Genomic DNA, 72089 nt, shown 5'->3' with positions numbered 1-72089 from the left:
ACAAGGAAAACACAGACCGAAGGACCACCATGTGAGGACACAGTAGAAGGTGGCCATCTGTAAGCCAAGGAGAGAGGCCTCAGAAGAAACCAAACCTGCTGGCACCTTGATCTTGGACTTTTAGACTTCAGAACCGTGAGAAAATAAATTTCTGTTGTTTAAACCACCCAGTCTGTGGTATTTTGTTATGGCAGCCCTAGCAAACTAATACACCCTCTGACCCACAATTATAGATGAAGTCTCTAATGAGGTTCTCAAGTCACCTAAAAGACTTCACTTTATATCCCAAGAGTTACTTAGCTATGGAACCATGCTTCCTAGATTCTAGGTTTATTTAGCATAAGTAATTCCATGGCCAGGGATATCCCAAGTGCATTCAATAGATAAATTCTCTTCCTCCTAGCAAATACCATTCATCTATGTACACAAGGTCCAATTGATAAGGAGAGTCACCCGCCTTTTTCTTTAGCCCCCCAGGACATCTCTGTACTAAAGGGAGTAAATAGATCATAGGCTAGCTGATTTTAACTCCTTCCATAGCTAAAGTCTCCTTTAATTCCCACTCACAGTTACATTTCTTTGCTCCCTCACACCCCACCGTTCTAGACACAAGCACTCCCATGATTTTGATATTGTTTGACTAAACAAAATATAGTATTATTTGCGGTTTTAATGTGCGTAAATGATGTTACATGGCACTCACTTTCCTGAAGTTGATTTTGCACTCCATCTTACATTAACTGGTCTCCCCATGTTATGAGAGGTTCGCGGATTCGATCGGAGATGTAAAAGACACTTTTTACTCTAAACAAATGGACTGAAGGTATATTTTATTATATAGAGGATAGTAAAGGTGACAGTCTGCAAACAGATCTAGATAGGTCAAATATTAGAAGGGAAAAAACATCAGCCCGACTGGAAAGGGAAAACACCCACATCGGCTGAAGAGAAAATGACACAAATCAATCAGAAAGAGAAACACCAGGTTGACCGAAAAGAGAACACATCAAATCAATTACTTTATATCAAATCAATTATTTCACATCAAATCAGTTACTCACAACATTTACGCCCCACTGCCGGGAGAGCCCTGTCAATCGACGTGGCTGGGTAAGGATCATACGTCCTGGGCAAGGTGTCCCTTCCATAGGTGGAACTTTCACCGGGGCTCAGTTTCTAGCAGTTTTTATACCATCAGTAATTTTTAGAGTAAGCAATTATAGAGTTTGCAGAGCAAGCATTTAGTGTTTCCATGCACAAATGGTTATTAGTGGTGTACGTGCATTGAGCCCCCTGGCTAACGTCCCAGCCCAGTAGTTGTGTACGTGCATTGTTCTCTTTGGTTATCGTCTCAGCCCAGCACAGATGGCCAGTCCATTCTGGGCTACGACGCTCCAAGAGCCTTGAAATGTTATAACTTGCAACTCTCTCCGTGAGAGAAAGGCCAGTTTTCGGGAAAAGGCCAGTTTCCACCACACAGAAAGCAGCTTTTATATTTTTTTGTGTGTTGGTGGCTGTAGGTCAATGGAGCGGCCAAACATGGTTGTACTCATGTCAAGACATATTTGGCCGTGGCCGTCTCCATTAACCATAAGACACCATATGCACAGACAATGAACTTTGTACACAAGTACATAAGGCACATCTAAGAATCTAAAATCTAATGACTACAATAATTATAAAACTATCTCGCAATAAAGGACCCAAACCCCAAGGTAGCCAATCAAATAACCCCTTAGAATATGAAATGTTATTAACTTGATCTTGTAAATCATGTACAGCATCAAAGATAACATTAGATAAGGTAAGACTTAGGCCTAACAAACTAGCTGGTAGAAGTCCAGATCAGCCCCCATTACAGAGGGTAGCAGAAGGCAGGGTAATAGAGAAATTATCTGATATTGTGAAGTTGTGTGCTGTTTTTGAGACCAAATTTTTTGGCCATTTATAGTCCAGGTTATAGGTCCCACTGGTGTAGAGCAGTTGGTCTCACAGTGCAGGGTCAAAGGTTGTCCTACAGAGGCAACTAATGCCTCTGTGTGTAGGTCTGTAGCAGACATGGAGGTGTAGCACAGCATAGCGAATATAGCAGGAGTATCTATTTATGCAAAGAAACAGAATTTTTAGGAACATGATATAACTGTTTATTTCCTGGATACATAACTATGAGTGTTGTAGTGGGCCCTTGGGCCACTACTTTTGCGGCACGGGGAGCCGCATTGGGTGGATGTGTCACCCACACCTTTGCTCTAGGTTTCCATCTATCTGTAGACCCAAATCCTTGCATTCTTTTTTTAGTTAATTTACTTGGAGGTTGTCCTTGTGACACATTTGGAGTCAAGAGGGGAAGCACCAATAATTGTCCCATTTGTTCCCCAGACTCTACAGTTAGTACTGTGTCACTACCATTATATAATATAAATTTTATTTTTCTTTGGTAATCTGGATCAATGACTCCTCCCAGTACATTAATACCTTTTGCTGCCAGTCCAGAGTGTCCTTTTAACAAACCAAAGGTATTTTTGGGAAATTGTACCACTATCCCAGTAGGGACTATAGACTGCTTCTTAGGGGGCAATTGAATAGAATGAACAGTAGATAAATCTAATTTAGCCGCTTCGGCCGTGGCACGAAAAGGCGGTTTAGTAGACTGAGTCAGGGGCCAACAGGTTAAGGTCATAAGCTCATGGGTGGCGGCTGCCACTTCTGTAATCTTTGTTGGTAACAACCTTGACAGAGGAGTCTCATTAGGGCCTAGTGGCCTGTTATTTAACATATTTAGAGCATTATTTAGATGGTTGTGTCACCCCTTTAATGAGCCATGACCGAGTTTCTTCAATTGTTGTTTAAGCAATCCATTTATTTGTTCTATGAGGCCTGCAGCTTGGGGGTAATAAGGTATATGATAAATCTATTTTATATAATTTTTTTTGGTATAGGTTTGAATCAACTTACCTGTAAAGTGGGAACCGTTGTCACTCTGAATTTGTCTTGGTGTTCTATAATATAACTTGATTATATCTAATAATTTTATGGCACTCTGTTGGGTGGCCGCTTTAGCTGGTATAGCCAATAAATAACCAGAGTATGTATCAACAGCAGTGCAGGCATAAGTATATCTACAAGAATTTGGCAATGGTCCAATAAAATCTATTTGCCATGTATGGGCGGGAAATAATCCCTTTTGGATATGACCTTGGCAGGGGTGTGGAACTCCCCGTTTATTTAACTGTTGGCATAACTGACATTGTTTTATTGAAGTGGCAATATCATCATGGGTGACAAGGATTTTCCTTTGTTTTGCCCACCTGTATGAAGTTTATTCTCCCAAGTGTCCACTCTTTTTGTGGATTCATTGTGCTAAGCCTGGGCTGTGTGTTGCATGACTTCGCATCAGCTGATCAGCATAAGAGTTATGCTTTTGTTCTGTAGAAATTATAGAACTGTGAGCATCAACATGAAATATAGTAACAATTGTATTTTGGCATCATAATCATATGTCTTTTTTGTAATTTTTTTTTTTAAGTTAAAAAAACTTTAATTTCGGCAGAAGTTTATCAAAAATATCAAAAGATTTTAAAACACTTGGTCAAATAGGAAATAATGTCTAGTTATTTATTTAATCAAGTGGATAACAAAAATAGTGAAAGGCAAACAGAGAGTTAAAACAGTCAAAAAACAAAAAGAAAAACCTTAATAGAGAGACTTCAGTCTTTTTGAACATAGGAAATTATTTTAACAAAACATAGGTGTTTTGTCTTTTACATAGACTTACTCAAAAGAACACCTTTTAATCTCTATGTAAAGAGCAGACCAAAAGTTTAAGAAAATTACCTTTATAAGAGAGAAAGCCAAATTTTAATTTTTTATCAGCTTACTTTAGCCAACTTGATCATGTGCAAAACTCTTTAGGGCTTTACTTTTACAAACCTTTTGTCATTTATTTTTTACATTTAGAATTTGTCCCATGTCTTTTTCTTTTTTTTAGTACTTTAGGACAAATTTATCTTTTTTAATAAAACAAACAAAAATATCTCTATTTTCTATATCTTTTTTATGGACAACATATATTTTGTTTTTTGTATACAGACTTTCTAGAAATGTGTACTTTCTCACAGAAAATTCCTCAACATGCACGGAACATGTTTATCAATAAACGCAAGCATCTTTTGGTTTCTCTAAGATAAGAAACCAAAGGCAGACGAATCTATGTTTAGTAACCAATTTTTAATGTTTTATCTTATGTGGAAATGACCCAGAGACTCAATAAATTTTTATCAACTTAATTTAGCAAAACTCTAAAGCTTCAAGTTACCAAAAAGATTTTGGAAGCTGTTTTTGAAATAACTTTGTCTTTTAGAAGTCTCTGTGTATTAATTAAAGATTGCATTTCATCGTGAGAGGTTTTGAATCCTCTCTTTTAAGGGTGACCCTTAAGGTGAACTCATCTGAAACAGATTTTCTAGAATAGCCATCCCAATTTTAAATTATTTTAAAAGTTTATTTATTTTCACTTGCTTAATTTCAGATCAGGAATTCCGGGGGAGTTGAAGCCGGGAAGCTCAGCAAGAAAGGGGAGGGGAGCAGCAGATTCAGCTTCGGCTGCTGGCATGTTTAATTACTTAATTATTTTCTCTTAAAGAGGTAGTACAGTATTTTTGATTTTGTTTAAAAACCTCAAAAGGTTAAAATAGGCTTTCCACTAGTTGTTTAACTTTTTAGCTGGCTTTTTTTAATTTTATAAGCAAATATATCAGTTTTGGTAAATTGAAATTGCCCCATTTTGGTCACTTTTTCTCTCTGGAGTCTATGGAATATTGTGGCCATGTGGTGTTACAAGAAAAAAACTATCTTTTTCTTGGACATGGGCTCCTAGCTGAATATAGCCCATTTAGCCAAGAGGTGGCCCAGAGGCTCTCCTTGGGGACAGATGGAACTTCCCCCCTTAAAAATTACAAACACACAGAACAGACAGTCAAATGGGATCCCAAACAGAACAGATAGATGCATCGAACAGATTCTGGGTAAAAGTCCTACAATTATTCCCACTCTAGTAGGGATAGCCCTGCCTCTTAAAGAGACAGGACTCCAGATGGAGGGGAAGGGAGTTTTTGGTGTAAGCAAAAACAAACAAACAAATAGACAAACAAACAAATAATTTTAGAGCCTGTTTCTCTGTCATAAGAAAAATGTGTCCAGGGTCAGCAGTGCCAGGTCAGATGGAAAGCACTGGGAGCAGTCCCTAGGGCAAATCACTTAGGCAGCTGCTGGACTGTTTCCCAGGACATCCCATTCGGCCCAGGCCCACCGAGCCATGGACAAAGAGCCTCCCGGCTGGCTCGCCAAATTATTATTGGATACATATTTAGGCTCTCTATCTGTCACTTAAGAGGGGCCAAATAAAACTAGAATGCCAGGCTCACGGCAAGGAAAGAGTTTCTATTTTGGGTGACATCAGCCGGGACTGTAAATTTGAAACTTCTTTTTTTAAGAGTACATTCTCCCTTGTATTTTATCCCTATCTTCTATAGCCCGATGATAAGCAGTCAATAAACATTAATCTCGCCGTGCCAGAAAAGAAACATTATCTCTTTTTTCCTACTGTCTGCAAAGCTTTGGTCACATCCAATGGTTTATATCTTGCAGACGAACATCTCAAGATTCACGTAATCCTGACCCTATGAGCCCACTCCCCAGCCAGAGTGCAAAAGGGAGGGTCTTCCCATCTTGGAATTTCTTCCACCTTGGCTTCAGTTACCTTTCGTTTGAATAGGAAAGGCATCTCTTTAATCGAATCCTGCTCACAGCGCCAATTATGTTATGAGAGGTTCGGGGATTCGATCAGAGACGTAAAAGACACTTTCTACTCCAAACAAATGGACTGAAGGTATATTTTATTATATAGAGGATAGTAAAGGTGACAGTCTGCAAACAGATCTAGATAGGTCAAGTATTAGAAGGGAAAAAACATCAGCCCGACTGGAAAGGGAAAACACCCACATCGGCTGAAGAGAAAATGACACAAATCAACCAGAAAGAGAAACACCAGGTTGACCGAAAAGAGAACACATCAAATCAATTACTTCATATCAAATCAATTATTTCACATCAAATCAGTTACTCACAACATCCACGCCCCACTGCCGGGAGAGCCCTGTCAATCGACGCGGCTGGGCAAGGATCACACGTCCTGGGCAAGGTGTCCCTTCCATAGGTGGAACTCTCACCGGGGCTCAGTTTCTAGCAGTTTTTATACCATCAGTAATTTTTAGAGTAAGCAATTACAGAGTTTGCAGAGCAAGCATTTAGTGTTTCCATGCACAAATGGTTATTAGTGGTGTACGTGCACTGAGCCCCCTGGCTAACGTCCCAGCCCAGTAGTTGTGTACGTGCATTGTTCTCTTTGGTTATCGTCTCAGCCCGGCACAGATGGCCAGTCCATTCTGGGCTACGACGCTCCAAGAGCCTTGAAATGTTATAACTTGCAACTCTCTCCGTGAGAGAAAGGCCGGTTCCCGGGAAAAGGCCAGTTCCCACCACACAGAAAGCAGCTTTTATATTTTTTTTTGTGTTGGTGGCTGTAGGTCAATGGAGCGGCCAAACATGGCTGTACTCATGTCAAGACACCCCATTTCTACTTCTTCCTCTTAGATCAATCAGAATTCTTGGCTTAAATACAAAAGAATTCATTGGAAGGATATCAAATAGCTCACATAATTGCCTGAGAAAGCTGAATGCAGGGCAATCGGCAGGACTTGAGTTGCTGGAGTCACCTTAAAGGTCACAAGATGTGAGTCTGTTTAGGATACAGGTCTACACAGTCTCCACTCACCTTTTCCCTGCTGAGAGGGATTTGCACCAGCCTGAGTCTGAGTCAAAAGGATAGAAGTACTAACTTGAAGGGCCTCCCGCTGACAATTAAGATGGGACCATTAAATTAGAATAATGACTGTTGAAACACATCGAATATATGAAAAATCATGAGTTAATAATAATGCTTTTTAAAAGACCTCATTAATCACCTTTGGAGGTTGCTAGGGCACCAACTCATTATTCTAAAAATTGATAAATAAAAGTAAAAAAAAAAATCAAGCATTTATCTTGTCTTACATATGAACGGTATTTCAGGACAACCAAATAACTAGTGAAAACATGTCTTTCTTTAAAAATGTCACTATTTTGCAACTGCCAATGAAATAGTGGATTTAAGCTATAATCATCAATAGCTGCTAAAAACATTAGGCAAAAAAGCTAATGGGGGAATTTTATATTATGTGGATCTGGCTGAGATACCCTGAACCCACAGATCAATTTTAATAACACAAAAAGAGATAATAAGACATTATGGTCTTCCTGGTATGATGCAATAGACAATACTGCCCATGAAGTTTTCCTGCAAAAAAGATTAAGACGAAATCTAATCAAGCGCGTTATCTGTTTATGGTAAATGCAGGAGACAGAGGAAGATGCTGTGTAACACCAAAGAATATAATCAGCAAAATCCACAATGTTGGAAAGCAAATGATAAATAAATAAATAAGAAATTGTTGCAGATTTTCAGACTTAGATATATCAATCAAATGTGATATATAAATCTTGTTTTGAATCATGATTTAAACAAATATACTGTAGAAAGATATTTACGAGACAATTGAGGATATTTTAAAACAGTGACTGGATATTAGATATCAAGGAATTATTATTTTCTTTTTGTGAAAATGTTACTGTGGTTATAATTTTTTAAAAAACTCATTTCTCTCAGATATATACTGAAGTGTTTACAGGCCTTGAAAGCTAATCAAGGAATTTCTAATATCTGAGCAACTGGATTTTAGAATTGCCATGGACCAGGGTCAACTCTGTCCCTCCTGTTTCCCTCTTTTTGGATAAGAATGTCTATACTTGTTATCCCTTCTCTGTCCCACCATTGTGTTGTGTGTTGGTGGGAAGGCAGTACCTTATCTCTTTCATTTGGCGGATCAACAGATCAAGAGGAACTGTAGCCAAAATGAACTAAAGAGCTACAGTCATCCCACAGTATCCAAGGAGGATTGTTTTCAGGACCCATCGCCCATACCAAAATCCATAGATGCTCAAGTCCCTTGTATAAGATGGCATAGTATTTGCATAGAGCCTACGCACTTCCTCCCATATACTTTAAATCATCTCTAGATTACTTATAATAACTATATAACGTAAATTCTATGTAAATAGTTGTTATACTGTATTGTTTAGGGACTAATGGCAAGAAAAAAAGTCTGTACATGTTCAGTACAGACGCAACCATCATAGGCTTTTCGATCTGCAGTTGGTTGAACCTGTGACTGGGGAACACGCAGATAGAAAGGGCGACAGTATATTCAAGGAGCCTGATCCACATCTGGATCAAACGTCAAAGACGAGATCCTAGACTTTGAGCTAACGCTTAATGGGATGAGAACTCTGGGGACCTTGCATGGGAGTGAATACATTTTGTATGTGGAAGGGTGAGTAGGAAAAATTCACTTCTCCTGTGTTTCTTCTTTACTCTCACACCACTACCACACTCACAGCGCTTCTGGCACCAGATGTGTGGGTTCTTTTTTTCCCCATACCAAGCAATTTTCTGTGACACCAGCTGGGTGTCCTACAATTCAATTCAACTTGAACACTAACTGGAGTTAGCCCAGACCACACAGGTTAAGGGCTCAGTCCCAGGAGACTGCCCCCACCGCCACTTCAGATGCCAATAGCAAGTAATAGGTTTCCAGGTTACCCACAAACCTGGAAACCTGTCTCACTTGGCTACAAATCAGATTCCTGTTACCGCCCCCCCAACCACCACCTTGGATTCAATTATTTGCTAGAACAGCTCATAGAACTCAGGGAAACACTTATGTTTACCAGTTTATTATATATTAAAGGATATGAGAAAGGACACAGATGAACAGCCAGACAAAGAAATACATAAATTGAGGTCTGGGTGGGGCCCAAGCACAGAAGCTTGTGTCCTCATGGAGTTGGGGTGTGCCACCCTCCCGGCATGTAGATGTGTTCACCAATCCAGAAGCTCTCTGAACCCTGTACTTTGGGGATTTTTATGAAGGCTTCATCACCTAGGCATGATCGATCATTAACTCCATTTCCAGCTCCTCTCTCATCTCTGGAGAATGAGGGATTGGGATGAGACTGAAAATTCCAAGCGTCTGATCATGGCTTGCTTGGTCTTTCCGGTGACCACCCCCCATCAAGGAACTTACCAAGAGTCACCTCATTAAAATGAAAAACACTGCTATCACTCTGAAAACTCTAAGGGATTTAGATGCTCTGTGTCAGGAACAGAGGTCAAAAACCAAATACTAGAACAAAAGATGCTCCTAGTCTCTTATAACTTAGGAAATTACAAGGGTTTCAGGAGCCCTCTGTCAGGAACTGGAGTCAAAAACTAAATTCACAGAGGGACATGAGTCATTGCGGCAGGTGGACTCGAAGATGGCTCCAAATGATACCTCTGGCATTCATGCCCTTTGTAATTCCTCTACCTCTGAGTGTCTGCTGACCTAGTGACTTGATTTTAACCAATAGAATACCACAAAGGTGATGGGATGTTACTTCGTGAATAGTTTACAAGAGATTGTGACCTTTGCCTTGCTAGCCAACTTTATCGCCTTCTCAGCTGGCATGCTTTGATGAAGTAAGCAGTTATTTGCAAGGGCCCACATGACAGGGAGCTGAGGGTAGCCCCCAGACAGTAGCCAGCAAAGAACACAGACCATCAGTCCAACAAACCTCAAGGAACTGAATTCTGCCAACTATCCAAGTGATCTTGGAAGCAGATTCTTCTCCAGCTGAGCTGGCCCAGCCCTGGTCAACACCTTGCCTGTAACGCCATGAGACACCCTGAAGCAAAGGCCCCTGCTAAGCTGTCCCCAGATTCCCAACCCACCAAAACTGTGAAGTAATGAATGTGTGTTATTTTAAGCCACTAATTTGTTCGTTTGTTATGCATCAGTAGATAACTAATACATGCAGTAATTAGTTTAATCCTCACAATAACCCTTGAGGTACACATTAATAGACAACCCAGTTTTACAAATGAGGAAACTAAGGCATAGACATTAAGTAACTTGCCTAAAGTAACCCGCCAGTAGGAGAGGGTCTTTTTCCCTACTCCACAATATTGCTGTGACACTAAATAGTCCAGATGATTGACAGGGAGTGTGGGTGTATTTTTGTGTGGTTTTAAAGGGGAAGTGAGGGTAGGAGGCAGTTTTAAGACATTATACAAACGGAACATGTTGCATTTCGTTGAAGAGTTGTGCCTCTTTACCTTGCATTGGTACTATAAACATTTTGAGAAAAAATGGGGGATGTATAGTCAGCACCGACATGGTCAAAACCTTGTTTATGACTTGTTTCACAATTTCCAATTCTTTCCATGAGACTTCATTCGCTCTCCCATTACTCAATGGCCTCTGGCTATGACTGAAGAAATTTACCTTCAGGAGGTAATCAATGACTTTACTCTCCTGCCTATGTGTTCCTTGAGGCAAACTTTACCTTGGAATGCAAGGACACATCTCATTCATCCGCCCCCATGCCCTAATCTTTGAGACTAACCAGACCACCTAATACTTTCTCTTTTGACATTTCTATAGAATAGTAAAATAGCTAAAAATGGTATAGAATGGCCCCGCACAGACTCTTGCACTGCAGCTCTTTACTGCCCATGGGTCCTGTCCCCATGCTGAACACAAAATACAGATGCACGAACGAACGAGTGGCTCGTGTCTGAAAATTCTTTTTCGACACTCGACTCAGCATCCCCACATGGAGCATTGGCTAACCAATTCTTGTCTCCAAAAGTAAGAAAATTTCAACTCCTCGAAACCCCCTACTATTCAACAGATTGATTTTCCTAGAACTTAGCTCTGGTTATGTCAAACCATTGAAAATAAATTGTTAACAGTGGCTCTTTAGCTGCTAATTTAAGTGCATTTCTCACCTTAGCATTGAAAGCCTAGGGCATCTCTCTTACACATGCTTCTAGCCTTACCTGCCTTAAACCTCCATGAACAATTTATTTCAGGCAAACTGCACAATAGACTATTTTCTACACAGCCTGCATTTTTCCTGCCTCTATGTCTTTTTCCATAGTGTTTTTCACTGCATGGAATACTTTGTCCCCCAGCCCCATCAGTCGAAATCCTACCTGTCAGCAGTATTTCTGGCATTCTCAAACATTGCTAGTAGGAGTACAGAATTTTTTGGAGAGCAACTCAGCAATATTTATTGACAAACTTGAACTTTACCTGAGCCCTGTGCTTCTGTAAAACAGCCACACAATTCTCCCACCCTTTTTTTGTGCGTGTGAGGAAGATTAGCCCTGAGCTAACATCCGTTGCCAATCCTCCTCTCTTTGCTGAGGAAGATTGGCCCTGGGGTAACATCCGTGCCCATCGTCCTCTACTTTATTATATGTGGGACACCTGCTACAGCACGGCTTGATGAGCGGTGCATTGGTCCGCACCCTGGATCCAGGCCTGTGAACCCCGGGCCGCTGAAGGGGAGCCAGGAACTTAACTGCTATGCCACGGGCCAGCCTCCTCCCACACTTTTGTGTTCTGGAAAATGGCTTGCTTCACAGAACCATCCTTCCCCTTATGGAGCTTAGATTAGATTTCTGGATGACCTCCTCATTCACTCATGATGAGGCCAGACACAGACTCTCCCACTTCCCATTTTTCGTCTCATAAATGGTTACTAAACTGTTTGTCCCCACTGATCAATCTGGTAACTAACTTGACTTGACCAAACTTTAGTCAAGCTTCTCTCCTTCTCCAAGACCCCTCAACTTTGGCCCACTTTGAGCACTAGACCCTCTCCATAATGGCTCTTTCAAAGAATTGGCTGACCTTAGGGAAAAACGGTCCCCAGTTTACTGTCCCATCAGGACACCTACTTATCTCACTCCTGACACCTGGTTTTTTCTACCATTGTTTACTCTTCCCTATAAAAGAAAGCCCATTTCTGCCTGATCTTTGAGATGCAGATCTCACAGTCAGAGCCTTCTCCCCATTGCAATAACCCCTCAACCCTTATTGCAATAATCTTTTAAATAAATTCTCTCGTTACCTAAGTTCAAGTTTGTTTTCTATTTGACATTATTAACAGCTTTAAAAATGTCTAGACCTTTAGACCAAATAATTCCACTTTAAAAATATAATCAAAGGAAATAATTGTATGAACACATAGTTTTTTGCTTTTGTTTTTTGTGAGGAAGATCAGCCCTGAGCTAACATCCATGCCAATCCTCCTCTTTTTGCTGAGGAAGACTGGCCCTGGGCTAATGTCTGTGCCTATCTTCCTCCACTTTATATGGGATGCTGCCACAGCATGGCCTGACAAGCGGTGCCTCGGTGCCCTCCCGCAATCTGAACCCAGGCCGCCAGCGGCAGAGCTCACGCACTTAACCACTACGCCATGGTGCCGGCCCCTGAACGTAGAGTTTTTTAAAAGAATGTTCACGACAAATATCTGTAATAGAAAAAAAAAAAAAAACTGGAAACAGCAAAAATATCACCCCAAATGAAAAAGGTTAAATAAGTTATGCAGCCCTTAAAACTTGTTTTCAAATAATCCTTAATAGCATTTGAGAGTGCTCTTAATATGTTAGGGCAAACCATAGCAAGACACAAAAATATACAAAAGTGTAAGGTCAAATAGTTTGTTTCATTACTACATTTAAAAAAAAAAGCAACCCATAATCTATGCAGAAATAAAAGTATAATGATGTACACCTGAAATTTATACAATGCTATAAACCAATGTTACTGCAATAAACAAAAAATTAAAAAATAAGTAAATAAATAAAAATAAAATAAAATAAAAAAACCTCCACAAATATATGCAGAAAAAGACTGGAATAAATACTTCAAAATGCTAATGTTATTTAATGTTTGATGGGGTGATTAATTTTTATACGGACTAGTTTTATGTATTTTATACATTTTCCACAGCATTTTTTTATAATCAGAAAAGAACAAGATGTTTTTAAGAATAACACTCCAAACATAATAAAGCAAGAAATTGTCTCTAGCCATCAAATGCTATCTTTTCCACAGCTGTTCTCATGCTCTGAGCTGGGTGTTATTTCTCTTGCCTCTGAATCCCTAGCTCTTTGCCTTCTGTGGCTATTAAAACATTCTGCTTTACATTATATTATCCACGTACTTCCTCCCTTTTGCCCATCTTCTTCCATTAGGTTGAAAACTCATGGAAGATAAGAATTGCACTTTAAATGCGGAGTAGCTCCTAGAATAGCACAGTATCTTTGCACAAAGTAGATGTTTATCAATTCTAGCCATGCCCTTTGGAGTTTACATTTGAGTATTTGATATTCTGTTTGAATTTTTTTTTTCTGGTTAAGAGTCACCCTGAGCTTTACAAAACTGTTGCCAATCGTCTTCTTCTTCCCCCTGCCCAAAGCCTCAGTACATAGTTGTATATTCTAGTTGTAAGTCCTTCTAGTTCCTCTATGTGAGCTGCCACCACAGCATATCTACTGACAGACAAGTGGCATGATTCTGCGCCCGGGAACTGAACCGGGGCCACCGAAGTGGAGCACGCCGAACTTGAACCACTAGGGCCCATCAGGGCTGACTCTCTGTTTGAATATTTTTGAGCTCACCTTTTATTCACAATATGCTCAATAAAATTCCTTCAATACAATCTCTTTGTTGTCCACAGTTCAAACGTAGCCTTTTCTACACTGGAAAATCACATAGCCTGATCGTTACATGAAGCAGTTTCCCACTGTATTGCATTTCGGCAACAAGCAGAAACCCACGTGCTTCATTTGTGGAGTTAGTCTTCAGATGGGGTTTAGAATTTAAAAGTTGGTTGCTTAGATGATACATTTAAATTTCCCATGACATCTACCCACAATCTCCTTTTTAGACCCTCAGTTTTAGGAAGACTTGTAAAATCAGTCTTCCAGATATAATTCTGGCCATCGGTAAAATTGTGAAACATTGATAATTATGTTGGCCTTCTCTCACTTCCCTTACTAATCACTCTTCTTCACACTTGGAACTTATCTGCAAGCCTGAAGTTCTCTCCACCTGCTGGAACCAAACCTAGAGTGTCTTTACTAAGGTGAACACTGGAATTAAGGCATCAACATAGAAAGACTTCAGGTGGGTGATGAAGAGCCCTTCCCCTCAGAGACATTCAGATTTCATTAAAGGACCCTCTAAACATCAATGTCTTCAAGACTCTGAGGATTGAAGTTATAATAATGGAATGACTAAAAAGTGGAGTTTTTTGTAGAGAAGTGACCCTGCTCTGTGCCCACATCATCGATTGTACAGCTATTTACGTCACTTGCACGAAAATATTTTAACTTTGCCTTAACAAATTGTAGTGACTTACAATTGTATGACTATTAAACTTTATTAAAAACATTATAAAACAGTACATTTAACAAAGGTGTCTTTATTTCCATATAATGCTTGTTACATTTTTCTTGCCTTAGTTTTATCTAAAACCCAGCCAATATTTTCCTCGCAGACACTTTATTAGTAGTGTATGTTCTTTAGATATGAAATCCCTTTGAGCAACATGCAACATTCAAATATCTATTGGCAATGCACTTCTACGAAATATTTATGACATTTGGTAATAGTAAACCTCAACCCCATGACCCCACAGTCCTGGAGAGGAGGTGGGGGACATACACAAAGTCACAAAAACATTGCCAGTCAAGCACGTTATAACTAATATCCATTCACTTTAAAATAGCCATTGCATGTGGATTCAGGAAGAGTTTAAAAACATTTGTAGATCAAAAGAAAAGGGTCAAAGGCTGACCTGAGCATGGAACACACTAAGATAGGGGCAGCCCTAATTAATTCTCTCCGCTTCTAGGTATAGGAAGTCATCAATACAAGTAAATCCATAGTTTAAAAGCCTTAGTGGGAATTCAAATTATAACAGAAAATAAATTAAGGGCTCATTACTTCTAAGGGAATTCATTATATGATATCTGTCAGATAGGTATCTCTCTAGTGCATTTCAAATATGATTCAACATCAGGGTAAACATGTATTCCAATGACGCTTTCTTTGCTTAAAATAGACCAGTTCTGGGTATTATCTTCAGAACTTATGGGACATTCTCATGAATATCGTTTTGGCAGGAGATTTAATCTTTTGAGAATAGATTTTTGAGGAGGGATAAGGAAAAGTCAAGTGGCATAGCTGCTTTGTGGATATTGATTAAATATGATAACAAAAGAATTTTTATAATTTTTTATTTAAAAACTGGTTGAAATTTTCTTGTATGTATCTTAAGTGGAATACTCTTATATTTTGTATCCATTAGTTTGACTGTATATAACTGAGTTTACAACTCCTTCAACAAGACATGTCAGTGTGTGTAAAGTTTATTAGGGTAATTTCTAAATTGAGAGAAAAAGTGATTATATCTGTACTAGATGTATCTAAGCTCAGCTCAGCTGGTTCTGTAAGCCAGAGTCAATAAAGGTCTATTACAATCTAAGAAACACAATGGAAAAGAGTCAATCTGATAAAGCCAGATAAGATAAACCCAATTCCAGATCATGAGAAAATTCTATTTCAAAAGTTACAAGCCATGAGAAGTCAAGATTTAATTACAGCAGTAACTGTATAAAAAAGGATGAATCAATTTTTTGTGGGCATTGTAAATACTTTGGCTATCTAAAAGCTATCTGGAATTACTAAAAAAAAAAAAAAAAAAATATATATATATATATATATATATGTACACTTCATGAATATTGACCCACTGGATCAAAGCGTTACTTCCCAGTCTAGGCTTTACTATGTTTAAATATTTTTGGTACCTAGGTCCTGGCAAGTACCCTTGTTCTTGCCCTGGCTCCAACATAATCACTGCACCCTATTCTCTCAAACGTTATAAAGAATCGTGAACCCAAAACCTCAGGGGTTCCTGAAAGATGGTATTAAATTAAAGATAGAGCAGCCAAAACTCTTTGCAAATGACTTCTCTGATGGGAATAATTATTTCCAACCTATATCAAGAGAAGAATTCTCTTTTAGGCACCTAGAGAAGAGTGATGAGGGTGCTGAGTATATCAGTCAAGGTCACTTGGGAAGACTGTTTTGTGGTTTATTCTTCTGAGCCCCTGAGTCATGCAGCATTATTGGTGCACCTGTAGCATGGTTAGCAATTAACAATAAAATTTAAAAAAATGTTTTAAATATAGCATGTAGAGCCCTTAACTCTAATGTCCCTCAGATCATAACAATACCAGCTCAGCTACAAGTCTTCCCTAAAGTGGAGCTGGTCTATTCATATATTTACTTAGTTTCAAAGAGCAGGAAGCCTGCAAAGGTGGAGAAGCGCTGGTGGTCCCCATGAAGAGCACCATTGCCCATTCTCAGCCAAACTTCATCTCCTTTGGCCAGCTTCAGCACTGCATGGTTACTGGATGTATCGGATTTCCCCTTTGTTTCATAGCTGGAAAATAAAAAAGGCATCAACTACTTAGTCTTTGCAGTGGACAGCCAGCTCTTTACCAAAACCCATCCCCCTCTTCTCTCCCAGACTCTCATGCACTTAGGTACAGTCCTGTGATTAAGTTCTCAAAATAGCATATGAACAGAAACAGCATGTACCATTTGTAGGACTGGCCAATACAACCCTCACAAACATCCCTTCTTGCTCCTTCCTCGTTATGACTGTCTGGACTGCTAATGACATGACCAGAATGACATTAGAAGCCATGTTGAAGCCTGAGTTCTTGAAGACTGTGTGGAGAAGAGCTTTCTTTCCCCTGCCCCAAACTGAAACAATCACTCTAAACTGTTCCATGAGAAGAAAAAGAATTTCTATTATGTTCAAGCCATTACATTGGGTCAATGTCATAGCAGTTTAATCTATCCTAACTAAATGTAGAATTTGGTACTGAAGGAGGGAGCTGCCATAACCCAAACTAAAATATGGTGCATTGGCTCATGGTCAGGCAGATAGCAGTGAGGAAACAAATACTGTGGGCTTGGAAGCTGGAGATCCGTGTTATACTGTGGCAAAACATTAGAGAAAACGTGATAACTTGGAAGGTTAATGGAAGGTAGACCTAATGGCTACCAAGCCTGTACTTCCTTTCTAAGGAAGTGATTGGAAAAAGCTGAAATACTCTTTGCTGCTTTTAGAAAGATGTTTCTAGAAAATATAAGCCAGACAAGAACTGATATGTTTGAAGAAGAGGAAGTGGAAAGAGAGTCTAGAAAGTTGGTACCTAACGGGGTTGGAAAAGCCAAGTGCTTTTACGCCAGAAAGCTTAGAGATAGAGTTGATGTCTTCCCGTTAAGATTTCTCATTCAATTAAATAGACACAGCCTGTGACACAATCTGAAGAATGAAAAATACTTCCCTTCTACCTAAATCTATTGTTTTGGAAGGCCTCCTGGTAGCCACCACTAGGTAGAGAGAGAAAGGCAAGAAGACAAGGAATCAAAGAAATAGGCTGAAAAACTGTGAAGAAAAGAACATTGGATGTGGTTTACTAACACATATAACAGACTGGTAGCAAGTGGAGCAAAAGCCTGCTAAGTTTCTGAGGACACAGTATTACCCCAAAACCCAAACCTGGCCTAAAAAGGGCTTGGGAGGTTCACTAAATACTACTCTTAGACCTCAAATTTGCACCAGCAGGAAGTGGGCTATGAAAAAGCCCCAAGGAGAACCTACTCACCTTTTAGATGTGGTGGAGAAAAATAAACAAGGAAGATCCTCCCAGAGACAGAACCCCAGGCCAAAGAGAAAAATAGCCAAGAGGCTGACTTGCTAGAAATGACTACTTGTCCCCCGAGACTCTGGGCTTTGAGTTGGGTGCATTACCTGTGGTTTAGGCTATCTCCCATGGGGGCAGAGATGGGGAGAAACCTATTCTACATGTAGGAAGAAGGATTCAACAGATATTTGTTAGCCACAGGGGTGGAAAAGTCTAGCTGTTCACCAGATCCCATCTCTCCTCTTCCACAGGAGAGGGTCTACAGTTCCTTGCAGCACCTGCATTGGTTGGTGGAGTTAAGGGTGAAGAACAACGTGACTAAATTCTCTAAATAGAATTTCTGATGCCTAAAAAATTCCACAAGCTTGTTGCTCTCTCCTCTGTGTGGCTCTGGCAACGTCAATGACCAGTGAGAATTCTATAGTTTTATAGATGGCAGAGCTGCTTTCATAGGCCTGTGTTCCCCCAAAAACCAGGCGGAGCAACCACCCCTCCCACACAATCCCTCCACGCAATCCCTCCTCTACCCTTTCTGCTGCCCCTCCCCCTCCCCCAACCTGGAACTGGTCAAGAAAAATAGAGTTCTAGTGCATTCCAGCCACTATATTCTGGATCTCTTTGTTGCCACAGTTTCACCTGCCTAACTTGCCTTTTTCTCTTCTGGCATTTCAAATACATCCTCCCACTGGAGGCCAGGCTCCAGAAGAAAATATGGCAGTCCTTACAAGCATCAAAAATAACAGGCAAAGGTAACAGCCACAAAGTTTCTCATAGATAATTCACGGCCCACTTAATCAGGGGAAAGGGAAAGATGTTGGGTCTCTGCCTCTCTCCCACATCCTAAGCTTACATCAGAGCAAGCGGCAATATTTCTTTTTAAAATAAATTTTTTTTCCAAGGACCCCTAGGGCTAGGTTGCTAGGATAAGTGTCAGAGCAGCAGCACAGCCTACAGAATGGGACCTACTCCCAGCTCTCAACCTGCCAGCCCACCAGGATGAGAGACAAGGCCATCAGCAGGGCTAAACTCTAGACAACAGGGGCAGGAGACAAGGCAGAAGAAGAAGGAAGGAAATAATGAGTTAAGAAAAGAATACAAATGATTAGTTATGGGAGGTGTTGCAAGCAATTAGCTCAAGGCCTCTCATTAACCTGCTGATGCTCAAGTTCATGAGATTAACTTCTTCCCAAACAGTTCGTTTAATCTGGCCATATGTTGGTATATGGGAGCTCTCAGTAAGGACAGAGTCCGTGTCAGGCTCTGTTGATTTCTCTACACCTCCCTGGCATTGGCCATCCTTTGAGCAAACAATGGCGGCATGGATGATACCCGTAAGAGAAAAGATCACCCACCTGTACATGCTGAAGACTGTATTGCCGTTGTGCATGAGATACACATACACTTCCTCAACATCCTCATGCTTCATCATGCTAAAGGTGAAGAAATACACACCTGAAAAAGGCAGGTATTCATCCACGTTTATATTAAAATATTGCACACTGAGGACCGGAAGATATGGCACGTGACTTCACCCTTCATTTGTTGGTATTCTATGGGTCATGTACTTTTTTCTTGGCCTTTATTTGTATGAGTGTCCCTTTATCTGCTTCCATGCTCAACCTGCTTTAAAATTTTTTGAGACTTTCTCAATATGTCCACTGTGTATTCCTAGTAAAATTACAAAGTCTTTAAGGGAAGGAGTCTATCTCATTGTGGCGTACCTCACTGCCTCCCCTTGCCCCTGACAAAGGGCTTAGAGTGAAGTACATGCTATTCCTTGGTATAGATTATTTATCATCAGCATCTACCACAAGACTCATATTGGCAAGACACAGAATCTTGCATGGATGAACACATGGCCCTCTATTGCCTAGCAAAATGAGCTGAGAATAACACTGCAATGGGTGAGTACACTCAGCACAGATGTTAGCCAAAGATAAGGAAGTGCTGGAGCACAGACTAAATGTTTATCAGTTCTGAAGAGAAACTTCTAGTAATCTCTCATGTTACTCATTGTAAATCGGTGATATTATGTACAATAAACACAAAGATCCAATTTTGAATCAGCAACATGACCTTGTTACCAGAATCTGAATTCTTCTCATTTGAAAAAGGTCAACATATTTTAAAAGATGTAAGTTATCTTGTAAGATTCAAGGGCTCCTAATGGAAAGCAATTTAATATGACCTGATATAATTTAAATGCCAGTGTAGAAAATACCTTCACTGAATGATTAAGAAGACTCGAATAACAGAAAGATCAGTGAAAAGGAAAATCTTCCCAACTCCAAGTGAGCTTGGATTTGACAATGTATTTTGGAAAGATGAATGAATATATGTCATCCAGGTCTTATTGATATCCATGCTACATCTGTAAACTAATGGCCTTTTCTTAGTCAGTTCGAGCAGCTATAACAAATACCATGGACTGGGTAGCTCATAAACAACAGAAATTTATTTCTCACAGTTCTGGAGCCTGGAAATTTGGGACCAGGGTGCCAGCATGGTCAGGTGAGGACCCTCTTCCGAGTTACAGACTTCTCACTGTGTCCTCACATGGCAGAGGGGCTAGGGTGCTCTGCGGAGCCTCTTTCACCAGGGTACTAATCCCATTCATAAGAGCTCCACTCTCATGACCTAATCACCTCCCAGAGGCCTCACCTGCTAATACCAACACCTTGGGCATTAAGTTTCAATGGATGAATTTTGGGGGAAACAGAAACATTAACATTCAGACCAGAGTGGGCCTTGTAAGAGAAAAAGCCAGAAACATCTTTAAAAAAGCACTGTGCACTTCTATGCTCCTTTCCAAAGGTGAAATCAAGTAAGATAGAAGCTGTAAGGGTACGGTGTTGATCCGTCTGTTTCTGAGTCAAGTCAAACCAAATAAAAAAGTATGATTATGCTTTATTTAGTGCCAAGTATGCATATTCAATGTCCTGGGAATAAAAGGAATGGTGTAAAAGTCAGTCATGCACATTCATATGGCTGAAGATTGGCCCACGGATAAAACGTAAAGGCAGATAAAAACTAGAGGATTCAAACAAAGTAGTTTGTATGTATTCAGCTTTTTACATTTTATAAAACTTCATATCAGATACACACACACACGACAATTTTCAATGCCTCAGGAAGATAAAGCTAGAATCAAAATGACAGGAAAATATATTAGTTTTCCTGAAAAAAATGATGACTACTCTAAAAAATAGATTGCAGAAACATTTTAGAAAGAGCAGACTAAGAAACTCAATGGCGAATAAATGAAATGCCTAGAGTTGGAAATACATAAGTAAATATATATTATATCCGTACGTGGCTTTCCTTTGCAAGGGAAGGTAATGAAAACAGAGGTAACACACTTAACACTATGGTTTTCAGGTCTTTGTGTTACTGTAACTGCAAAAATCAGCGTTCTCTGTCTCAGCACTATCAAAGTTGAAAAGTATAAAACAGTCATTTTGCAACCTATTGGATGAGGTTTCAACAGTAAAGTGGGAGTCAAATGATGGTTAGTATTGTGAGAATGATGTCCAGCCCAAAAGAGTTCTAAAAAACTACTCAATCCTTGGGTCTTGTTGGGGCCCAGGGCAGGCCAACACAAATTATCCCACAATAGCATATTGATTATTTTGAATTAAAGTTACTTGAAAAGTAAAAAGGGCTTTCTGACCCTCCTGTCTCTGTTCCCCTTGAAAGCAGTAAAAAATCTCTCATGTGAAAGGTGCTCTCCCTGCATCCTTATCACCAGAGCTGGGGCATTCAGGGCTGAGAAGCCTGCATAAACAAACCTTGCTAATCTACTACCTCCAGCCTAAACTCTGCTTAAATTCCTCACTATTTGTGTACCCCAAATCTAAGTTTCTTTGTCCTGTCAATTCTTCACAAATTTATTGTTTCTTTGTGTAAAAGATACATATACTGCATGCTTTGTTCACTCTTGGAGCATCATTTCTCTACGATCTCCAATACGTACTTATTAAACTGGGTTTTTCTACTGTTAATCTAGTCTTACGTCAATTTTATTATTAATCCAGCCACAGGAGCACAAGAAGGGAAGAAAAGGGATTTTCCCTGCCCCGATGGCTTCAATTATACAGCCATTGAAAATAATGGAACTATTGATTGAGAATATCCAGTTAATTACGTAATCTGTGGCACGGTGTTAAACAAAATAGTTGTAGGGAAATTATAACACAAACCCTCAGAGCAGAAAATCACATAAGAATGTTTAAAGCTGATTGAAGTGTGATGAAAGATTGCTTCTACTACTTCATATGTCAGTTCATTTCTGACTTTAGCTGGGTAGAAAAATAAATCAAAGCACACACTAAAGCATTTGCAACAATTCTAACATGGCCACTGCATCCATCAGAATTTTCTTCCTTTTCTTTTTGGATACCATATAGAGAAACAAGGAGAATTGAAAACAAATATCAAAAAGTATCCATTTTCTGCAAAACTAGGAGATTGAAAAAAATCAGTAAACTTAAAATACCTGTAAGTGCGATCAAATGTAACTGAGAGCAGGCAGAGTCACGTGGAGGCAACATGGGGGTTGGGCAGGGAATTCTGAGGAGGCCAAGTGGCAGCAGATCTCAAATAGCGCCAAGAAAAACACACTTCCTGATGGGGCCACTCTGGAGAACAGATGCTGAAAAGAAGCTCCTGTGAGCACGGCTGAGATGAAGCAACAGTTATATTTTGGGGGAAAGTTGCTAGATAAAGTACAGAAAGTGTGGAATGTGGTCCTGTAGTGGCAGATCTCAGAATCTGCCAGCAAAAATAAGGCTCCTAAAGGCATGATGACTGGCAAGTTCAAGGCTGGTTTCAGAAGTCTTCCTAGACCAGTGCAGTCTGAAGAGGCAGAGGAAGTGTGGCCGTACAGAAAACACACAGAGGGGCCATAATTAAAAGAACCAGTGATTCCCCTGGCAGCAGGGGAGGGAGTCATTGAGTTACCAAGCCTGGAAGACTGCTGGGGTCCCTCCTTCTCCCCAAGAAGATCCTGTGTATGGTTGGCCTAGGAAAATCCAACTCATCCAACCATCAGTTAATTTTAAAAAGTAGAAAAGAACAGCAAAAATTACCAATAGATGAAGAATATTCATCAAGAGGAAATGTTGTCACGTAATAGATGAAAAATGTAACCAAATATTCCATCGTGAGTTAAAAATATATTAATGAAGCAAATGTCTCTCTGAAAGAACATTATGAAACAGAGTGCAAGAACTCATGGTAGAAATGGCCAGGCAAGAGGAGGAACTGAAAACTGGGACATCATAATTAATGTAAGATACAGAAAAAGTTAAAAAAAAAAGCATCATAGAAACAAGAGAGAAGAAATTGGAAAAAGCAAAAAGGAGAATTAACCCTCAGAAGATGCAATTGAGGACATGCAGGATGGAAATAGAAAAAGCAAACAACATGAAATGGAAATAAAGAGCACCAAAAGATTAGAGAAAATAATAGATACAGAAGACAGACTAAGAAAAGTTAATAACGAAACAAAACATAATTGAAGTCCTTAAAGAAATTAACCAATGGTGTACTAAGGTGCAGGGGGAGGGGTAAAGGGTGAGGGAGAAAGCTAGGGAGATGCTTGTGAGTGGTCCACCCCACAGGGGAGGAGTATTTTATCACTGACATTATTTAGAATTGCTGGCCTATGATGATAAAAATCTAGCTGATTTTTAATTGGTTTCCTTATAGCTTTAAAATATTCTATAAACAATGTACCCTCTTATTGTCTGATTTCTTAATACAAGTTGGACTGCTCCCGCTGCCACCCCACCTTAATACAACGATGAGAAAAAAAACAGTATTTATGTTTATATTTAAAAATAGAATTTAAAAAACTTTCCTGGACAAAAAGAAGGCTTATACCCACATATCAAAAGGACACACTGCATAGCAGGAAAATTTGACCCAGAATGATCGACACTTATCCTTGGAAAATCATGGAACTTTGAAGTTAAAGAATTCTTTGAGAAGTCAAGCAAAAAGATTAAGCCACTTATAAGGGGAAAAACTCAGACTTATTTCAGAGTTCTCTAGGCCAAATGCCAAAAGATTGGGCAAAAAAAAAGAAAAAATGTAAGCCAAGGTTTTTATATGCAGCTAGGTTTACAACAAACAGTTTAGAATACATAAAGCCTCAGGGAATATTGATGTCATAAGTCTTCTTGAAAAAATATTTAGAGGATAAAGCTTAGTTAAAGATGTCTGGGAAACTTTGGTAAAATGACTAATGGTGAACATTGAATATATTAAACTGCAGAATAAGTCTAAACCAATCACCCCTGGTTGAGAAGCTCTACTCTAAAAGATAACTGACGGTCTAAAGCAAAGATGGTAGCAATTTATTGTGTGCTTCCAGCATGTAAAAATTTTAAATGTATAACAACGATAATGCAAAGGATGAAAGGGAAGAATTAGGAATACATTGTTGCAAGGTCATTACACTACACATTAAGCAGTCTAATATTATTTGAATGTAGATTCTGATTAATTAGCAGTTAATATTGTAAAATCTAGGGCAACAACTGAAAAATAATTTAGGAAGGAATTTTAAATAATAAGTCAATAGAGATAAAATTGAATAAAAAATGTGCTCAATTAACCAAAGAGATGGGGAAAAAAAGAGAAAACAGAAACAACAGGTAGGGCAAATAGAAAACAGCATATCAATTATGATTGATCCAAACATATCAGTAACTACATTAAGTGTGAATGACCTAAACACTCCAGCTAAAGGACAGAGATTGTCAGATTAGATAAAAAAGAAATCAAGATAACTATATGTTGTCTACAAGAAAACCACTTTAAGTATAAAGATATAGATTGGTTTAAAATAAAAGGGTGATGGGCCGGCCCCGTGGCTTAGCGGTTAAGTGCGTGCACTCTGGTGCTGGCAGCCTGGGTTCGGATCCCGGGTGTGCACTGAAGCACTGCTTCTCTGGCCATGCTGAGGCCGCGTCCCATATACAGCAACTAGAAGGATGTGCAACTATGACATACAACAATCTACTGTGGCTTTGGGGGAAAAAAATAAGTAAATAAATAAAATTATAAAAAAAATAATAATAATAAAATAAAAGGGTGGGAAGATACACCATGCAAACATTATCCAAAAGAAAGCTGGAGTAGCTATAATATATTAAACAAAGTAGACTTCAGAAATATTATCAAAGATAACTCACTAACAATCTAAATATCTTTCAACTCATGAATGGATAAACAAACTGTAATACATCTATTCAGTGGAATACTACATAGAAAGAAAAAGAAACAAACTACTGATTCATGCATAGACATGGATGAATCTTAAATGCATTTTGCTAAGTGAAAGAAGCCAGACCCAAAAGACTATATATTGTACGATTCCATTTGTATGACATTCTGGAATTACAGGGATGGAAAACAGATCAGTAGTTTTCAGGGGTTAGGGTTCGCAGGAGGCAACTACAAAGGGATAGCACAAGGGAATTTTGGGGATGATGTAACTGTTCTGTTTGATACTGTGGAGGTGGAGAGCCATCTCTCTCATGCGCTTGTCAAAACCAAAAGAACTGTACACCACAAAGAATGAGTTTTGCTGTATGCAGAATTTTTAAAACTCAATCAGAATGTCAGGGAAACTCAAGATGAGACTGACAAATAAATCTAGCTGTGTTACAAATGAATGAAGTAACCAAACTGGAGGGCATGGGGAAAAAAGGATGTGACAGTGTTTTGACTGGATACTGTAAAGATAAAAAGAATTGTACAGAAACATTATACCCTAGTTGGTAAATTTGTTTGCCAGGGGACATGGGTTAGCAATTTTGTAACTATTTTACTTGCATACAAAGGTTCAACAAGTGAGTAAATACATTATAGATTATGAGAGCCAGGTTTCTCACTATCAAAGAAAGCAGTTACAAATAAAGGGAATGCTAGAATGAACTGAGTGGTGCTGGGTTGGAGACAGATGTGTCATAATGAACTCACATTTGTCTGTTTTTCAACACACAATATCTAGATAGATAGATAGATAGATAGATAGATAGATAGATAGATAGACAGATAGATAGATGGATATATGTCTGTCTCTGGATTAGCATACATACATACATTTCCTAGCTCTGTCCGTTAATAGGACCTAGAAGCTGTGACACCCCAGTAGCAAGGAGCATATCTAGCACCCAGATCTTGGTTTCTAAATACCAATCTCCAGTAAAAGGAACCGGGGCTTCTTGGAAAAGTGGGTATTTCCACAGCTGGGACAGAGAAAAATGCAAGATGGGCCTGATGCTGCTTGTGGTGCTCCAAAGTTAGGAATTGTGCGGAGCTGAATAATAGCCCGCTAATATGCCCATGTCTTGAATCCTCAAGATCTATGAATGTTACTTTCCATGGCAAAAGGGACTTTGCAGGGCTGATTAAATTCAGTATCTTGAGATGGTGAGATTATCCTGAGTTATCTGGGTGGATAATCACACTGTCCTTATAAGAAAGCCACAGGAGAAGTCAGAATCTGAGAGGAGAAGGTGATAAGACAACGGAAGCAGAGATTGAAGTGATGTGGCCTTGAGACGAGTAATATCGACAGCCTCTAACAGTTGGAAGAAGTATGCCCGTAGAGCTTCTGGAGGAACCAGCACTGCCTCTACCTTGACTTTAGCCCAGTTGGTCTGATTTTGGACTTCTGACCTCTAGAACTGTAAGAGAATAAATCTGAGTTGTTTTATACCCCTTAGATTGTGGTGATTTGTTACAGCAGCGATAGGAAACAAATTCAGAAGTGCTCAAAACGTAAAAAATAAAGGAGGAGCAAGTTGAAAGGACATAAGAGCCAACTTGAAAATGCTCCCAACAGCCAGAGATGGAACAATTTGAACATCATAAAAAATGATAGTATTGACTATAATAATCCAAATAATAAAATAAATAGACACGAGTCTCTACTGACATAAATAAACGATTGAATAAATAAATAATAGGGGAGAAGGAACAACTCTTCTTTACAGAATAATTCTGATTAATAAATATGGAAGAAATGAGTGAAATAGAAAACCACCAATACAAGATCACAATAATAATTGCTGTAAGCAAGATTCACTAATGGTGAAAAAAAAATGGTGGATGAAAGTTTAAGGAGAAATAGTGGGGCCAGCCCGGTGGCGCACTGGTTAGGTGCGCGCGCTCTGCTTCAGTGGCCCGGGGTTCGCAGGTTCAGATCTCAGGCGCACACCGACGCACCGCTTGTCAAGCCATGCTGTGACAGCGTCCCATATAAAGTGGAGAAAGATGGGCATGGATGTTAGCCTGGGGCCAATCTTCCTCAGCACAAAAAGTGGAGGATTGGCATTGGATGTTAGCTCAGGGCTGGTCTTCCTCACAAAAAAAAAAAAAAAAGGAGAAAGAGTATTTTCATAGTATCAAAGTATCTCCGTAAAAATATGTATTAATTACAATGGGAAACTGGGGACTTTAACGGAGAAACCTGGCAGACCCTATCTTAACCAAGTGATCAAGGTGAACATCGCCAGTGATAAGATTTATCAGCATCATGTCCCCCCTGATATGATATATAGAGAAGAGTACATCACCTCCACAGTATTCTTAAAATTCATAACATCAATCTAATCATGAGAAAATATCAGATAAACTTAAAATGAGAACTATTTTACAAAATGCATGACCAATACTTTTTAAGATTGCTAAGGTCATGAAAGACAAGGAAAGTCTGAGGATCTGTCCAGATAAGAAGAGATTAGGGAGACATGACAACCAAATGTAATGTCAGATCTTAGACTGGTTCCTAGAACAAGACAAGGACATAAGTGGAAACCCTGATGAAATCTGAATAAAGTCTGTAACTTAGTCAGTAGTATTATACCAAGAGGTGCATTTATTCATTTTAGTCATTGTACTTTGGTTATATAAAGTGTTAACATTAGGAGAAGTTGGTTAAAAGGGATATAAGAATTTTGTAATATTTTTGTAATTCACTTGTTAGTTTAAAATTATTTCAAAGTAAAAAGTATTTTTTTAAAAATAGCATTTTTTATCGATCAAATGTCCAGACATTTGAAAGCACAATTTGTTGATGAGGCTATCAGGAGACAAATACATTTATACCTTGTCAATAGCACTATATTGGCACAACTCTAAGAGAGCAATTTACCAAAACGGATCAAATGTACAGATACGTGTACTCTTTGATCGAGCCATCTTATTCCTGGTATTTTAACCTACAGACAGACCCATAAGTGCTCAGTTACAAATAGTGTATTCAAAGTTATCTGTTGCAGCATTGACTTTATAACAGAAAAATGGAAACGACTCGAATGTTCAGCAACAGGGAAGTGATCAAATACGCTTTGGTACATCTAGTTGTAAAAAAGAATGAAGTAATGATATGGAAAGATCTCTAACATATATTGTTAGTTTAAAAACAAGCAAAGTACACTCAGAATGTGAAATAAGCTAGCTTTTATGTAAAAACAAGGAGAGAAAATATATTTGCATAAGCAAACTATTTGACTTATTAAATATGTAAATATATTATCTACTTAATTTTTTTTTAACTAAAAAAGTAGAATCAAGCACTTTTTGGGGTGGCAAGGGGAGGACAAAGTTATGAGACATTTAAACTGTGAGGATCATGATCTACGGACTTTTAAAGTCAGAGGAAACTAAGCCCTCTTGGGGATTATTTGGTTCAATTCAAATCAGAGTCAATCTTAGTAACCATGGCCATCATTTTTTTAAGTCTTTTTGTCTTTTCAGATTCTAATTCATTTACTTTGAAATCCAAACAGAAATCTATATATGAGCTGCTTGTTTTAACTGGAATCAGAGTTCTTAACTCCCTTGGTGTCCTTCCTTCTTTGTTCCCTCTCCCTTCATCTTTTCCTCCCTCCCTCCCTCCCTCCCTCCCTCCTTCCTTCCTTCCTTCTTTCTCTTTCTTGATTGCTAGATTGATTGATTCATTCATTCATTTATTTTTACATCTCACCTGATACTGGGGCCCCAAATCTACCAGTCATGACATCAAAGAAGTTTCCAATGTTGGTCTCAACACTGCTGAAGATAATCCCACTGTTCTGATTGCTGAAGTGAGTTGCCAGGGAAGCCATGAATGCAATCTAAGGAAATAGTTAGCAGTTAATTAACAGACAATTTATCTTAAAGAAATAAAGTGTTTATACAAGTAAGTTTATTTCAAATTTTTGTAACAGCAAGATTGGAAATAATTTAAACATTAATCTATAGAGAAAGAATTAATAAATCATGGTAATTTCTAACATTTTTTATGCTATGCAGCCATTAAAGTGATAATATACATCAATAGTTTTAAATGTGTGTTGCAATGGACATTGGACTTTAAAATGTTTTTGAAACATTAAAATTTTATTAGCAAATAATACTGGGAAAATTTGGATGAAATCTTATTAAATGCACATTGGCATATTAAAGAATCTGAGAAACCCTGCAGCAAAACAACTTTTTAATTTTTTTAATGCTGTATTATTTTCCCCCAAAAGACATCAACTTTCAGTCCCGTCCCCCTACACATCTCTGGGGAGGGGAGAAGGGCTGGAGATTGAGTTCAGTGGTCAATGATTTAATCAATCATGCCTACATAATGAAGCCTCCATCAAAACCCCGAAGGACAAGATGGGGAGAGCTTCCAGGTTGGTGAACATGGTGAAATTCAGGGAGAGTAGGGTGCTCTGAGAGGACGTGGAAGGTCTGTGCCCTTTCCCCGTACCTTGACCTATGCATGTCTTCCATCTGGCTGTCCCTGAGTTATATCTTTTTATGATAAGCTGGTGATCTAGTAAGTAAAATGTCTCTCTGAGTTCTGCGAGCCACTCTAGCCAATTAATTGAACCCAAGGATGGGGTCGTTGGAAACTCTGATCTATAGCCAGTTGGTCAGAAGCACCTGGACTTGTGACTGGTGTCTAAATTGGTGTCTTAAGGCTCTAAGGAGCCCTTAATCTGTGGGATTTTATGCTATCTCCAGGTAGATAGTGTCGGAATTGAGTTGAATTGCAGGACACCCAGCTGGTGTCAGAGAATTGCTTGGTGGTGTGGAAAAAACCCACACATTGGAATTGTATCACCATTGGAGACTCACATTTGAAAGTCAATGCCAATTCTCTGTCCAAATGAGTCACTGAAACTGAGTGAACTAGATCAAAAAATGCTTTAACTTGCTAGGATTATCTGCCTTCAATGAATAGAAGATTATGGGAGAGAGGTGAGAGAGCAGAGAGATCAAATAATTTGAAGTCCTGGAAGACTTGGAGGGCAGGAAGGCCTGGGGGAATCCACACAGAAAAGATTCTAACAGTCAGAAAGACAGCAAGAGGGCATTGGATGCAGAAGGATGGAGACGGGGTGACACCAGAGGAGAGATTTAGAAATGGGAATAAAGAGGCCTGGAAGTCACCCCACTTCATGATCTGCCTAAGACCAGTCTTCCCACTTCTGTAATGCCTCCTTCAAACATGTAAAAGTAGTTCTCCCAAGTGGTTGATTGTATTGTAGTCTTAGGGTAAAATAGTTAATAGAGCAAATTTAATAATTGCTCAGGGCGTTTTCCATTAAACCAGCTACTCCGGGGCCTCCTAGCCATGGTATGACCATTCACAGGTTTGGGGTTAGAGTTTCTAGCTTTGAGAATGTTTATCATCAATCTTATTAGATACCTTTAACCTGGCCAAGTGGCATCTATCTCCTTTTTTTGGAAAATTTAACTGGCACATGGATCCCAGGTTGCTAAAATTATTTTAAACAACTTTCATTAAAAAGTTACAGGACCGCAAAAGTAGTTAGCCTAACACACAGGACCTCTTAGTTTATACTTAAAAAACCCAATGCCCAGAAAAATGATGGAATTCATCAATGCTCAAACAACTGCCATATATGCTGAAACAAAAGGCAAAGTTTTCCCCAATTGATCTTTGACACAAGAGTCACTTAAAGAGTTCTTTAAGTCTCTCATTTACAGTATGATCTCTCAATTACTGTATTTTAACCACTAGTTACTGTTCTAGGAAGACATACCAACCTGAAACAATCTTAACAAAAAATGCTAGTTCTCAATGTTGATAAGAGTCCCTTAGAAGAATCAACTTTAAAAATATTAGCCAAATAAATAACCAAGACTTAGTAATTTGCAAGTTTTAGATGTTATTGGCAACATTTGCAAGTTTTAGATTTTACCGGCAATAAGAGTTTTGAAGATCACTTAAAAGAGAAATAAAGAATAGATAAATGGGTACTTAAGCTTGGTCTAAAATATCCAATTATAGCCTCACAAATGGATTAAAATAACTTTAAGCTAAATGAATATGATCTTGTCCGACAATCTGTGGGTGGATGACTCAAAAATAAAATGTCTCTAGTGATAAAGAAGATACTGATGAGAAAAGTTTAAATAAAAATTGTGCCACAAAATCTGAGTTGATAGAAAACAATATTTATATATTAATATTCACATGTGATTTAAGTATGTAAATATAACAAAATTAATAAATAGAATATTATAAGTAGACATTTGACCATTCCATTTATATATCTAAAAGTTTATATGCTCGATTGCCAAAAACCTGTTTATTTAACATATCTTCTCATTTGGAAAATGGGAGATCAGCTGATATGCAGGGTTGGCCTTGTATTTGGTTTAGTGAATAAGTTGAATTTCACACTTCATAAATTTCTCTTTTCCCCAAGAATGATTTCAAAACCCTCTGAACAGCATAGGCCTTTTGCAAACATCCTGTGTGGAGATAAGCAAATGGAGACTCAGGTTTACTCAACAAAAGCACTCAAGCCTTCTGATTCCTGGACCCTGATGGTCAGGACAGTTTAGAAGTCACTAGGGGACATGCCAAGGACGATTTACCTGCAGTTCTGGTGGAATCCCCGGGTAGCCCTTCTCTCCTTTGGGGCCATGCTGCCCCCGCTCCCCTCGAGGCCCCAGGTCACCTTTGTCTCCTTTCTCACCTTTGGCCCCTTCATGGCCAGTGGCTCCATTATTGCCATTGTTTCCATGGTTTCCTTAAACAACCAGACACCATCACATGAGAAAACCCAGTTGCTCATACTCACCATCTATTTTTATAAAAATGCAGTCCTTTTCTTAAAAAATGTCCAAATTCAACTGTAAGACGAGACCATTTGAAACAACCCCAAATGTAGCTGGGGGGCATCTCAAGTGGGATCTCTTTTAAATGGGACACTGAAAACAGCCTTAGATACTCTTAAGGCTCCAAAGCCTGTTTTTCCTACAAAGTAAGACTTGGATGAAAACTTGTGTAGAAGACCAATCATGAAAGCATCATTTATACCAGCAAAGATCAGAAACCACCTAAATGTCCACCAATACTGGAAGGGCTAAATAAAAAAAAAAGGTACATCCTTAGTAAATGATGTTATATGGTCACAGAAAAGAAATGCTGAAAAAAATATTTAATAACTGTTAATATACATGATATTTTTAGATAAAAAAAGATTATGAATCAAGAGGGATTGCATGATATTGTGTATATATATACATATGTATACGTTATATTCAAAGAGGAAAAAAGACCAGAATGAATTACATAAAAATATTTCCAGTGGGGTTTTTTTTTTTTGAATGGGTGAAATATGAGTGATTTTGGTGTCATTCTATATACTTTTCTGTCTTTTTGAAGTTTTCTGCAAAGGACAAGTACCACTTTTATAACTGGGGGAAAAGTAAAATCATTGATATAATTTTGAAAGCAAGACTTTGATAATGATTTCAACTCTTCACTTTGCCACTGAGAGACAATTTCTATACCACTTCTTTTACTTTTATATTTGTTGAATTTCAGACCCTTTTGCTGTTTATTTTGCATGCTACCTTCGGTCAGGTATCACGCCAGGCTTGCAATCCTTCCAGACGGATGAACTTTGACTGTGTTTACAGGTAATGTGCCAATGACAAAACTGCCTCTGGTGGAGAACACTCAGCCAAGACCAACCTGTCCTGTAACCTGAGAAGAGTTTAGACCTAAGAAGACTTTAGAAGGGTCTGAAGATCCCCTACCCCTAATAATTGAACCTGCTGCCTGCTGCCCTTGACGTTCAGTGACATAGATTCCAAGCCAGTAATCATAGTTCAAAGTCTAATGGAGTGTTTTCTCATTTTAAATTTGGTTTCATTTGAGAAGCCACTCAAAAGCATTTAAAAAAATTAAACGTCACTTGGTAAATATTAACATCAGTGGGCGTACGTCAGAGAAGAGCAAGTGGACTTTTGTCAAACCCTGATAAAAGGTTCTATCCCAGGAATTGACCTGGGGAGAAGGAAGATGATTGACCTCCAGATAGATTTGGAAGTCTGAGGATAGAAGGGGCTTGGGCTGCCCTTTTCTTGGCTGACCCAGGATACCAGCAATTCCCCAAACCTTTCATGCCTGGGGCACCATTCAGTAGAGTAGAGATGGCTGAATGGTGGGTCTAGAGAGGCACAATGGAGCTCTATAGCATTCTCACGCCACCACGGGGTGCTGGAGCCCAAAAATGTCCCCACAAGCCTGAGAGAAGCATGAAAGTCAACTGAGAGACAGCTGAACATGGAAAGACCCTGAGGCTAGAAGAAGAAAAACTTAGCTGGACTGAGAATCTACACAGAAGGATATGTAGCTCAGTGAACGGCACCGTGGAGATGCCTATAACCCAGACCAGTAAACTCTCCTCTCCCCATCCTCACTTCATAAATTTCTTGAAAGATAGATATAGTGTATCATATGAACCACGCTGTGGCAGAAACACTGAAACGAGAGTGTGTCCCAATTAAGATCCCATAGTTGCATACTCCAAGTTGATGAAGAGACTCCCAGCCTGTGAATCTGGTGCCTCAGGGTGCCTAATGCCTGTGGGATTCTGTGAATGGTTTAGATAATAAATACTATAGAGTTTATACTGTGCCCCCTAAACTGGCTCTACGAACCCAGTCAACCCAACTCTTGGATTTTTCCATGCATACACTTTGGATCAAACCCAAGTGATCTCAAATTATTTAGGTTTGCCCCTGGCTCCTAGTTTGGCCCCATCTGCAATCAGACTGGCAACAATCCATCTCTCTCATCCATACCTGGAATGCCAGGAGGGCCTGGAGGCCCAGGGGGACCTTGATAGCCTCGGAAGCTGTAGTCTCCATGGCAACACTTGCTGCAGTCTGGGGGCAGTCCTCCGGTTGGTGGAGACTTTAAAAAGATACAAAGAGAAGCTTCAGAGAAAGGTACTTGTGAGTAATTAGGATTTTTTAATTTCCTCTGGTCTTGGCCCCTAAGTAAGTTTCATACAAAACAACAGCAGAAAAGATGGGGTGGGGTGGAGATGCCAATGGCAAAGGAGTCAAGGAGTCACTAAGGTAAGCCCATGGTCAACAGGAAAAGGAAACAGGAGAGTTAACAGAAGAACACAGCTCTTTAGAAAGGAGAGTGAGTGGGGGTGGGGATGGGGGTATGGATGGGGGATGTATTTCTAGGAAGTACTTTCCTGCTGCTACTGATGCCAGCAAAGGGAGAAATTGCTTTAGAAGTGGATTGGGAAGCATTCCCCTTCTTTCCCAACTGCCAATAGCCTCAGGCGACCCTCAGGAGACAAGAATTATCAACTTCAAACATAGTAAGACTATATTCATGATAGTGGGTTAAGAGTTCTTAGAAATTCTGAATTGTAACACTAGCTTTTCAAATAGCCACAACACACTTAAATTGCCTTAGAATATTAAAGAAATAAAATATTCATTAATCCAATAAATTTTTAATTATCTACATCTTGAAACAACTTTAACTTCCCCTTAATAAGTATTTAACATGGTGTTCTGCTTTGTATTCCCTTCAAAATTTAAAGTGATTATCTCATTGTTTGAACCAATATTTAAAGAGTAATCAATGGGTACTAAATATATTCAAATATTACTCTGTGTTAAATGCTCATTTACCCAAAGATAAATTTTTAAAATGTGTGCTTACTGTCAAGGGGCTAGAGATCTAGAAAAAGCTGATTGACAGAAGAGTTAGAATTGCTTACAAAATTTGGAGTCTCATTTAAATTGGCAACTTGCCTTTTCATTATATCATACAGAATACTCATGGAAACTTTCCTAGACACCAATTACAATTCAATGGTTTTTTGAAAACAGCATATTGTTGCTAAGGGATTCATTTAAAAAAGGAAGGGAGGGAGGGAAGGAGGAAGGAGGATAGGAAGGGAAAGAGGAAAGGAGGGAGAAAGAGAGGGAGAGAGGAAAAAAGAATTTAAAATTCAATATTTCTCTATCACTAGAAATCCAAGCAGAACAGTGGATCAGCCTTCATATTGGTGCACATTGAGACTTTACTTTTTTTTTAATCAAAAATGGGCTTGGACTTTTTCCTTACTCTCTCATTCCTTCTTTCTAAAGGTTTCCACCAGGCTGTTCTGGGAAAATGCAGGACAGTATCAGTAGTCCAAGATTCTCCCGCAAGAGCTCTGAGTCCCAGTCTTGAGTGATCAGGAGCTACAGTTTGGAGGAAAATCCTAGTCTAGTCTTCAATCCACCAGATGCGACCCTAGAGAGGAATGGGAGTCTATGAAAACCTTTCCTAAAACTGGTGGAGGAAAAGAAAATCAGCCAAAGCAACTGGTCTGAGACAAGGAATTTCAGACACTTGGAAAGTCAGACACCACAGCACGGCCCCACCTTCTAATCCAAAAATGCAATCTGAGAACTAAGTATTCCATAATTTCCTGGTATGATTTTGCTAATGTGAAATATAGCTTTTTAAGCTCCAAGAAATCCAAGACTTTGCCAATAATGGATTTTAGGGAAGAAGAAGGGAGGAGAAGGAGGGAAAATCCTGAAGTGCAACCATTTGTTTAAAAATAGAATTGAAATACTGAAATGCTAAGAATGTCAGAAAGATGCCTGGACTGGAACCAGAAGTCCCTTCTCAGTTCTGTGTGACTTTGTGAAGTCACTTTCCCCTGACATCATTTTTCTCATCTGTTAAATTACAGGATTGGGTAAGATGGTCATGAATTTTCTTCCTAGCTCTAAGAGGCAAACAAAGAAACTAAAGTCTTTTCCAAAGCCTCAAATAATGACTTAGAAATATTTTGTTCTCGAAGTCTAGTTTCTCGGCATGAGATGTTAGCTCCAGGTGATGAGGCTGCTCAGCACCGGAGCTAACTAGGACTTGCAGTGCATGCCCAAGCCACTTGGGGGCACTTTGAGAACGTAGAGCTGCCACCAAAACAGGGAGAGACTTCTGGTTACTACTCGTCTGGCACCTCCTGAGAACCCTCCGGCAACATTTCAAAACATGTTCCTCCCTCTGGCCAGGTCTTTCAAAGTTCAGTCAAATGGAGCGATGCTTGTGAGACGTTTGACGGACTCAGAACAATTTGGACAGGATGTGTTAATTCAGAAGTTTTCTCCCAGGTAAGGGAGAACGACATACTAGGTAGTCACTATATCTCACCCTCCTAAGTTTATCAAACCCTTTCCATAATCAGGTTGAATTTGAACACCAAAAGCATGCAAATGGGCAGCATGGGAGGAGGGATGGGTCTCAAAGACCAGTTCGATCCATTTTGTAGATGGAGGCATAGGGGCAGCTACTCAGAATTGAGCTCTGCTATTAGTAAGTGAATTCTAGAAAAGAGAGCCCACAGCTCCTTCTTTAGCCTAAGGAAGAGGGAAGAGAAAGGAGAAGGGAAGTGGGAAGAGGGAGGAAAAAGTGCCCAGGAGGAGGAGGAGAGACTGATACAGGTGAATGACGGAGAAGAAAATGCCAAGAAAAGAGAGTCCAGGTCTGCTCACCCCCCATCTCTGCACACTCTAACCTACCATGAACCCTATGGACAGAGTCATCTTTCTAGAAAACAAACCTGATGACCTCATTGCCCTGCTATGAACGAACAAACAAATCTTTTGATGGCAAAGTAAGGTCTGAGCTCTTAACGGTCCACCAGAATCCTCCAGCCTGGCACTAAAATCCTTCAATGTCCTCCTCGCACAGCTCAGGAACTCCAGCCCCACCTGCTCCTCGTGGGCTCTAAGTCTCTTTGCTGTAGCACATATTTTTAAGTTGTATTTCTTACCTGGATAACCATCCTTTTTGTCTCAACTCTTGAGATCCAACTCAGCAGCTGCCACCACTCTGACATTTTTTTCCCCAACTGCCTTTTGTGCACTGACTTTGTTCATCACATGGTACTTAATTATTTGTTAATTTTTCCCTGCTAGAGCCCTTCAGAACTGTTCCAAGACAGGAGCTTGGGAGTATTTAGCCCGGTCCTAAAGCTTGGCACATAGTGGAAGTATAGGAAATGATGGGTGAAAGAGTGAATGAGGAAAAAAGAAGAATTAAAATGAAAGGAGAGGGGTGGGGGGAGTAGGGAAAGCAGGAAGCAGTACAATCCTAAATTCAGTGTGGGTCTCCGTGTCCGTTGGTGGAAGAGTTGTTTTGAAAACCTCTGGACTATCAGTGACTAAATCTCCTCAGTATCTTCTGTTGGGGATTTGTTTGGAAATATTTCAGGAACCCAGGGGAGTTTGAAAGGCCCTCCAGCTTCAAAAAAAGCCAGAAAGTGGCTTCTTGCCCCCCTTATCTGATTCATCATGCCAGATGCCTACAGGGACCAGAAGGTGGGGTGGAAGTGAAATGTCATTTGGATTTCAGTGGCCCGCTGGGTGTTGGCTGCCAAGAAATAATGACCAATGACAGCCCACATCTGCCTTCTGCTGCGTCTGGGGGCTCACACTGCCATGGCCAGGAAGGACTCAGCAAAGATCCCATCTATTGAAATGGAAAGTCCAGATCGAGGCTTGGACAAAAGTGAAAATAAATATCTCGACCACTAAGGAGAACACAAATTAGCCTTAATCACTCTTCAGCCAAGAGATTGTCAGACGAAAGCACAATCTCTAAAAGTGGCTTTCATGAAGTAGCATTGTATTTAGAGGTTATTGTTTCTTCTGTGGCTCCACAAAGAAGCAATTTTTTCTTTTTTTTTTTTTTCTTTTTATTTTTTTTCCCCCAAAGCCCCGGTAGATAGTTGTATGTCATAGCTGCACATCCTTCTAGTTGCTATATGGGGGACTCGGCCTCAGCATGGCCGGAAAAGCGGTGCGTCGGTGTGCTCCCGGGATCCGAACCCGGGCCGCCAGCAGCGGAGCGTGCGCACTTAACCGCTAAGCCATGGGGCCGGCCCAGAAGCAATTTTTTCTTGACACAGCCCCACAGTATGGTTTGGGCAACTGCATTGTGTGGTTGAGTTAGAAGTCCCAGGTTAGTTCCAGACCTACAGCTGATTCTATGTGTGATCTTGGTCTGATCATATAACCAGTTTCAACCCAACATCTCAATCTGTGGTAGGAGGGGTTTAGATTTCAACTGCATGCACTTTTTCAGGGTCTATTTCATACATAGAAGCAGTCAATTCTTATAGTAAAACCTATTTGTTCAAAGATCATATAACTCAAGGTAACTCTCCTTGCCCCCCTCACCTAATTTCAGCATGCTTGATACCTAGAAGGTAAATCAGAATCTGTTTCTTCATTATGTTATACAACTGAAACCAATATAGTGTTGTATGTCAATTATACCTCCATTTAAAATTTTTTTCAAATAATTAAAAAAATAATTAGACATATAAAAACAATCTATTTTTTCCTGTTCTTAATGTTTTAAATTAAATTGAATTTCACCAATTTGCCCTTCACCACACTGATGCCTTAACTCACTCCCATACTACCCTAAAAGAGTTAAAGATGTTTCCCTAGATGCTGAGCTTATACTCCGAGAAATAAATCAAGCCCTCTGTGATTATCAGGCATTCAATCATACAATAAGGGTGGTTTCAAATACACACAGTCTTTTTTTGTTTTAATTCTTTGGTCCTTTTTTAAACAAGCTGAATATAGAGGTGTAGCAACCTAGAATGCCATAAATCAAATAAGCAAGCCTGGCATGAAATGTCACAGTAAACTCGCAATTCAAAGTGAAAAACTCAAAGGCAGCTGCTCCCTGCTGGGAAAAATTAAGAAAGTCCAACTTTCTTATGATCTGCAAATGGGGATCCATCTCTCTGCAAAGGTCAGAACTCCTTCTTCCCATACCAGCAGAGGAAGAAAGAAATCAAGGCACAGCACAGCAGGGAGCTGGCTGCCGTGTTCTCCTTTCTCTGGCGATGATGTTGCAGCCCCTCTTTATCCCAGCACATCAATGTTACTTCTGCTGATTTTCTAACAGACACCGGCAGGCCCCCTAGTATCACAGAGCAACCCAGAAAGAGACCCACAAGCAGCTCAGCCAACTTCTCGAAAGCGTTGATCCTAAGAATCACAGCTGGAAAAAGAGCAAGAACAACAAAACTCATCAAACTTTCCCAGTAATCCTTAAAAGAGAATTCTGAGTACCTGGCCCCAGAATGGGGTGATCTGGGCTATGTCATCTACCTCGGGGTGCGGTAGCTCATCTGGTCTCAGGGATTTTAGGTCTGTAGAAGTGTTATTATCCACAGTCCCAGTTTTAGGATGGCTCCGCTCTCTCACTTTCTCCCTCCTGGAGCCGCTACGGCCAGTCTGCTGGTGGCTTTGCACTATTCTCGCCACCACTTTATTAGCTCTTCCGCTCACCTCCATGTATTCATCTTGACACAGGCAAAATGGGAGGAAAAACAAAGCCAGCAGGTGCCAACAGACGAACTGCCTCCCGAGCATGATTCTCAACAGAGTCACAGAGCTTCCTGGAGAATTCGGCCGGGGCTCCAGGCACGTCGTCTCCTCATGCAAGTGCCAGGGCTAGAGATGAGAGCTGCAGCCGGCCAGGCGGTTTTATACCTCGGTGTGTAATAAAGAAGGCTGCAGACATGCCAGAGGGAACGCAGTCCTCCTCCCCAGGCAGAACAGCCCCCATTCATCACTTTCCCACACCACAGGCAAAACGGATTTGTGTGCACAGCTCCCAGTTGGTGGGATTCAAAAATGTCACACCTTGGCACGTTTTTGTTCAAGTGTGAAGGAAACATACACACAACCAGCTGGAAACAGGGAGCATGTGTCCAGCGGTTTGCTTTCGCGATTAGACATGGAAAGGCTGTGCCTTCACGGTCTGAGACGCCCTTTGGAAAAACCTCCTCTCGGGCTTGCCAGGAAATTTGGGCTTAACTGCAGCAAATCCATCTGAAATGAGAGCGGGAACCCTTTCAGGGCAATCAAGAGAGCTCTTGCACTCTCGTTGTACAGTTAATATTTCCCCCTGGTGGCCCACTTAAAGAAACTCATTTCCCCTTCCAGACACCAGCAGCAGAAGGCAGTTGGGTGATTCCAGAACATTGAGCTGGATTCAGGTGCAGAGTCTCTGGGATAAGCAAAAGCGTTTCTCTGTCCGAAGTTTAATTTCCGTTTCTCTTGAGTTTCCAAAATCCAAAGTTAAATCAAAGCTAACCAAGTTGCTTATTTCCAGATGAAGATACAGCATCCTGCTTTGTGTTAAAAAAAGTTTGTCTCTGGCTCCTCTTCCTTCTGGCATATTCTTGATTAAAATAGAAGAAATGTAAAGTGCCAAACCAGACACACTATTCTGAGTAGATCAGGATGGAGAGAATTATCATTTCCTGTATTTTACTTGCTACACTTTTATTAATTCGGCCAAAGAGCAAATGGATGTTCCTAACCTCTCCATGATAATAAATTAAGAGAATTTATATAGCTTTGTCATTAAAAATTGCTTCTATTTACATATTGTTTCATTTAATATTACTCATTCACTCCCATAACAAAAAGTCACTGGCCCTCCCCCAAGAGGAGTGAAGAGACCTTGGGACTTAAAGGGTGTGAGTGACAAGCATCTGATGCTAAGTGGACAAGGTGGCACTGTAAGAAAGCCAAAGCTCAGAGAAGCCAGGCCTGATGACGAAGTGACAGAGCAGCTGGAGAGAAGGAAGAAGCGAGAGGGCTGCTCACAGCTGCCCTCCTCACTCAGCAAAGGGCCTGAGAACCAGAAGCCATCTCCTGATGCAAGTCGTGCATCCCTCCTGCAACTGCCAGAACAGCTGCCTCTAGAGGCCACATTTAGACATAGAAAGTGTTATCGAACCAAGTAGGCTCGCCTCCTGGTGAGTTAAATAAGACTCTACACCAGTGGAAGTTGTCTCACAAAGTAAAGTGTATTTGCAGCAAATAGGGGGCCATGAAGAATCATTTCCAAAGTCATGGCAGCCCCGCACAAAGGGAAGCAGGAATTTTATTTGGTTGGGGAATGAATGTTCAAAAGGGAGAGGTGGGTATTTGCTGGCACAGGCTCAGTTGGAGAACACGCTTCCACATAATGAGGCCTCAGCTCCCCCTGGAGGGATCTTTGCATTAAAAATAAGGCAAAGGTCACGGGCATAGCTCTTATGGAGAGGATTGGTCAGTTTCAGGATGGCTGGTGGTTACATCTCTTTAACATACAAAAGGAAAAGAAACAACTTGGAAAAACAGTTAATTGCTTCCAAACCCACCTTTGAGTTTCTCCAGACACCTAGTCCGTGACAAAATGATTTGGTGCTGGGGATAGAGTGAGAAAGTGAGAACGTTATTCTGTAAAATAAAAACTGTCCACTTCACGAATGTGGGGGTCTTGGGAGTCATGCTGATTCAAAGCAGACAGTTCCCACTTGTCTGGGATATGGGGTATAAGAATCTCTGCCATCCCCATTCTGTAGTCTACCCTTATGTGTCCAAACTTTCTAACTGGAGGATTGAGTTCTGTGATGAGCACTCTTAGGCAAATATCCCTGGGAGGGGTAGCACATCAAGCTGTTATCTGGCATTAACTCCTACTAAGGACTTTTTTAACAGACCTGGAGACTGGGGAAGGATACCATCTGGGTCTGTGGGTGAGCAAGTAGATGGAATATTGCTGTGGGAGGAAAGGCCCAGGGCCGTCTCTCAGTGGGGACACTCCCTCATCAGGGAAGCCTGGAAAAAATTTTACAGGGAGACCACGAAGCAACAAATGGCTCTGAAATCTAGGTCACCCAATTCACAAGTTTTCGAAGAGCTGTCTCTGGCAGCTCCCACAACCTGGACCATCTGGCTAAGTAGCTACAAGTCAACCTCTTCTGACTTTCAGCTGCATTGAGACTTTCCATTGGTGTTTTCAATCCTTTCGTCTGTTCTAGTGGTTCTCAATCCTGGCTGCATAATAAAATAAACCAGGGAGCTTCTAAATATATCAGTGTCTGGATCCATCCCAGACCAATTGAGTCAGAATCTCTAGTGGGCCCCGGGCACGATAGTTTCTACAAAGTTCGCCAAGATGATTGCAATGTGCTGCGAGGGTTAGGAATCACTGGCCCATCCTGTCCTGACTCAATAGGAGTAAATAATAATATCTATAATTTCTTGCACACTTTCCATGTGTCAGCCAAGTACTTCTTGCTTTAGCTCACTGAGTTCTCTCAGCACACCCACTATCCTCAACTTGTAGATGAGGAAACAGAGGCTCAGAGAGGTAAAGTGACTTGCCTGGTGTTACACAGCTGGAAAAAAGTCATTAGGATAAGTCTCCATCTGTCCTCTACCTTCCTACAGAGAAGAAGAAGGCCGAAGACAAGCTGACTGCAGAGAGAAAGCCAGCTCCGTAGCTGCCAGGAGGACTGCCCACAACAATCTGGGGTCAGAGAGCTATGAGTTGAATTGTATCACCCAAAAAGATGTTCAAGTCCTAACCCCCAATAGCTGTGAATATGACTTTATTTGGAAATAGAGTCTTTGTAGATGATAAAGTTAAGATGAAGTCATTAGGGTGTGCCCTAACCAGATACGACTGTGTCCTTATAAAAAGGAAAAATTTGGACCCAGAGGCGGACATGCACACAGGAAAAATGCCATGTGAAGATAAAAGCAGAGATGAACTGATGCGTTTACAAGTCAAGGAATGCCAAAGATTGCCAGCAAACCACCAGACACTAAGAGAAAGGCATGGAACAGACTCTTCTCACAGCCCTCAGAAGGACCCGACCCTGCTGACACCTCGATCTCAGACTTCTAGCCTCTAGAGCTGTGAGACAATAAATTCCTTTGTTTAAGCCACAGATTTGTGGTGCCTTGTAATGGCAGCCCCAGCAAACCAATACAGAGAGCATGTAGGGAAGCTTTAAAAAACTGCAGACCCATCATCTTGCAGTCTAGGGCATGGCAGTCTGAAAAGATTTAGCCAATTGCTCAAGTTCATGGATGGAGAGGAGCAAACCCGGCCCAGAGAAGAGTCCTCAGCCCCTCAGTACGGATCCCCTTTACTTCCCTCCAGTACCTTCCATTAAATGCATTTTAAACCTTGGCTTATTATAAATCCTACTTGGGGTTATCATTTCATACATGTGCTGAAATTTCATACATGCGTTGACATTTCATACATGCGCTGACATACTTGACCCTTGTATTCAGTTTTCTAAGGTATGAATTCGAGTTGACCATAATATCTTGCCTGGGGGTTGAATACTGAAAACATCTAGAATCTGCCCCAGGCACACCTGGCAGGAGCCGGAGTCCCAGTTCTGCACAGCTGTCTCTGGCTGTACGAGCTCATAGGGGACGTCTGGGGACATCCAGCTGTTAATTCGCACTGGGACTGCCACTGTATCTTGCTTGTTTGGCCAGCCCCAGGGGTCCAGCCAGGATGTTGGCATAGCCACCACTGTGAACAGCAGAGGTGCAGATACACATGACTATGTGTGAAAACTCAGTTCTGTGAATCAACTCTGCAAGCAGGAGGCAAATATTTGTTTAGTTTTACAAAGGAGGCTACTATGAGATGTGGAGGTACCCTGTGGCCTCCCCCAGGGTGCTCCACTGTGGCCTTGGCCAAAAGGACATCAGCTATGGTCTGGCAAGTGACAGTTAAGAACTGTGTGGGACTGAACATGTCTTTATATCAGCGCCAGCTTAAGAGGTAGCTAAAGAAGGCGTCTGTTTGCATGATTTTCAGGAGCAGTTGGCGATTGACCCACCTCTCTCCTACCCCTTCCCACTGCAAAATACTCCTCACACTCAGCTCAGTGAATTCTGGGATTCTAAAATCAAGGCCTGATCCCTTTGATTTAAACCAATTAGAGCTTTAGTTAAATGCAAATAAAATTAAAATACTCCCCAAGATGAGGTAGTTTACCTGCATTGGTCATTCGTATCTTGATGTTGAAGGCTTTTTCAGATCCTTCCAGAGAAGTTTTATCTAGAGAAGAGTTAAAAGGAAGGAACATAGTGTATTCAGAAAGGGGAAGTTGTCTCTCAATGTTAGCTATTGCCCGTTTGAAGAAAAAGAGGTTCATGCTTAGCACCAATATGAGGCAAAATCAAGGGAGAAACACAAGAGGAGTTGGTCGGCTGGTCAGGGTGACATCACCTGGGTGGAATTACAGGGTTTAGGCTCTGACCCTCATTAGGTAAGTGCAAGAAACCCATTGCCAGTGTCCCAGGAATGGATTGGCCTCCATGGCCAAAAGAAGGCTCTCAGAGACCGATGTTTAAAAACCAGCATTCAAATGTTATCACTCATAATGAAACAGCTAACTCTCAAGTGGACTACACATGGTATACATATTTGCTGGACAACAAATCCTCTCTGTAGGAAATCTATATGAGAGGCCAAATTCAACTCAGAGAGAGGTATGATAAGCATGAAATTGTGTGTGTGTGCATGTGTGTGTGTGAGAAAGGGGATTTGCTGGATAGTATTAATGGCTGGTATCATCAAGCATTTGTGTCAGTCAGGGTCCAAACAGAAAAACAGAAACCACACCGTGTATTTCAACAGAGAGAACTGAATATAAAGAATGGGTTAAACACAGAGATAGTAACTCCGGGAAGCCATGTCCTATGGCTAGGAGGACAAAGGGGAAGAGATTGGTGCTATTGGAGTTTAGAAGCTGGAAGAAGGGGCCGTGTGGAGCTGGGACTCAGATGTCTGAGGAGAAGTTAGTGCCTACCTAAAGCTGGCGACTTTGTCAGGGTGCAATGAGGCTAATTCCAGGAATTAGAAAGATGCTGGCCTGGAAACAACTATAGCTATCGGGGTGAAGGGCGATTGCTCAGATGACACAAAGACAGCAGACAAAAGGGAAGAGAAAGTATCTTCTGGGATCCTCCTACCTTCCAGCAACTTCTTCCAGCACCTCCTACTTATTGACAAAGGAGAAAAGTAATTTGCCCATTTCCAGTCCCAGCATCACAGGGCAGAGTTTCGAAGGCTGCGTTGGAGCTGAGAGACAACAGCCTAGCTTTAACAACCAGATGCACTAGTCTCCTCTCTGGGGATGTTCCTGCCTCAGGGAACAGATACTCAAGTTCCTGGGCAGCACTTGAGACACATCACCCAGGTGGATCTCTCTGAATTCTCCTTTTATAAGTTTTATTCCAATCATCTCCATTTTTCCTAATGATTTCTTTCTTCAGACAGAGGACAATGCAATTTCTTATACAAAAGCTTTCTTACTTCCCCTGGGGATTGCACCCAGGATGCTTGGATTGGATTTACATATTTACAGACAATCTTTTGACTCTTTCTCTTTCAGGTGACTTGCTAACTACATACTGGACACTAACATAACGACCTTCCCTGGGACTAGTCTGCCCAACTCTCCGTTTTCCTCATTCAGAAACCAAAGTTCACTTCTGCTGTTGGAGGCCAAACAAGTTTGATCCAGACTCTGAGGAAGCCTGAGGCAGAAGCAGCTCTGATGCTCAGGAACTCCATTTCCCAGCAGGGGCCATGCCCTACTAGCCTCCTAATTCATTTGGCAAGGCAAACCGTGGTCGCATAATGAAGGATAAACATGGGGAGACGAGGGTTGTTTTCTTGAAGATCTTGCTGGGCTAAAGCAAGATCCTAAAATCCAAGCTAATCCTCAAAATGGGAGCTTGTTGTCATCAGAGGTGCTGTATTAGTCAGGGTTCTCCAGAGAAACAGAACTAGTAGGATGCATATACAGAGAGAGATTCACTTTAAGGAATTGCCCCATGTGATTGTGGAGGCTAGCAAGTCTGAAACCTACATTTCAAGCTGGCAGGCTTGAAATCCCAGCAAGAGTCATGTTGCAGTCTTGAGTCCAAAGGCAATGTGGAGGACGAATTCTTTCCTCTTGGAGGACCTGGTTTTTTCTCTAAAGGCCTTCAAATATTGGATGAAGCCCACCTTTACTCAAAGTCTACTGGTTTAAATATTAATCACATCTAAAAAAATACCTTCATGGCAATAGCTAGACTTGTTTTACCAAACAACTGGGCACCAGAGCCTAGCCAAGTTGACACATAAAAGTAACTGTCACTGGTGTCATTGTGAAAAGTAATTAGATATCCCAGGAGAGCTGGGTACATATGGTTACCAGAAAGAATAATCCAATAACACTTGAGACTCTGGGATATAATTTTCTCATCCTGAAACATTACAGTGAGGATGGATAAGGACTTTGGGATGGGCCTGTGGAGATCACATTATCCCCACCCCCAGTTTCCTTGAGCTCAGCCTTCCTTAGGCTTCTGTAGACTTCTCTACTCCAGTCAGACAGTTTCTCCCATTGCCCGTCACTCCTTGTATGTTCCTCTCTCCTGGTGATTGTCTCCTTGCCTGAAAAGCCCTCTCTGATGCTACAGTCTTTCTTCATTAAGTTTTCCAGGCTTATTCATATAACATCACAGTGGGCTCTCTTGTTGTTATAATACATGTCTGAACCATTCATTTAATGCTTGGCATCATCTCCACAGCAGATACTGTTTGTTTGGGTCTCGACAACTATTATTCCCTTTCTTCCTTGTAACAGAATCTTGATTTTGTTCTTCTTTCCAAGAAAGCAAGTCCCAACCACAGGGAGTAAATCATGATTGGTGTCATCTTGTTGCCAGTGATTATTCTAGGCATCGACGTTGACAGAACACAGTGTAAAGGAATCTGCTGGGGTACTTGGGAGAAGGACTGCTTACTCTTAAAAAGGGACATAAGAAAAGGAAATGTACCTTTTCTGTCTCTTCTTCTACTTAATATTGTCACGTTCACATATGAAGTGGACAATATAGCCAACCCTGAGGACAGCAGAACAAATGTAAAGAAACTGGTCTTCGATGGCATCCATGAGCCATTGATTACCTAATCTTCAAAACACTCAACTGCCTTGCTATGTGAGATAATACATTTTGTATTGTTTATGCCTTTGATAAACAATACTGTCTTTATTGTGTTATTACTTAATATTCTCTACATATTTGTCTTATCTTTTCAACTACATTGAAGATCCTGGAGACATGGATGCCATGTCTGTTATTGTACAAATAAAAAGACTCTGTACAAGAACAAACAAAAATGCCATGTTTGTTCTTGTACAGAGTCTTATTCTGCAACTTTCACATGGTAGACACTCCATAAATGCCTTTCGTTAGTAGAATAAGTAAATGGAAAATATTAGCCAAATTAATAGATTAAGTAAGGACTGATTAGTTAAAGTTTTCCCAAGCTCAAATAAACCAATTATAAAGGAGCTGAGGGATTCAGAGGGCTGGAAATCCTTCCCCCACTTCAGTGTCCCCCACCACTTCCTGAGGACGTGGTACACATCCTCCACATGTCATCATTCTGTTCCCAGGGGAGCTGTCCATGATTTCTCATGGCAGCAACAGTGCCCTGCAATTCCATGGCATTGTTCTCTTCCTAGACATTTCCCAGCCTCCTTTGCAGTTCACTTGGGGCCAGGTGACTGGATTCTGGTCAAGGGACACGGGTGAGGTAACCCACTTCTGAGCTTGGCCTTGAAAACATCCAGTGAGATCATCCTACTTTTCTTCTGCACCCATACTCACTTTGGAGACCACATGCTCCAGATGGGAGCTGTGATGGCAGAGCCTCTCTCAGCCTGCATCCCTGAGTGACTAGGTGGAGGAGAATCCTGCTGACCCTTACAAAACATGTACTCTAAGTTAGTAATAAGCTTTATTGTACTTAACCACTGTGCTTTCAGGATTAATTTATTCCTACAGGTAGTCACTATCCTACTCCACCTAATGTGCATCCTTAACTAGACCAGTTCCCTCTCTCACATGTTCTTGGAGCACTAAAATCTCTTCTTTGTAGTACTTTTTAAGTTAAAATGTATATTTATCTGTCATATTCTTTTTTTTAATGTTGTTCTCTTCCCTGGACTGTGTATTCCATGACAAGATCTTTTATTTTCTCACCATTGTATTTCTAATACCTAACATAGTGTGAGGAATGTGATAAGTGCTAATAAATATTTGCTAATGATGGACAGATGGATGAGTGAATGGATGGATGGATGGATGGAAGGATGGATGGATGACTAGATGATGAATGGAGGGATGGATGGATGGCTGGATGGATGGCTAGATGATGAATGGATGAGTAGATGGATGAATGGCTGGCTGGCTAGATGAAGGATGGACGGATGGATAGATGGATGGATGATGGATGGAAGGATGGGCAGATGAATAATGGCTTTGTCTTTATACCCAACCTGAGTTTGAGTCCCAGCTCCCAACTTTCTAACTGTGTTACCTTAACCAATCTAAGCCTCAGTTTCCTCATTGGTAAAATGAAGCTAGTGATATCGGTCTCATGTGGTGGTCATGAAGATTAGAAGAGATGGTTTTGTAGTAAGCCACTCTCTTCCCAGTGCAGTGCCTGGCACCCATTATCTTCATAGCTCAGCGATAGAAAAAATGGGAGTTGGAGGAATTTATTAGAAAGAAAACATCTCAATATAGACTTTATTATATTTCCTGCTAGTGATTAAGCAATTGAAAAAGAGTATTTGAGTCATTAAACCTATTAAGAGGTTTCAGATCAATAAAAACAATCAGTTTCTCTTTTTAAGTGCTAGGAGAAATTTTTCCTCCATTGAATTCAGCTTCAGCTACTACAGGGTGTTATTGGTGTTCAGTAAATAGTCTGGGAGCCTTGTGTAATTTTAAAAGGTATTTAACTAACTTCTTTTATTTCCCAAAGACGCCTTTGAGAAAACAAGAATAGATTTCTTTTCTATGCAGAAACAGAGGCAAACCTCCTGAAGGAATAAAGCTTTATAGATCTATGAATAACTCATATAAAACTTTTAATCCATCTTGAAAATTAATCATTTGATTCAGCAAATAATAGGGCAGCTCTGTCTTGCCTGCTTTCATGGTTTGCCACAGCCTGTTCCAGGATCTTCTGGAGGTATTAAAGAGCAAAATGTTTCCACATGAGTAATGCTGATTCCAGACACTCCACCCGAACCACAGAGGGAGCAGATCTGGGGTTGGCATCCCAGATACATTTCTTTATTCCAAGCCTTGAAGTAGGCCATAAAGGAAAAGCATTCTTGGATTCTAAACCAAGAATCCACTCAGTTGTGTCCCCTAACGGGTTTACTCATCCCATTGGTTCCTGTCTGCTGGTGTGACATGGTGCTCTCATCTTTCAGAGCCATTTGCCTCATTTGTCTGCATGCCTTCCCACAAATCCAACAAACGCTCGTGCTCCATGACTCCATTCTTGGCTGGCCCCATTTAGGATGGATATTGGTGCAGAATCAGCCAGTTTTTATGCGCCTAGCTGGGGTCGGTGGAGAGGTCACGTGTTTTATGAGCAACTCTTGTTGCTCAACAGGATAAGAAAACAGAGCCAGCTGCAGCCCATTTAGTCTAATTCCTCTGCCCTGTTATGTTTGAGCAAATAACGGCCCAGAAAGGGGAAGTAACCTGCCCAAGGTAATGTGGCTAGTTAGTGGCAGCACCAGAACTAAAACATAGGTCTGTGTGGGAGATCAAGATTTGGCCACCCTGAAATCTATTTCTTTATCTTGGTTGTTTTCTCTGAGGACATTTGACCTCCCCCACTAACTGCCTAAAAAATTTGACATGGTGGTTCCTTCCTGGAACAGATCTATCATGATGGCTGTAAAGATAACGTAGGGTAAATTTTACAATAGGAAAGGCACCAACAAGCCCCTCTTATCAGAAGTTCTGTCTCTCTGGCCACATTCTCTGGATGACCCTGCGAAGAGTTGTCAGATAATCATTTACATTTATAAGGGAAATCTACATTTGTAAAGGTATCTCCCTCTCTGTTTGGAAAAGAGAGGGGGATGAGCTCATTTCTAGTGACTTATCAATGTGAAAGGTGAGGCCTTGAGCTACATAATAAACCTTACTCTTGTTTACTGTGCTTTAGTGGTAATCTCCTGTAACTGACTCCCCCCACCCCCAAAATCCTCCTTTGTCATTGGCTGAAAATGATATTTAAGATGAAAATTTCTGCTATTGTGTTGAGAAACGCAGTGTCCCTGCTTTCTCCCACATATACATGTTATTAAACTTGGTATTATTTTCTCCTGCTAACCTGTCTTGTTGATTATTTGGCCAGCCAAAAAACCTTAAGGAAAAGGGCAGTGGGAGATTCTCCCTCTTCCCCCGACATCTGCTTACTTCTAGACCAGTGATCTTCATGCTTCATAATGAAGCATAATGAAATGCTGCTCTTCAGTGTTTAGGTCCTGAAGGGAGATTAATTAATGGTCTTTGCTTGGCTAGATTTCATGTAGGTTTCCAAGGTAGACTCAAATCCCACCCCCTCCATTAAGACTTCCCTGATGAGGTAGAGTGACAGTGGAAAGAGCCAGGTCTAGTATAGGAAGACCTGGCTTAGGGGGTCTCAGCTCTCCTTTCCTAACTAGCCATGCGGCCTTCAGCACTTTACTTCCAAAAGTGGGCCTCTGCGTCCCCCAGAGCAGGGTCCCAGGGAGGGAAGAGAGAGAGTGGAGCTGCTTCATCTTCTCTCCCTAGTTTGTTCCAATCCTCTGGGGAAATGGATCCCAGCCCTTTGAAAGAGTACAGGCCCCTTGTGTTAACTTGGGGAAAGTTTAGCTGGGAAGGGAGGGTATCTGGGTGAGAAGTGAAAAAAAGAGGAAAATATATTTCTGTACCTCAGTTCCCAGAGATTCAGATGTTTTATTCTAGGGGACAGAAATCTTTTCTGTAAAGGACCGTGTTGTAAATATTTTAGGCTTTGCTGGCCATACCATCTCTGTCTCAATCACTCAATTCTGCCATCACTGCTGGAAAGCAGCCATAGACAATATGGGAATGAATGAGCATGGCTGTGTTCCAAGAAAACTACTCACAAAAAGAGATGGCGGCCCTTAGGCCACAGATCCCTGGTCTATTCTAAGCCTGGTCTCTCCAGGGTCTTCTTGACTGAATTAAGGAAAAGATTGTCAGGGAAGTCACTGGTGCTCTGTAACTTTTAAGGAATATTTTCAGCACACAGTAAGATACAATAAAAAAGGACAACAAGGGATGCTTCTAGAAGAGCTGTGGGAATCTGAATTTTTCATCTACTTCATGACCCTCCTATTTGTCTTTTTTTGTTTTTGTCTATATCTTCATGCTATTTTTATCATCTCCTCTGCCTCTTCCTCCTCCTCTCCCTCCTTCTCCTCCTTTTTGATCATCACCAACACTGTTCCCCACCATACACAGACCCAAAAGAATGTGTATTGATTAGGGATGTGGATGTGAGCAATAGAACCCATCGTAGGATTCTTAGGCAGAAAAGACTTGCATTGGAAAGTTGTGAGATGCTCAATGAATTGACTGGCAGCTAGAGGACCAGACTTGGAAAACATGCAGGGAAGGCACTATAGAGGGTCCCATGAAGTTAATTAATTATCTTCAGGAGGAATCATCAGGCTGTAATATCACTGACCTGGAGTCAGATTCTGCATATTCCTGGACAACCCTGAAGCCATGGTGACTAAGTTTTAACTGATCCTTTGTTCTTTATCACTTATTCCAAATTCAAGTCCTGGGTGGGAGTGTCTGATTGCCTGATTCTAAACCACACACTGTGCTGTGGCCAGTGGAGGGTAGGGAAAAGGGGAAATCTCCATCCTCAAATCCTGTGATGGAGAGTAGGGCATTGAGTCCCACCAGTACTACACACAATGGGGAATTCTCGCCATGTGGACAGGCTAGAGACATTGGACAGCCAATATGATGACAAAAGTCAATTGGCACAGATGAGGAATTCAAGGCCAAAGTTGACCCCTGTGTGAAACACCTAATTCATGTCTGAGGACTGATGTACGAGGGGTGGATTCAAAGCTGACCAGAGTATTGTTACATGTGTTCTGCCTAGGGGTTCAGGCATGAGAGAGAGGTGTAAATTGTCAACATAATCAGACTCACATTAGCTGGCTGTAGAAAGATTTTCATTTCACAGCAGGGAGCATAAGGCTGCAGATTAATCACTGACATGGATTTATACCCCTGTTGGTGCTGAGTGGCCGCATCTGTTTTCTAAGTCCATGAGGACTTTACCAATAAACCAAAACTCCAGAGACAGATGAAGTGCTCTGGCAGTTATGCCCATGAAAATCTCCTATTTTCCAACATGCAGTGGGAAGTCTGCATACATCTGTCCTCAGTTCTGCAACACACAGCAGCTGGGGGACAGCTGCTCAGCCTTGGGATAATAGAGTTCATTGCCCCCTGACATCCACCCCTTGTAATCTGGTTTGTGTTCAAAGGGTTGCAATTCTAGGTAACACGCTACTCTGGGATGTATTGCCTAACCTGGTCATTGACACTAGAATTTCAGGGACTTCTGTTCTCCAGTTTAGGAGCAGCATCCATCAATTTTACCCTGAAGTGTGTGATTTTACATTTGTTCCAGAAAAATTGAATTAGTTTTCCAGAAAAGGTCCTCTGCTTTGATTGAAAATTATGCAAGTCTTTGAGGAGTTCCAAGCTATTATTTTATGACTTCACAAGAGACAACACACAGGGAAGGGGACAAAGAGGGGACTGAAGGAATACAGAATCAGTAAAGTGCAATTTTAGGTATTTGTCAAGATACATCCTCAGCACTTCCTCTTACAGTTGTTTGTGCATATTTATCACACTCATGGTTTTACCTGTCCCAGAGCACACACATTTATATCCAGTACTTGCACTGGAGTCCTGGCTCACCTTTTTTTATTTTTGACATTATTCTGGGTTGTAAATTTTACTTTTTAATTTTTATCATGACTTTTATATTCTAATGAACCAGTCCAGGTATTTAGTGCATTTTATGAATTGAGATAATACAGGCCAAAAAAAAGTGACAATGAAAAAATGCAAATTTAACAAGCACAAGCGATAACCTACTAATGCCATCAGCAGACTCCAACCACATCCTTAATTGAATATGAGCAGAGCCCGGGTGACCAATATAGACCTGGGTTCCCTTAAAAAGTATAACACTTATTAAGAATGCTGTGATATTTCTGGGATAATACTTTATCTTACATTTCAAAATTTGTGAAATTTATGTATACCAACTTATTTTCTTCTGAAACTGTCACACCACCTACTAACCACTTGATTGACATAAAACAAGCAGTGGTCCAAAGACCGCACTTTGAAAAGTACTTGGTCTTCGTGTCAAATGATAAGTAGGGCAAGAGATGTGGAGATGTTTAGAGCCTCAGACTCACCGACTTTTGGTTGAAAGGAACTATAAGAATCATCTCAAAGATGTTCAAGTTTATGGGCTGTGTGAATGGCTAATTTTGTATGTCAACTTGTCTGGGCCACGATGCCCAGACTTTTGTCAAACATTATTCTGGGTATATCTGTGAGAGTGTTTTTTTGGATCAGATTAACATTGAAATCAGTTGGCTTTGAGTAAAGCAGCTTGCTCTCCATAATGTGAGTGGGCCTCATCCATTCAGTCGAAGGCCTGAATAGAACAAAGACTGACCTCCCCCGAGCAAGAAGGAATTCTACCAGCAGATGGCCTTTGGTCTTGAACCACAGCATTGCCTCTTCCCTGGGTCTCTAGCCTGACAGCCTACTGTACATATTTTAGAGGTATCAGCTTCTATAATTGCATTAGCTAATTTTTGAAAATAAATTTCTCTCTCTCTCCATATACTGGTTCTGTTTCTCTGGAGAACCCTAACAGAATCACCAAGGATGAATGTGTGAAACTGAGCCCAGCCAAGGAGAAAGGTGATTATGAACTTATAATAATAAGAGTTTTAGATGTGGCTGGCCTTGTTCTTCTGGAAATAGTTTGCATGGAGACAGATGATGCACAGGAACATTCATCTTCACGCTATACACCATGAGGACCAAAATGTGCAGCTGTCTGCTAAGCCATTTCTTCTTAGCTTACTTAATGCCAATCAACAGATCTTCCCTATTATCCTCCTTCCCGTAAACCATTCTCCAGGAAGATGTACCCTTCGGCATTTCCAGAATATTTATAAATGTGCTTTCTATTTCTTTTAGCAGCAATCCTTTGTTAGATGACACTTTTTGATGAGTAGGGCAAGTTCTCTGGAACCAGGTAATTTGTCTTTACAGCAGTGAGGAAGGCTGGGAGCCCAAGACATACACTTCAAGTTGGCCAGCTATATTCAGGGGCAATGAGGCATCCCTGTCTGGTGAAGTAAGCCAGGAGGTAACTTGAGTTCCTAGAGTCCACATTTCCTCAAGCAGAGCCAGGTAAACACTTTTCTTCCCTCTGTAAACATGCCAGTATTAGTGGATGCTTTCAGTAAATGGTCTTTCGGTGAAGCCCTTGGTTGTTTTTCTGGGTGGGAGGCCTGCCTCCCTCGGCTCCTCAGCTGCCTGAGCTCCAGCCTGGACCATCCTTGAAGAGAAGGAAGAAGATCACCTTGGCTTGTCCTCTAAGAGGGCTCAGTCTTCTCAAGAGCATGCTTGCGAGTTTCCAGACTCCCTCACAGCATGAACACTGTCAGTGACGGGGAACTTCCTCTGGGAAATTTCGGTGGGATTTATTTTCCTGTCATATTTATTTCCCTTCTGTGGATATCATATGTGGCTTCTTTTCATTTCAAACCTGATTCCACCCCCCACCTGGTTACCTTTGCCCATCTTCCCTGAAGTACTATAAAAACCATGTACTCTTCTTTTTTTTCTTTTTTTTGGTGAGGAAGATTCACCCTGAGCTAACATCTGTCCCAATCTTTCTCTATTTTGTGTATGGGTTGCTGCCACAACATGGCTGATGAGTGGTGTAGGTCCACACCTGGGATCCAAACACACAAATCCTGGTTGCCGAAGTGGAGCGTGCCAGACTTAACCACTCTGCCACGGGGCCAACCCCCCAATCTTCCTCTTTTTGCTGAGGAAGATTCACCCTGAGCTAAGATCTGTTGCCAATCTTTCTCTATTTTGTATGTGGATCACCGCCCCAGCATGGCCACAGTGAGGTAGGTCTGTGCCCAGGTGCCGAACCCAGGTCGCTGAAGTGAAGTGCACCGAATTTAACCACTAGACCACTGGGGCCAGCCCCCATGTGCTCTTCTTGAATTCTGGTTGTGTCACCATCAGCTGAAAGTTGCTAATTTGGGGTGGACGGTGGGGGAGAGCAAAGGAGTGGGGGAGAGAGAGAGAGAGGAAGGACCAAGGAGGAGACTTGCTGAACTGCTTTCCTGCCAGATTTCCTTCCAAAGTCTATATACTTGACCACACCTTGTTTCAATGGCTCATTGGTCAGCTACTCAGTACTCTTTCAAACACCCCAGAGATCTCAGAGAAATGTCATTCTCATCAGAATGTGAGAGCCTTCAACCCAGGCAGAAGCCTAAGTGAGACAAATGACAGGCTGTCAAGAGAGGTCTGGCTGGCTCTGAGTGCATACCGGAGCAGGAAGGAGATAGAAATGTCCCCCAGCACGCTAGCTCAGAATTTTTCCCCTTTTTCTAGGAGTTGATCCAGTTCAAAGGCTTAGGCAATGTGTTTGCTGCAGAAAGTAGACTTTCAAAGTCCACTGTTGGAATGCAAATGTCCTAACACGCAGTCTGTCATTCTGCATGAGACTCAGTCAATTGCCCTGTCTATTTCTACCAGTAAATCTGAGAGAAGACACTTAGATACACAGAGGAATCCTCTCTCACTCTCTTCGGGGTAGAAGATGGGCATAATTTACTATCCTTATCTACTGGTCACGGCAGTTTGTTCTATCCATAATAGCATTGTCATATTACATTGCAAGATACATGTATTTACTATTTTGAACTCATAAGTTTGTTTAGGTCAGGAACTCCATGTTATGTATTTTGTTTCCCTAGAATCTGGAGTCTCACTATAATTTAGGTTATAATAGTGACTTGTGTTATTCTTTAAATGAGCAAATAATTATTAGCACAAAGCAGGCTTTCAATAAATATGCTTTGAGTGACTGAACAAAATGAATGATCATATCGTCAGCAAGATGGCCACAAAGGTCCCCAATGATCCCTCCCCCAGACATTCACAGTGGAATCAAAGTGCTAGGTGTTGAAAATACAAGTTGACCAAATCATTGTCCCTCCTCTCCAGGGACGCACAGTGAAGAGGAGGAGGCTATCAGGAGAACAAAGAATTACAGCCACATGAAGGTGATGGTGAAGGTTTGAACTGGGTGCAGCAGAGCAGAGGGGAAGCTGGAGATGCCAAGCAGACCCCACGCTCTTAATAGCCCCATATTAGTCTGCTCGGGTTGCCATAACAAGGTACCGCAGGCTGGGTGGCTTAAACAGCAGAAGTTTATTTTCTCACAATTCTGGAGACTGGAAGTCTGAGATCAAGGGGAGGGGAGGTTTGGTTTCTCCTCCAAGGCCTCCCTCCTTGGCTTGTGGATGGCCACCTTCTTGATGTGTTCTTACACGGTCGTCTGAGAGCATCCAGATGTCCTCTTCTTATAAGGACACCAGTCATACTGGATTAGGGCTCATGCGAGAGGCCTCATTTTAATTTAATTACCTCTTTAAAGGCCCTTTCTCCAAATACAGTCACATTCTGAGTACTGGGGGTTAGAGTTTCAACATATGAACTTCGAGGGCACACAGCTCAGCCCATGACAAGTGCTATGGCCCAAGAGGAGCCTGGATCACGCCTCAGGCCCCAGCATCCCTGCCTCCAACATGTGCAGAGTCCACCACAGCTACCGCAGCCCTGGCTCTGGTCCTCTCTCCCCCCGGGCTTCGGAGGGTATTATTACATGATGGGGAGTAGCCACTTTCCTCAGTGCCCTACTGGAGAGCTGGTTATGTCATTAAATAACACCCTTCTGAAGACATGATTAGCATGTAGACTGTAACTATACTAGCTTGCCCGCAGAGGCCTCTCATGCAAATCTTACCTCATTTAAATGACATCACTGTCTGGCTTTGTGGGGCTGGCCTTGAGCAAGATCAACCAGCGGACAAAGTACTTTCTTCACATTTGCCCCGGCCTTCAGTAGACCCTTCTTCCTCTCTTGTCCCCACAAAGGTCTGGTGTCCCATGCAGTCTCTTCCTCTATCTGAGGGGAGAGGACCACTGTGTTCGCTGATAACCCAGGCTCTGCGGCATTAACCTTCCCACGATGATTACATTTTTAAAGAGGAAAGGACAGGGTGATTTTTAACTCAAAAGAATACATGGCTATGATGAAATTTTATCCATGAATGCCTGGCACACAGTAAATGTTGAACAAGTAGTTGGTGAACGATGGAATGTGCTCTTGCCTGATCTATTACCAGGACTCTGACTATGGCCTCTCAACGCTGTTCCCTGTCCCCGTTCTGATGGCTATCACCCTCCACAGTGCCAGAGGGATCCACAGTTCTAAAATGCAAGCTTGATCAGGTCTCTTCTCTGCTTCAATACCTTCAGGCTCTCCCCCTTCAAAGTAAAAATGCTGTCAACTGTTGACTTCCTGCAGTTCAGCCTGGCATTCACTGCCTCCACCTCTCATCTTCATTCTAGTTAGGCCGACCCGCTGGCAATCCCCTCTTTGTGCAGCGGCCATTCCTCCCACCAGTTCAGTGACCAGTACTTACTGAGTGCCTCCAATACACCAGGCACTGTTCTAGGCACTGGGGACACCAAAGTCAACAAAACGTGTGGGGCCCCTTCCCAGGGAGCTTAATGCCTAGCATGAGCGCTGCATTCGCCACATTACACGGAAACTTTGGCATCCGTGTGTTTCCCTCACCAGACAGATCCTATGCCTCTGTCTGTATCCTCCACTGCTCCTAGTGCAGTCTCTGGCAGACAAAATGCTTATGTCCCCTCAACCCACGGGAAGCCGGCCAGACACTCTTGCTCACCCACACAGTGCGATTGGTTGGACCTCCTCTTTCAAGTCCTTCTACTTCTCATCCTCTCTCCTCCCCAGTCCAGGGACTTACCATTGCAGGCTAAGGGGCAAGTGACTAATGAGACTCTTTTCTCTTTGTGCCTTAAAAATAACAAATATTTAGGGCAAAAGATTCAGAATATCCATTAGCTAATCATCCTGGAAAAATGCCACTCAAAACAAATCCACTTAAAACCGAGACCAAATTTTCACGGTAATAAAGTATAAAAAGATTTGATTAAGATTTTATTTTGAAAATATAATATAAAATTATAAAGAGGTTTATATTATCTCCCGTTTAACTAAATTTAGGTTGTAACTGTGACTGTGTGTTATCCTTTAAAAGAACAAATAACTATTCAGGCTGGGGTTATAACTTTTTGGTGTTTTTCTGGAAACACTGCGTAACACAATATCATTCGCTTCATGTTTTCACGAAATGATCCGAAAGGGGTGATTTTCATAAACATCACCGAGTGCTTTTCCTAATCCTTAAATATTCAAATAATTCCCTTTTTAAGTTCCTTAACAATTTTCCCTTCTTTAATTGCTAGTTAGTCTCACTCATCAGAGGTGCTCATTTGTCATTGGTTTTGCTGTGATATGATGTTCCCTAATATCATTTCATGGGCTTCATGAAACCTTGGACCGGTTGTCATATTTGCAGTGTCACTTTGTGCGGCATTGGCCTTCTGTTGTATTATCTTAAACTTTGGGAGAGGCTGAAGGAAAGAGCTGTGAGCAGCTGGGCAGTGACAGATGCTGGCATCAAGTGAGGAGGCAGAAACAAGTGAGGATGAGTTCCATGAGGTCAGTTTATTAGTGACATTTAGTTTCTTGTTTGTGGGCTTAAATAATGAACACTTGGGTAATAATGTCCCTCTATAGATCCTTCACACCTTCCTAGGCATATATGCAGCTTACCAGAGACCACTTTTGTCAGCCAGCAAGTAGGAGGACTCATAAGGAAATCAGAAAATAATTTTAGATTCAGATCTCTGGGAGACTGCTAGTTTTCCCCCAATATCTATTCTTCCCTACTTCCTTAGTGATAAGAACACATACAGAACATAATGGCCACTTAGAATAGAGATTACATTTCCCTTACAGTTAGGGGTAGCCTTATAACTAACTTTTGCCCAATGGGATATAAGAGGGAGTCTTATTGTAATGTCTTCATCTTCCTCCTTCCTGCTGGCTACAATGTGGATGTAATAGCTGGAGCTCAAGCAGCTATTTCGTACCATGAGGTGGAAGCCATATGGAGAAAGCCAGGCAATTAAATAAAAAGAGGCTGGATCTATGACTATTGTGGAGCTAACATACCAGTTCTTGAGTAATTCTGGACTTCATTTATAACGAGAGAAGTAAACTTCAATCTCATTTAAGGCCCTTTACCTCTTTAAAGATTAACTTTTCTGTCACCTGGTGCTGAACCTAATCCTAATGGATACAGTACTTTTCCAGGTGCATTATTCCCCTCAGCCCTCAAATCTACTTTCTTGTGCATAGGGAGAAGTAGGTGCCATTTACAAACTGAGCTTAAAGCTGTGGCCTTTGTTCTTTCCTCAAGAGCTGACCCCAGGATGGAGGAAATCTGGACTATGGAGATGTGACCCAGGTAGAATGAAACAAACAGATTTACTGTAATGTTATCTACAGCTAAAGTAAGAGCAATGTGAACTTGAATGACTGAAAACCAAGGCAATCAACTTTCATAAAGTACCTATGTGCACACGTGATGCACAGCCCTGGGGCAGGCAGAACAGCCCCCAAAGATGTCCACGTCATAATCCTTGGAACCTGAGAAGATGCTACATTCTGTGGAAAAGGCCTTTTGCAGATGTGATTTAGATTACCACCATAGGATAGGGAAGACCTTTCAGTTGGCTGGAGGCAGAAGAGATACAGCAGAAGGGGAAATTGGAGAAATTCCAAGTGTGGAGGACTCGACATGCTGTTGCTGGTTTGAAGATGGAGGGGACAACATACCCAGGAATGCAGGTGGACGAAGGGGCTGCGAAAGGCTCCCAGCTAAGAGAGGCTCCCGGCTGACAGCCAGCAAGGAAAAGGATGGTTGAGCAAAGGATGGTGCAGCCATTCAACAGAATACTACACGACCATTAAAAATGAGAAGCACTTTTATTAACATGGAAAAATGCTCAGAATATAAGTGTTAAGAAGTGTTCAGTGAAAAAAGCTCTTGTACAATAAGCATACATGTGTCTACAGTATAAAATTTTCGAACTCACAAAACTAACCTGCAGAACCTCATTTTTTCCATTTGTTCCAAACCTAAACTAAATTTGTATCTTTAGCTGCCATTCCCCTTGGAACTTGAAGCAATATTGCCATAAAAGACATATTTGGTTCATTTAGTAATAATTCAATTCTTTCCTGTATGAAGACGTTCAATTTCGGGAGGCTGCCTTTCCCCATCTTTTCTCCCAGGGTGACAACTAAGTTCTTGGGAGAAAGGTTATACTTGAAAGCTGCAGCTGACCTCTGCCTTTAGGAGGCAGAGACAACAACCTGGGTTTTCTATCAGGCTCTGCGGCCTGGACATGCCTGGCTGCCATTTCTATTTCTACCACTGGTTCTTCTCTTGCTGTTTCCATGCTTCACTCTGGAATTCAGACAGAGGGCCTCTCTGCTTTCAGAAAGAGGGAGAGAAGGAAGGAAAGTTGGGAGATGGAAGAGTTTGGGACTGCAGTACGGTTCTAGGAAAATTTGGCAAGGCTGATGGGGAGTCCTCGAACCAAAGTCATCCATCCCAGAAACGAGCCTGTCTAGTGTTCCTGCCATGCTCATTCATCACCTTGGAAAGACTGGTCTCCATGGGAAGCCGGTGATGGATTTCTGAGCACGGCAGCTGGGCTGTTGGTCCCTTACAAGATAAAAAACAAGATCCAAAATATTTCCAAAGCATTGCATCGTCCAGATTAAAAGAGAGGTCAAGAGTTTTTGAGAAAGCCATTTATAGCCAAGGCATGGTGAGGAGATGGAAATATAATACATTTGATTGCTGGAAATTCTTCATTTGTTCATTTGGTCAAGAAGTCATTCCCATTTTCCAGACTCCGGCTAACATTATCCCTGCACTCAAGGAGTTTACATTTCAGTGGGAGACAGATATTCATCATCAACAAATGTACAGTTACAAATATATTTATGTACGCATGTCTATGTGCATACACATGTTTAAGATATTTGGGACCGTGTATTAGTCACTTTCCATACTTTTTTTTATTGAATTCTTTAAATTGTAGTGGTTTTTCTGTCTGTATAATTAAGAGTTCTGGCAATGATGACCGTCAAACGCCTGTGGCTGTGGAAATTATTTAAAATGTGTCTATTGCACAGCCCAGGCGTCAGCTCTCGTGGTGCCAGCCTGTAAGTTGCTGATACGTGGCTGATTTCCATGCTAGCAACGAAGGGGATCAGAATACGCTGCTCCAAATTCACCGCTTTGGCATAAGGATTCTTTTGAGCTGAAGGCAATTGAGAAACAGCAGACTGACAGAGCCTCCCTCTCCTTGACCAAACTTTAGTTACCAATGCTGAGCTGTCTGCTCGACTAGGCCTTGACTTTTGTACTTCCATGTTCGTCTTTACATTGCCCACTTTCAGCAAGAATCCTGCTAAGTCAGTTTAACTAGAATCCCTACCTTCCACGTGTGATCACCCTTGACATCTAATCAAGTTCCTCATCTTCCATCATCCCCAGGGGATGTCAGATCCCCCTCTTCTGCCTTCAGCAAGAATCCTCTTGGTCAGTTTAGCCAGGATCCCCCCCGACCTCTGATGTTTCCTCTTAGTAATTTTCCACCCACTGACCCCCACCTTGCTCCTTGGCTATAATTCCCACTCGCCCATGCTGTGTTCAGAATTGAGCCCAGGTCCACACTGAGGTCTCTTTTCCGCCACTGCAATAGTCCTGAATGGTAAAATAGTCCCATTTTACTACTTTAACTACTGTTCAGCTTTAACAAGACAGAAAAACCCTCTACTTGCTTCTCCCTTTTGCCTAAAAACAGGGCATAAATTTCCCTTTGTGGAGGTGCCCTCCCCCATACCCGGAAAGGCAGAACAACCCTGAGTCACCATTAATCACCAGAGATGACTGTGGACTCCTAAAAGGCCAGAGAGACACAGGGAGAGAAATCTTAGTAAACAATCTTTATCTCCCATTAGTTCCCCAAATACTTAGCCTCCCACGATTTACTGCCTGTAGAAGCTCAGACGCCTTTTCCTTTGTCTGTTGTGTCTCCACAATTTATCTCTCTTTGGTAAAAATGGTATATAGGCTCTCAGGCCTAACCACTTCTTTGGGTCTTCATTTCTTTTACATGAAGGCCTCCATGTACACACAAAAAATTAATAACAAATAAAATCTGTGTGCCTTTTCTCCTGCTAATCTGTCTTTTGTCAGTTTAATTTCCAGGGCCCCATTGCAGAACCTAAGAATGTAGAAGAGGGTTTTTTTTCCCCCTATAGTTTAATGAGGGTGAAAATCAGCATGGAGTGAGGAAGAGAAGGGTCGGCTAGATCTCTGAAAGGGGGTGTCATCCGTCTGTATCAGTATCGGCAGTGAGAAGAGAGAGTTTTGCTGTGTAGAGATCTAACCATTATTTGCAAACTGGACTCTTCCTTAAAGAGACTCCGATATTTGAACGTGGGAATTACTGTCCTAAAATGTATACTGTTGGTGTGGTCGAGCTTTTGGCCATTGTAGGGCCTAGAACCTGGGGTGAATCTGACCACACAGCAGTGGAAACACGAGGCAGCTGATTGATTGGTTTGAAAGTTTCTTTGAGCATGGTTTGGTAAAATGGGTCTGCCACAAAATAGACAACCCCAGCATCTGTCTGTCTCTACTTATTAAGGTAATGGCTATTCCCAGAATCATCATAGACCAATTTTTGTATAACATTTTTTTTATTTGTCTGGGTGCCCCTCATCGAGTCCTTACAGGTAGGGGGCCTGCCTTCTTCATCTCTCAGAACTACTGAGGCCAAGGGCAGACCATTCCAAAATATCCCACAACAGCATATTGATTATTATTTTCTTTTTCTTGGTGAGGAAGATTAGCCCTGAGCTAACATCAGTTGCCAATCCTCCTCTTTTTGCTGAGGAAGATTGGCCCTGGTCTAACATCTGTGCCCATCTTCCTCTACTTTCTGTGTGGTATGCTGCCACAGCATGGCTTGATGAGCATTGAATAGGTTCTCGCCCGGGGAACCAGCTCTGTGACCCCTGCGCTGCCAAACTGGAGCGCAAGAACTTGACCACTGAGCCACCGGCCGGCCCCTTGATTATTTTGAATTAAAGTTATTTGAGAAGCAAAAAGGGCATTCTGACCCTCCTATCTGTTCCCCTGAAAGCAGGAAATAAATCTCCCATGTGAAAGGTTCTCTCCCCGCATCCTTATCATCAGAGCTGGGGAATTTAGGGCCGAGAAGCCTGCATAAACAAACCTTTCTAATAAATTAGCCTCAAGCCTAATAAATTAGGCAACCTCAAGTCTAAACTCTGCTTAAATTCTTCACTAATTACATACCTCAAATCTAAGTTTCTTTGTCGTGTTGTTCCTCAGAAATTTGTTTCTTTGTATAAAAGGTAACATATACTGTCTGATGTGTTCACTCTCCAAGCATCATTTCTCTATGATCTCCAATACGTATGTATTAAACTGGGTTTTTCTCCTGTTAATCTGGTCTTTTGCCAATTTTATTATTAATCTAGCCATAAGAACATGAGAAGGGTAGAAAGGGAATTTTCCCCGGTCCCGTCCTGACAGCACCTAGCTCAGTGACCTCCACAGATTATTTGCGCTGGGAGCAGCACTCACTGACTACTACCACCTAGTCACCACCAAAAGGATCAGAGAAAGTCTCATCTAAGCCCCTTTATCACAGGCCTTGTTATCAGAGGCATGCCTCATTGCAGATTGTGAGAGAAGGCTCTAGACAAATGGGCTTTCTGACCACAGTCATGAAGTCAGTTCCCAAATGCCATTCCCAGCTGTTCCCTCTGGCTTGACCACAGGCCACATGGCAACTGGATAACGCAGTAGGAAGCCAAGCCACTCTCAGTAGCTCATCTGTGAATGTTATTCTCCGGGTATTATAGGAACATCTGTGAGGTTCATTTTACCCTGCAGAGTAAGGAAAAGAAAAATGCCACATACTGGCTTGCCTGTTAGAAATGAAAGACTTTCCATTGAGCTGGGCCATTTGCTTCTGAATAGCAATGTAAATGAAGTCATTCAGCAGCTGGAGCCCCTGCAGCCAGACGCTGGGCCCAGAGACCAGGCTGTCTGGGCCAGGGCCCATCTTGGCAGATGGGAGGGTCTAAGGGCGAGCATGCTGAGCAGTCAGTGTCTGTTCTGAGACCCCTTAAGACAGAAGAGTGGGAGAGATGTGGGATCTGAAGAACTCCTGGACTGAAAACATTGTAAAACCTTGAAATGGATAGCAAGTTAGGAAGATGATTAAGATTGCCTCCCTTCACATCTTTCAGAATAAAGGACCCACTCTTTGTCCTCCATCGAGAGGCAACATTAGTCCACCTAAGACATTCATTTCTACATCACGGCCTTCTTCTTCGGTCCTCAGGGGTGTTTTCATTTGGGGTTTCTGAATTTTATTATACGTGCCCATCCCTCCAGAAAATTATGACAATTATAATAGACCAGGTTTGAAGTGTCCAGAGACAGAAGCTAGCCTGTGGGAAATTATTGCAGTCATCAGATGAGTAAAACAGGATTCGGTTCTCATCGATACATAGTTCAAAATGAAGACTCTCTCCTGGTATATAGTGCATAATGCCTCATATACAATTATAAATGCGCCTGAGTTGTGTCCCCTCAAAAGACATGTTGAAGTCCTAACCCCCTGTACCTGTGAATATGATCTTATTTGGAAATAGGGTCTTTGTAGATATAATTAAAATGTAAGTTAAGATGAGGTCATACTTACCTACGTACTCCTGCTGGAGTAGGGCAGGCCCTAACCCAATGATTGATGGCCTTATAAAAAGAGGGAAACTTGGACACAGACACACCTAGAGAACGCCGTGTGACAACAGAGGCTGAGAGGCAAGCCAAGGAATGCCAAGGATTGACGGCAACACTGGAGGAAACAAAGAGGTGAAGAAGGGTTCTATTCAGGGTCTCAGAGGGAGCATGGCCCTGCCAACACCTTGATTTTGGAGTTCTAGCCTCCAGAATTGTGAGAGAATACAGTTGTTTTCAGCCGCCCACTTTGTAGTGCTTTGTTACATCAGCCCTAGGAAACTAATACAGCATCCTACTTTTTCTTTTCCTTTTGTCAACATAAATAATTAATAACCATTCTATAGATAAGAGAGATGAAGTAAGCTTTACCTGAGCCAGGGCGAGGACTACAACCAAGAAGACAGTCTCCACAAAAGAAGAAAGTATTCCGGAGAAGCATGGTTTTCAGTACAGTCTTATACCTTTTTAGAATAAAGAACATACATCAAACATGCCCAGGATATATATTCATCAAAGTTTCAAAGAAATATCCAGTTGGTAATTAGCAGGTCAATATGACCCTGATGTCCAGGAAAGGAAACTTATTTTCAAGAGTACTGATACTGACATTATAGGAAAGGAAGTATGCATCCTTATCTGCAAAGAGTGCATTCTTTTACTTTGAGATAATATTTAATGCATTCTTTAACGGTTAAAGCAGATGTACAATGTGAGTTTCATAATCCATAAGTCAGGCTTCTTTAGTTCAAGCCAAATTAGTTGTAAACCAGAATAGCTATCACACATACCTCAATATGTGAAAATTTCTTGTCACTTTTTGCTAAGAATCACATGAAACAGAATTTGTCAGAATTGTTATGTTTGTAGGGCACAAATCCATAGCAGTACTTGAAGCAGTAAATGTATAGAATTACATATTCTTTGCATCCCAATTATAAATCATAATATTCACATTTAAATTGATCATGGTAGAGTAAACATTGAATATCTTTGTATTCTTTCTGCAGAAAATGAAATTACAAAATTATTGACATATGGAGAGGCAATTAAAGAGTATACAGCCAAAAATTGTAGGACAAAAATATTTGGAAGTGTGTCAGACAGTTATTTATTAAAAATACAATTTTAAGTCCAGTAAGATATGCCTACATCTTAACTCCCAGAAACCACAAATGTTACCTTTTTTGGAAAAGGGGTCTTTGCAGATGTAATTAAGTTAAGGATCTGGGGATGATGAAGTCATCCTAGATTATCCAGGTGGGCCCTAAATCCAATAACAAGTGTCCTTATAAGAGACACTGTAGGGGATCAGAACCTGCCACGGCAATGTGTGTCTCTTCGGCTTGATTATTTTTAAGAACAAAAGACTCAGGAAGAAACTTTGACCTTCCCCCTAATTGCCTAAAAGAATTTAAGATAGAAGGCCTGTCCCAGGAAGGAGCTGTCACCATAGATAACTATAGTCTAATATGAACTAGGTGTGGTGGACAGGGAGGAACCTAGCAAGGCCCCTTTGATCAAAGTCCTCTCCATGTCCCATTGCCTTTGCAAGGCCTGGCAAACATTTGTTTACAAACATTTGCTTTTCCATCTCCATGTGAACTGCCTTCCTCCCCTTTGAGGTCCAAAACTACTACTCCCAGCATCCTCCTTTGTCTTTAGCTGAAGATGGTATTTAAGGTGATGGCTTCAGCCGTTTTAGCAAGTTATTCAGTTTTCCTGGGTTTCTCCCATTTATACATTTTATTAAATTTGTTTGATTTTCTCCTGTTACTCTGTCTCATATCAATTTAACTTTTAGACCAGCCAGAAGAACCTAGAAGGGGAGGGGAATATTTCCTCCTCCCATACAACACACAGGGGAGACAGACAGAAGAGGAGGAGGCAGGGTGACCATGGAGGCAGAGACTGGAGTGATGCAGCCACAAGCCAAGGAACACCAAGCATGTCGGGGAGGCCACCAGAAGCTGGAAGAGGCCAGGAAAGGGTCTCTCCCCAGAGCCCCAGAAGGAGTGCGGTCCTGCCGACAACTTGATTTCAGACTTCTGGCCTCCAGAACCGTGAGAGAATAAATTTCTGTTGTTTCAAGCCACTAAGTTTGCGGTAATTTGTTGTGGCAGCCACAGGAATCTAATACAGTTTTTAAAATTTTGTGATTTCTGCTCTTCTAAATAAATCATCACTTTCATGCCTAATTGTGTATTCATAGACTTGTATTCTTTTCCTTAAAGAGGGCTCTTCAAGTTTCACAAGCTTCAGACTCCATAAAACCTGGAGTTATGTGTTGTTAATACTTCAGGTATGAATTTAGTCCCACAACATCAGGTAAAATTCAATATCACGTGGGAAATGCGACACCAGTCATATTTGGGGGATCTCTTGCCCGTCGTAGGGTCATACAAGAATCCAAAGGGCTTACACTTGGAAAACAGTAACTCTACACGTGATTCCTTCCTGGTCACCACTGGAGTGTGACCCCACTGAAGTCAGGAGAGTCAGGTGGCTTCACTTCCTCTGAGCTAAGCAAAGAGTAGGGATGCTTTGCCTCAGTCTCCAAGTCCATTACTTTTAGTTTTCTTTTCCTGCTTCCATACTTGACCCCTTCAGAAATCCCACACTTGTCTTAGCAAGCTGTATGGTAACAGGCCACAGGCCTCCAGCATTTTTAGAACCCCCGGGAAAGGGTTCCTGGACCCAATTCCAACATGTGTGTGGAGGCTTCCTCACACCAACAAGCAGTTCTCAGATGCCAGCAGGCTGTCTGAGAATTCATCTCAATTCTGACACTATCTACCCAGAGATAGAACCAGATTCCACAGGTAAATGACTCAGTCCCACAAGACTGCCGTCCACTTCACACTTCAATCACAAACCCAGGTTGATACCTGTACTTCTGACTGACTGGCCAGAAATCAGAGGCTCCTATGACCCCTGTCTTGGGTTCAATTAATTTGCTAGAATGGCTCACAGAACTCAGAAACCTTTTACTTACCAGAGCACTTATTTATTACAAAGGATATTAAAGGATATGAATCAACAGCCAGATGAAGATACACATAGGGCAAGATCCTGAACAAAGGAGCTTCTGTCCTAGTGGAGCTTGGGACACAGCACAGTGGCACGTGGAAGCTCTTGGAAAAAGGGCCAATGAGCTGTCCCTTTGGGTTTTTATGGAGGCTTCATTATGTAGTCATGATTGACTAAGTCATTGGCCATTGGCGATTGATTCAATCTCAAACCCCTCTCTCCTCTCCAGAAATTAGGGGATGGTATTGAAAGTTCCAATCCTCTGATCACATGGCTGGTTCTCCTGGCAACCACCCCCCATCCTTGGCCAGGTTACAAAAGTCCCCTCATTAACATAACAAAAGAAATCCTAGGAAATTCCAAGGGTTTTGGTAGCTGTAAGCCAGGAACTGTGGACTAAGACCAAATATATATGAGAAATATACTTTAGCCATCTGAATGACCAAATACATATTTCTTATAAATCACAATATCCCACCCCACAAAGCCAAGTGCCTTCTGCAATCACTGGGAGGCCTGTCTTCACTGCCCTGGGCTACTTGTTTTTCTACTCCCAGCACATGCTTCTCTCCCCTCCCCCTTAATGGGCTTTCCCCCTCAACCAGAAGCCTGACTGGGAGCTGTTCTCTGATGCCCAAAAATCTTTGTCTTCAGTTCTAAGATACCAAGGCTGTTAAGGAACCGCTGGGGGTCCCAGGTTTGACTCCTTTCTTAGGATGGGGGTGGGAAGAAACACCTTTTAGTCTCTCATCTCTTACAAAGCAAGCACAGAGACAAACCAAAACACACACACACACAAATCAAAATCTCAGCCAATGAGCCTGCCACATTATCATTACTTTTTGAGTTGGTAATGCTGAGGTTCCTGAGGTTAAGTAGCTGGTGTGAGATGAGATTTAAGCAGCCTGGCCCTTCCCCTGGTGGTGATCAAGGCTCTATGTCTGAGAGGAGGGGCCCAGACCAGCTCTAACTCCCTACCAAGACTCCACCCCTGCAGCCACACAACCTTTAAACTTGAAGAGCAAAGGTTTACTCTCTCTTCCTTTTTCAGACAAATCCCCCTTCCTGTACGACACAAGAATGATGGAAAACATTGCAGCTGCTACACGTCGGAGTCTTTCCACCATCCAGAATGCAGTCTGAAGGGACACAGGAAACGACTTTTGTCAGCAACATTGGCTGCCCTGGGACACATTGTCTCCCACTGGCTCCCGCTCGGACGTTTCCAGGAAGAACATGTATCAGGGGAAAAAATATACAAATATGCATTACTGGAGGAATAGTCATTAGCAAGCTGCCTGCCTGAGCAAAAATCTTTCTTTTCCTGAGGAGAGGGAAAAAGTAGGATGATGGAAGTCACCAGTTACCAGAAGCTTCTGGAAGCCGTAGATTAATTCTTTTTGCTCACTTAAAAAAATGGCCCCTATTTATTCTCTTTGTGTTTCTATTATTTTACACAGGTGAAAAAACAAAAACCAGGAGATTCCCCTTTCAATATATCTCTGTTAGTCCTTTTCACCTCTTCACCGCCATTTCTGTGGCTTTACTTGAGCAGGGCCTCAGCCCAGATGGCCACTGTTGTCTCCAATAAATTCCCCGTCTCTGTCCCTCTCCACTGCAATCCACACTCCACATGGTCCCAAGAAGGCCCTTCTGACACCTGCACTTTCAAATCGGCCTTCCCTACTCAAGTGGAGGACAAAAAGCCAAAGAATTAGACCCCTCACATCATGGCCAACTGAGGTTGCACGTTACTTGACGGAATGCCTCGGGTTCTGGTGAGAAGACCATCTGAAACTTGCCCTGGACCACTCCACCCGTTCTGCTCTATGAATTAATAATGATTTGTTAATAGTTTAATTATGGTGTTAATAGCACAATTATGCCACATTGCACTTTTCGTGTTATAAGCATTTAATTCATAAAAAGGAAATACTTGAATTGTGGCACTGTATTTGTAATCCTATTTTGGTATTGCTCCCCATTTCTAAAACACCTATATTTAAATACCTCAAGATGAAAGCCTTGTGACTTCTGAGATACTAGGCCCCAAATGCTCAGTGCTGGAGGGATAAAAGCTGATTTTAGCAGTGCTCAGTACTGTTGTGTCAAACTAACAAGATGAGAAGTCCCCACCCACGTCTCCACCCTCCCAGGTGAGTCGGATGCTGTGGCCCAGCAGCTGTCTGTCAGGGTGCTGGGCTCAGGAGGGTTCTCTCTGGGTCTGAGGAGGTCCTGGCTCCTGGCTCAGGAGTAGATGGAGCTTATCTGGGCTTGTTTCTCACCCTTTGGTTCTTCTCCCACTTTGGTCTAACCCTTCACAGTTTGCACAGTGCTTGCAGAGCTCTCCTCCTATTTTATTCTTAAAACAGCCCTGAAAGGGCTGCAACTGACACTCAGGGAAGTTAACTGACTTCCTCGGGCTCCCCTCGCTGGTAGGCTGTCAAGCAAGACTGGAATCCAGGGGCCTGCCCCCTGGCTTAGTGGTTAAGTGCATGCGCTCCGCTACTGGTGGCCCGGGTTCAGATCCCGGGCGTGCACTGACCCACCGCTTGTCTGCTTGTCCATGCTGAGGCGGCGTCCCACATACAGCAACTAGAAGGATGTGCAACTATGACATACAACTATCTACTGGGGCTTTGGAGAGAAAAACGGAAAAAAAGGAGGAGGATTGGCATGGATGCTAGCTCAGGGCTGATCTTCCTCACAAAAAAAAAAAAAATTACAAGAAAAAAAGACTGGAATCCAGTGTTCTGACTCCAAACTCGGTGCTCAGGTACTAACAACGGTGATCATTCACTGAGTACTCTCACCACTGACTCCATGAATCCCCATATCAGCCCTGGAAGGTAAATTCTTGAATCAGCTTGGGTTCCCCAAAATGTTACCCAACCAAAGTGGGTCCACTTCTTGGTGAATTGAAATCAGAGCCTTCACCAGAAGTCGTTGTCACACTAAGTAAAGTTTATTTGCTACAAATAAGGAGCCTACAGGGAAATCATTTCCCAAAGCTGTGGCTCCCCGAGCATGGGACAGCAGGGGACTTTTATTTTGGATGGGGAATGAATATTCAAAAGGGTGACTCAAGTATTCACTTGCATGGGCTCAGCTGGAAAACATGCTTCCTCATACACTACAGGTTATGGTGATAAGCCCTAAGCTCCTCCCAGAGAGGAAATCTTAGCATTAAAATGAGGCAAAGGTAGGGCTGGCCCAGTGACATAGTGGTTAAGTTTGCTCTCTCTGCTTTGGTGGCCTGGGGTTTGCAGGTTCAGATCCTGGGCACGGACCTATGCACTGCTTGTCAAGCCATGCTGTGGCAGTGTCCCACATACAAAATAGAGGAGGATGGGCATGGATGTTAGCTTAGGGCCAATCTTCCTCACAAAAAAAAAGAGAAAATGAGGCAAAGCTCATCTCTTGGGCACTTTTCAGCCTATTTGCACAGGCATTGCTCTTGTGGTGGGGTTTTGACCAGTTCAGGGTGGTTGGTGATAGCATCTCTTAACATAACTAAAAAGAAAAAACAATTTGGAGAAAGTTAAATGCTTCCTAAACCTCCCTTGAGTTCCTCAGGGCAATTAGTGGGTGACAAAAAGAAGGCCTTGAGATGAGGCCCCAAGTGCAAGTTGATTATCTGGAAAGTGATCCTAGAAAGCAGGCCTAGGGGTGTGAGGACCTGAGACAGGGAAGAGGCGGAGCTGATAAATGGTGCCACTTACCACCCTGGCAGAGTGTCCTGCTGAGGACCCTCTAGAACCAGTGTGGAAGACACATCTCAGATTTGTTCACAAAGGAGCAAGAGTGCTAGGGTTTTGACACTCCTGTCCGAGCAGTCATTGTTTGGTGTTAAGGGTGTGGGCAGTGCAGTGGGACAGGCAAAGCAGACATCAACATCCAGAAAGAGCCTTGAGCAAAGAAGTTGGGGAGGAGGGCGCTGGAGGGATTAGGAACATATATGGGCCCACGCTGGCAGTGCCTGCTACAGTACTACTACCCGCCCCATTAGATTTTTAGAGATGAGGACACAGAGACACAGAGAATTTAAGCGTCTGGCCCAGGTCACACACACAAAAGGCAGCTGAGCCAGGATT

The 72089-nt window shown here is 41.6% G+C and overlaps 1 protein-coding gene across 3 annotated transcripts; it reads right to left on the bottom strand.

Moving 5' to 3' along the window:
- Window positions 1-14420: 14420 nt before the first annotated feature.
- On the bottom strand, window positions 14421-44025 carry C1QTNF3 (C1q and TNF related 3). Of its 3 annotated transcripts, none has more exons than XM_058564271.1 (6): window positions 43959-44025; window positions 33902-34013; window positions 31682-31836; window positions 28782-28911; window positions 19132-19231; window positions 14421-16503 (listed from the first exon to the last, which is right to left on the bottom strand). In XM_058564271.1, exons 1-6 carry the CDS (start codon window positions 43962-43964, stop codon window positions 16344-16346), a joined length of 663 nt encoding a protein of 220 aa, XP_058420254.1. In that variant the 5' UTR covers window positions 43965-44025; the 3' UTR covers window positions 14421-16343. The 3 variants fall into 3 exon arrangements, with proteins under 3 accessions (XP_058420254.1, XP_058420251.1, XP_058420252.1); XM_058564268.1 differs by lacking the exon at window positions 43959-44025 and adding an exon at window positions 39221-40022; XM_058564269.1 differs by lacking the exon at window positions 43959-44025 and adding an exon at window positions 39440-40022.
- Between the last annotated feature and the right edge of the window lie 28064 nt (window positions 44026-72089).

Source organism: Diceros bicornis, chromosome 20, assembly GCF_020826845.1.
Source record: "Diceros bicornis minor isolate mBicDic1 chromosome 20, mDicBic1.mat.cur, whole genome shotgun sequence".
NCBI classification, from domain to species: domain Eukaryota; kingdom Metazoa; phylum Chordata; class Mammalia; order Perissodactyla; family Rhinocerotidae; genus Diceros; species Diceros bicornis.
The sequence above is the reverse complement of the archived record's forward strand: the minus strand, read 5'-3'. Positions and strand labels throughout refer to the sequence as shown.

Coding starts and splice junctions, on each gene's coding strand:
- C1QTNF3 (XM_058564268.1), bottom strand. CDS start 39,523: ATGCTCGGGAGGCAGTTCGTCTGTTGGCACCTGCTGGCTTTGTTTTTC. Junction 28,912..31,681: donor GGATTCCACCAGAACTGCAG/GTAAATCGTCCT, acceptor CTATTTCCTTAG/ATTGCATTCATGGCTTCCCT. Junction 16,504..19,131: donor ACAGTCTTCAGCATGTACAG/GTGGGTGATCTT, acceptor TTTATTTTCCAG/CTATGAAACAAAGGGGAAAT.